At 26.1% G+C, this 72,089-nt stretch overlaps 2 protein-coding genes across 2 annotated transcripts; both read right to left on the reverse strand.

The window, feature by feature from the left end:
* Nucleotides 1-17,496: 17,496 nt before the first annotated feature.
* LOC129609832 (uncharacterized) lies at nt 17,497-18,533 on the reverse strand. The gene is made up of 3 exons (XM_055521956.1): nt 18,401-18,533; nt 18,159-18,300; nt 17,497-18,080 (listed from the first exon to the last, which is right to left on the reverse strand). Exons 1-3 carry the CDS (start codon nt 18,465-18,467, stop codon nt 17,522-17,524), a joined length of 768 nt encoding a protein of 255 aa, XP_055377931.1. The 5' UTR covers nt 18,468-18,533; the 3' UTR covers nt 17,497-17,521.
* An 8,829-nt stretch (nt 18,534-27,362) lies between these two features.
* Nucleotides 27,363-31,388, reverse strand: LOC129609695 (uncharacterized). The gene is made up of 3 exons (XM_055521799.1): nt 31,245-31,388; nt 30,999-31,161; nt 27,363-28,100 (listed from the first exon to the last, which is right to left on the reverse strand). Exons 1-3 carry the CDS (start codon nt 31,315-31,317, stop codon nt 27,506-27,508), a joined length of 831 nt encoding a protein of 276 aa, XP_055377774.1. The 5' UTR covers nt 31,318-31,388; the 3' UTR covers nt 27,363-27,505.
* Between the last annotated feature and the right edge of the window lie 40,701 nt (nt 31,389-72,089).

The raw sequence follows: 72,089 nt of genomic DNA on the forward strand, positions 1-72,089 counted from the left end.
TTTGCTACAACCTATTATCATATATTGCCAGAATCTGTGGATTCCCAGTGATCACAAAAAAACACTTAAAATCGCTCTATCTCTTCTAGTTTAGCCAGAAAACGAGTTTAAAGTTTTGCAAAAGATTTTTTTAAATATCTCCAAAAATATTTTTGCTACAGCCTATTATCATATATTGCCAGAATCTGTGGATTCCCAGTGATCACAAAAAACACTTAAAATCGCTCTGTCTCTTCTAGTTTAGCCAGAAAACGCGTTTAAAGTTTTGCAAAAGATTTTTTTAAATATCTCCAAAAATATTTTTGCTACAGCCTATTATCATATATTGCCAGAATCTGTGGATTCCCAGTGATCACAAAAAACACTAAAAATCGCTCTGTCTCTACTAGTTTAGCCAGAAAACGCGTTTAAAGTTTTGCAAAAGATTTTTTTAAATATCTCCAAAAATATTTTTGCTACAGCCTATTATCATATATTGCCAGAATCTGTGGATTCCCAGTGATCACAAGAAACACTTAAATTCGTTCTGTCTCTTCTAGTTTAGCCAGAAAACGCGTTTAAAGTTTTGCAAAAGATTTTTTTAAATATCTCCAAAAACATTTTTGCTACAGCCTATTATCATATATTTCCAGAATCTGTGGATTCCCAGTGATCACAAGAAACACTTAAAATCGCTCTGTCTCTTCTAGTTTAGCCAGAAAACGCGTTTAAAGTTTTGCAAAAGATTTTTTTAAATATCTCCAAAAATATTTTTGCTACAGCCTATTATCATATATTGGCAGAATCTGTGGATTCCCAGTGATCACAAAAAACACTTAAAATCGCTCTGTCTCTTCTAGTTTAGCCAGAAAACGCGTTTAAAGTTTTGCAAAAGATTTTTTTAAATATCTCCAAAATTATTTTTGCTACAACCTATTATCATATATTGCCAGAATCTGTGGATTCCCAGTGATCACAAAAAAACACTTAAAATCGCTCTATCTCTTCTAGTTTAGCCAGAAAACGCGTTTAAAGTTTTGCAAAAGATTTTTTTAAATATCTCCAAAAATATTTTTGCTACAGCCTATTATCATATATTTCCAGAATCTGTGGATTCCCAGTGATCACAAAAAACACTTAAAATCGCTCTATCTCTTCTAGTTTAGCCAGAAAACGAGTTTAAAGTTTTGCAAAAGATTTTTTTAAATATCTCCAAAAATATTTTTGCTACAGCCTATTATCATATATTGGCAGAATCTGTGGATTCCCAGTGATCACAAGAAACACTTAAAATCGCTCTGTCTCTTCTAGTTTAGCCAGAAAACGCGTTTAAAGTTTTGCAAAAGATTTTTTTAAATATCTCCAAAAATATTTTTGCTACAGCCTATTATCATATATTGCCAGAATCTGTGGATTCCCAGTGATCATAAAAAACACTTAAAATCGCTCTATCTCTTCTAGTTTAGCCAGAAAACGAGTTTAAAGTTTTGCAAACGATTTTTTTAAATATCTCCAAAAATTATTTTTGCTACAGCCTATTATCATATATTGCCAGAATCTGTGGATTCCCAGTGATCATAAAAAACACTTAAAATCGCTCTATCTCTTCTATTTTAGCCAGAAAACGAGTTTAAAGTTTTGCAAAAGATTTTTTTAAATATCTCCAAAATTATTTTTGCTACAACCTATTATCATATATTGCCAGAATCTGTGGATTCCCAGTGATCACAAAAAAACACTTAAAATCGCTCTATCTCTTCTAGTTTAGCCAGAAAACGAGTTTAAAGTTTTGCAAAAGATTTTTTTAAATATCTCCAAAAATATTTTTGCTACAGCCTATTATCATATATTGCCAGAATCTGTAGATTCCCAGTGATCACAAGAAACACTTAAATTCGCTCTATCTCTTCTAGTTTAGCCAGAAAACGCGTTTAAAGTTTTGCAAAAGATTTTTTTAAATATCTCCAAAAATATTTTTGCTACAGCCTATTATCATATATTGCCAGAATCTGTGGATTCCCAGTGATCACAAAAAACACTTAAAATCGCTCTATCTCTTCTAGTTTAGCCAGAAAACGAGTTTAAAGTTTTGCAAAAGATTTTTTTAAATATCTCCAAAAATATTTTTGCTACAGCCTATTATCATATATTGGCAGAATCTGTGGATTCCCAGTGATCACAAGAAACACTTAAAATCGCTCTGTCTCTTCTAGTTTAGCCAGAAAACGCGTTTAAAGTTTTGCAAAAGATTTTTTTAAATATCTCCAAAAATATTTTTGCTACAGCCTATTATCATATATTGCCAGAATCTGTGGATTCCCAGTGATCACAAAAAACACTTAAAATCGCTCTGTCTCTACTAGTTTAGCCAGAAAACGCGTTTAAAGTTTTGCAAAAGATTTTTTTAAATATCTCCAAAAATATTTTTGCTACAGCCTATTATCATATATTGCCAGAATCTGTAGATTCCCAGTGATCACAAGAAACACTTAAATTCGCTCTATCTCTTCTAGTTTAGCCAGAAAACGCGTTTAAAGTTTTGCAAAAGATTTTTTTAAATATCTCCAAAAATATTTTTGCTACAGCCTATTATCATATATTGCCAGAATCTGTGGATTCCCAGTGATCACAAAAAACACTTAAAATCGCTCTATCTCTTCTAGTTTAGCCAGAAAACGCGTTTAAAGTTTTGCAAAAGATTTTTTTAAATATCTCCAAAAATATTTTTGCTACAGCCTATTATCATATATTGGCAGAATCTGTGGATTCCCAGTGATCACAAGAAACACTTAAAATCGCTCTGTCTCTTCTAGTTTAGCCAGAAAACGCGTTTAAAGTTTTGCAAAAGATTTTTTTAAATATCTCCAAAAATATTTTTGCTACAGCCTATTATCATATATTGGCAGAATCTGTGGATTCCCAGTGATCACAAAAAACACTTAAAATCGCTCTGTCTCTTCTAGTTTAGCCAGAAAACGCGTTTAAAGTTTTGCAAAAGATTTTTTTAAATATCTCCAAAATTATTTTTGCTACAACCTATTATCATATATTGCCAGAATCTGTGGATTCATAGTGATCACAAAAAAACACTTAAAATCGCTCTATCTCTTCTAGTTTAGCCAGAAAACGCGTTTAAAGTTTTGCAAAAGATTTTTTTAAATATCTCCAAAAATATTTTTGCTACAGCCTATTATCATATATTTCCAGAATCTGTGGATTCCCAGTGATCACAAAAAACACTTAAAATCGCTCTATCTCTTCTAGTTTAGCCAGAAAACGAGTTTAAAGTTTTGCAAAAGATTTTTTTAAATATCTCCAAAAATATTTTTGCTACAGCCTATTATCATATATTGGCAGAATCTGTGGATTCCCAGTGATCACAAGAAACACTTAAAATCGCTCTGTCTCTTCTAGTTTAGCCAGAAAACGCGTTTAAAGTTTTGCAAAAGATTTTTTTAAATATCTCCAAAAATATTTTTGCTACAGCCTATTATCATATATTGGCAGAATCTGTGGATTCCCAGTGATCACAAGAAACACTTAAAATCGCTCTGTCTCTTCTAGTTTAGCCAGAAAACGCGTTTAAAGTTTTGCAAAAGATTTTTTTAAATATCTCCAAAAATATTTTTGCTACAGCCTATTATCATATATTGCCAGAATCTGTGGATTCCCAGTGATCACAAAAAACACTTAAAATCGCTCTATCTCTTCTAGTTTAGCCAGAAAACGCGTTTAAAGTTTTGCAAAAGATTTTTTTAAATATCTCCAAAAATATTTTTGCTACAGCCTATTATCATATATTGCCAGAATCTGTGGATTCCCAGTGATCACAAGAAACACTTAAATTCGTTCTGTCTCTTCTAGTTTAGCCAGAAAACGCGTTTAAAGTTTTGCAAAAGATTTTTTAAATATCTCCAAAAACATTTTTGCTACAGCCTATTATCATATATTTCCAGAATCTGTGGATTCCCAGTGATCACAAGAAACACTTAAAATCGCTCTGTCTCTTCTAGTTTAGCCAGAAAACGCGTTTAAAGTTTTGCAAAAGATTTTTTTAAATATCTCCAAAAATATTTTTGCTACAGCCTATTATCATATATTGGCAGAATCTGTGGATTCCCAGTGATCACAAAAAACACTTAAAATCGCTCTGTCTCTTCTAGTTTAGCCAGAAAACGCGTTTAAAGTTTTGCAAAAGATTTTTTTAAATATCTCCAAAAATATTTTTGCTACAGCCTATTATCATATATTTCCAGAATCTGTGGATTCCCAGTGATCACAAAAAACACTTAAAATCGCTCTATCTCTTCTAGTTTAGCCAGAAAACGAGTTTAAAGTTTTGCAAAAGATTTTTTTAAATATCTCCAAAAATATTTTTGCTACAGCCTATTATCACATATTGGCAGAATCTGTGGATTCCCAGTGATCACAAGAAACACTTAAAATCGCTCTGTCTCTTCTAGTTTAGCCAGAAAACGCGTTTAAAGTTTTGCAAAAGATTTTTTTAAATATCTCCAAAAATATTTTTGCTACAGCCTATTATCATATATTGCCAGAATCTGTGGATTCCCAGTGATCACAAAAAACACTTAAAATCGCTCTGTCTCTTCTAGTTTAGCCAGAAAACGCGTTTAAAGTTTTGCAAAAGATTTTTTTAAATATCTCCAAAATTATTTTTGCTACAACCTATTATCATATATTGCCAGAATCTGTGGATTCCCAGTGATCACAAAAAAACACTTAAAATCGCTCTATCTCTTCTAGTTTAGCCAGAAAACGAGTTTAAAGTTTTGCAAAAGATTTTTTTAAATATCTCCAAAAATATTTTTGCTACAGCCTATTATCATATATTGCCAGAATCTGTGGATTCCCAGTGATCACAAAAAACACTTAAAATCGCTCTGTCTCTTCTAGTTTAGCCAGAAAAGATTTTTTTAAATATCTCCAAAAATATTTTTGCTACAGCCTATTATCATATATTGTGTGGTCCAGAATCTGTGGATTCCCAGTGATCACAAAAAACACTTAAAATCGCTCTGTCTCTTCTAGTTTAGCCAGAAAACGCGTTTAAAGTTTTGCAAAAGATTTTTTTAAATATCTCCAAAGTTTAAAGTTTTGCAAAAGATTTTTTTAAATATCTCCAAAAATATTTTTGCTACAGCCTATTATCATATATTGCCAGAATCTGTGGATTCCCAGTGATCACAAAAAACACTTAAAATCGCTCTGTCTCTTCTAGTTTAGCCAGAAAACGCGTTTAAAGTTTTGCAAAAGATTTTTTTAAATATCTCCAAAAATATTTTTGCTACAGCCTATTATCATATATTGCCAGAATCTGTAGATTCCCAGTGATCACAAGAAACACTTAAATTCGCTCTATCTCTTCTAGTTTAGCCAGAAAACGCGTTTAAAGTTTTGCAAAAGATTTTTTTAAATATCTCCAAAAATATTTTTGCTACAGCCTATTATCATATATTTCCAGAATCTGTGGATTCCCAGTGATCACAAAAAACACTTAAAATCGCTCTATCTCTTCTAGTTTAGCCAGAAAACGCGTTTAAAGTTTTGCAAAAGATTTTTTTAAATATCTCCAAAAATATTTTTGCTACAGCCTATTATCATATATTGGCAGAATCTGTGGATTCCCAGTGATCACAAGAAACACTTAAAATCGCTCTGTCTCTTCTAGTTTAGCCAGAAAACGCGTTTAAAGTTTTGCAAAAGATTTTTTTAAATATCTCCAAAAATATTTTTGCTACAGCCTATTATCATATATTGGCAGAATCTGTGGATTCCCAGTGATCACAAAAAACACTTAAAATCGCTCTGTCTCTTCTAGTTTAGCCAGAAAACGCGTTTAAAGTTTTGCAAAAGATTTTTTTAAATATCTCCAAAATTATTTTTGCTACAACCTATTATCATATATTGCCAGAATCTGTGGATTCCCAGTGATCACAAAAAAACACTTAAAATCGCTCTATCTCTTCTAGTTTAGCCAGAAAACGCGTTTAAAGTTTTGCAAAAGATTTTTTTAAATATCTCCAAAAATATTTTTGCTACAGCCTATTATCATATATTTCCAGAATCTGTGGATTCCCAGTGATCACAAAAAACACTTAAAATCGCTCTATCTCTTCTAGTTTAGCCAGAAAACGAGTTTAAAGTTTTGCAAAAGATTTTTTTAAATATCTCCAAAAATATTTTTGCTACAGCCTATTATCATATATTGGCAGAATCTGTGGATTCCCAGTGATCACAAGAAACACTTAAAATCGCTCTGTCTCTTCTAGTTTAGCCAGAAAACGCGTTTAAAGTTTTGCAAAAGATTTTTTTAAATATCTCCAAAAATATTTTTGCTACAGCCTATTATCATATATTGCCAGAATCTGTGGATTCCCAGTGATCACAAAAAACACTTAAAATCGCTCTGTCTCTTCTAGTTTAGCCAGAAAACGCGTTTAAAGTTTTGCAAAAGATTTTTTTAAATATCTCCAAAAATATTTTTGCTACAGCCTATTATCATATATTGCCAGAATCTGTGGATTCCCAGTGATCACAAGAAACACTTAAATTCGTTCTGTCTCTTCTAGTTTAGCCAGAAAACGCGTTTAAAGTTTTGCAAAAGATTTTTTTAAATATCTCCAAAAACATTTTTGCTACAGCCTATTATCATATATTTCCAGAATCTGTGGATTCCCAGTGATCACAAGAAACACTTAAAATCGCTCTGTCTCTTCTAGTTTAGCCAGAAAACGCGTTTAAAGTTTTGCAAAAGATTTTTTTAAATATCTCCAAAAATATTTTTGCTACAGCCTATTATCATATATTGGCAGAATCTGTGGATTCCCAGTGATCACAAAAAACACTTAAAATCGCTCTGTCTCTTCTAGTTTAGCCAGAAAACGCGTTTAAAGTTTTGCAAAAGATTTTTTTAAATATCTCCAAAATTATTTTTGCTACAACCTATTATCATATATTGCCAGAATCTGTGGATTCCCAGTGATCACAAAAAAACACTTAAAATCGCTCTATCTCTTCTAGTTTAGCCAGAAAACGCGTTTAAAGTTTTGCAAAAGATTTTTTTAAATATCTCCAAAAATATTTTTGCTACAGCCTATTATCATATATTGGCAGAATCTGTGGATTCCCAGTGATCACAAGAAACACTTAAAATCGCTCTGTCTCTTCTAGTTTAGCCAGAAAACGCGTTTAAAGTTTTGCAAAAGATTTTTTTAAATATCTCCAAAAATATTTTTGCTACAGCCTATTATCATATATTGCCAGAATCTGTGGATTCCCAGTGATCACAAAAAACACTTAAAATCGCTCTGTCTCTTCTAGTTTAGCCAGAAAACGCGTTTAAAGTTTTGCAAAAGATTTTTTTAAATATCTCCAAAAATATTTTTGCTACAGCCTATTATCATATATTGCCAGAATCTGTGGATTCCCAGTGATCACAAGAAACACTTAAATTCGTTCTGTCTCTTCTAGTTTAGCCAGAAAACGCGTTTAAAGTTTTGCAAAAGATTTTTTTAAATATCTCCAAAAACATTTTTGCTACAGCCTATTATCATATATTTCCAGAATCTGTGGATTCCCAGTGATCACAAAAAACACTTAAAATCGCTCTGTCTCTTCTAGTTTAGCCAGAAAACGCGTTTAAAGTTTTGCAAAAGATTTTTTTAAATATCTCCAAAATTATTTTTGCTACAACCTATTATCATATATTGCCAGAATCTGTGGATTCCCAGTGATCACAAAAAAACACTTAAAATCGCTCTATCTCTTCTAGTTTAGCCAGAAAACGCGTTTAAAGTTTTGCAAAAGATTTTTTTAAATATCTCCAAAAATATTTTTGCTACAGCCTATTATCATATATTTCCAGAATCTGTGGATTCCCAGTGATCACAAAAAACACTTAAAATCGCTCTATCTCTTCTAGTTTAGCCAGAAAACGAGTTTAAAGTTTTGCAAAAGATTTTTTTAAATATCTCCAAAAATATTTTTGCTACAGCCTATTATCATATATTGGCAGAATCTGTGGATTCCCAGTGATCACAAGAAACGCCTAAAATCGCTCTGTCTCTTCTAGTTTAGCCAGAAAACGCGTTTAAAGTTTTGCAAAAGATTTTTTTAAATATCTCCAAAAATATTTTTGCTACAGCCTATTATCATATATTGCCAGAATCTGTGGATTCCCAGTGATCACAAAAAACACTTAAAATCGCTCTGTCTCTTCTAGTTTAGCCAGAAAACGCGTTTAAAGTTTTGCAAAAGATTTTTTTAAATATCTCCAAAAATATTTTTGCTACAGCCTATTATCATATATTGCCAGAATCTGTGGATTCCCAGTGATCACAAGAAACACTTAAATTCGTTCTGTCTCTTCTAGTTTAGCCAGAAAACGCGTTTAAAATTTTGCAAAAACTTTTTTTAATTATCTTCGAAAATATTAATGCAATCGTGTTGCTAAAATTTGTGAGATACTAAATATTTTATAAATTAAGAAATATCCGTTCAAAAAATTAAGAAGCAAATACTACCACAAACAAGAATCTAAATCAAACGATCATCTAAATTTTCAAAATGTTGCTATAAAATTCAACAGAAATTTCGACAATATAATAATTATTCTTAAGTAGAGCAAATATTTATTGCATTTATAGTTCAGTGATTCATTTGAGTTCAATTTTAATTTTGGTCTCTTTTCATTTGATAATTTCCTGAACCTAAACAAAAATCTCATCTTTATTACCATTATAATTTATATTACTATCAAAGCTTTTTGCCATATAAAGTAAACATTGCATAATATACATACATATCTGCATAAAATTGTTTATTATACATATTGTATACAATGCACATCTCAATAATTATAACTATATTTACATAAATGTACTTAGATATTTCATATTATTGTGGCATAAAAACTCTAATGACGTCATTGTTGCCCTAGATTCAAGAAATATAGAATAAACAAATACCATAATAGTATTTTTTTGTTTTCATCAATATCGTTGTTCTCGATATTCTCTATATTATATGTGTACCTTCGGTCCCATATCCAATCATCAAGATTTTTTCCCGATATAATAGTAATAAAATAAAAAATAGTTGGTACAAGTTTGTATCTCATATGTACACACTTATATTTGTTAGTAGCAATATAAAAAATCAAAAAATTAAAAATAAACAAAAAAAAAAACGAGAAAATACTTACAACCAGACTAACCTAGATATATCCTTTAATATCCTTTTTCATTTATTAAGTTTTATATGTATAAATGCATGTATGTATATGTATAGTTTACATGCAAAGTACGAGTATATATTGCCATAGTTTTTTTTTTAAACTCTTCGTTACATTATTACAGGTATTTAGATGAAATTTACCTAGGTATATGGCATAGGACTAATAATTGTTTGGGCAGGGTATATTGAATCGTCATGATATTGCATATTATTAAGTTTTCATTTTGTAAATATTCATTTTGTACAAACAGAAATACCAACACATTTGGCATGAAATATGTAAGTTGAATTTTGAAAATATTTTTTCTGTGCGGTATATTTTTTTTTCCGGATTTTGTAGTTACTTTACAAAATTTAAACTTTTATTTCATACTTTTCAGATTCAAACCATTCATGTGCTGAATTCAATATAATTAAAACTAGATAATATTCAGATATTTTGTACATTCATCTTATATTCTTGTTAAAATGATTCCCCCGTAGCATAAATTAGAAAAATGACAAATTTTCAATAAACGTATCAAATTTTTTCAAATACTCCAATAAACATATAAATGTTGTATACATATCTTAAGAGTAACTGGTACTGTAGTAACTGGACTACAAATAACATGTCGGAATAATATTCGTATGTCAAAAATTAAAAAAAAAATTACAATATACGATAATGCACTTTTAAAATCAGAAATTAAATAAAATTATAAATGAGGACTATATTGAATATAAGGCGACCGTATTCTTCACATTTAATTTTCTGCTGAAAATTTACAACATGAAGACGTCGTAAAGTTATGAAATTAAATCAAAATTCTATTACAAAATTACTTTGACAAACTTTCGGACTGATTTTTCAAATCTCCTCTTCCAATAAAGTGGTAGCTCATCAAAACCAGATGAGCTGCAACTTTGAAAGTATTCCGCATTGTAAAAAAAAAACAACATTTTACTTTATATAACGTTTCGTACTGTATACGAAAACAACTATTATACAATGTTCACGCACTTCAAATTTTCATTCTATTCCGAAACGCCAATCGCGAATTTAAAAAGTTTTAGATGCTTTTCATAAATATTTTATAATAAATATTGTCAGTATGTGCTATAGTTAATACTTAAATTGACTTCTCGAGTTGAGTCCAAAAGATATCAAACTTTCAACATTTCATGCTCTTCGACACTATATAAATTTTAGTAAACTTCTACAAAATCAAAACATTTAACAGATTAAGTGTCCACTAGCATATCCTATGAGTGTCCTTTTGTAATTAACTAGTACTATATTAGTCAAGCCTTAATATTTCAAATTGAATTAGTTTAAATTTTTCAAAAATTCTTATTTTAAGATTTCCTTCTTTGTTTTAAAAATTAGTCAATTACTTAAACCTCAGGCCGAGTTTTTATTAATCACATCTAAAGTTTAATATACACAAGTTTCCAAATCAAAATTTTTAAAGGGAAATGTGCCATCTTATAAAACATGACTTTCAATAACTACATTTTTATATTTTGTTTTCAATATTACTGCAAATAAATGTTTTTACCAAATTTTTATGGATCATGATCAAAAAAACCTCAGTTTGCCAATTTTTGGAATGACTTATTTGTGCATTCGGAATTTCATATAATAAATTTTCCCTTTTATTATACGAATTTTTCACTGTAAAAATATTTAAAATATAAAATGAAATTAATATCTTTACATCATCTCCTTTATTAGCACTTTTCCAAAAAATTTTTTGAAAAAAGTGCTTATTAGTTTCACTCTGTCCGTCCGTCCGTCCGTCCGTCCGTCTGTCCGTGTGTCTGTTTACAAAACTTCTACACCTTTGAAGATAGAAAGCTGAAATTTAATACGTACATAGATCTTCACTAGAAATTCATTTCCGTAGAACAACATTTTTTCCTATCTCCCCCCCTCTAGAAGTTATACCCCCCCAAAAACCTAAAAATGGCCTTTTTTAAATATTTGTTGCAATGAAACCATAAGCATTTTTGAAATTTTGCAAACGCAGAAAGGCAGTGGCTTGCTTCCCCTTGCGCGGTATACTATAGTTCAACTTAAGAAAAACAAAATGGCCGTTCAAATTTACCGTTATTTAAGGTCCTTTTTTTCCAAATTTTTGATGTCGTTTTTCTTCTAGACTCCAGACTGTAGAAGCTTGAAATTTTAGGAGCTTTTAGATATTAATAAATAGTTAATTTTGTTAGAAGAAAATTTTTTTCCATCTCCACCCCCTCTCAAGTTATCACCTCTTGAAATTCGTAAAATTTGAATTTTTGACACCTTATATTTCCGAAACCGCAAGCTTTTCCAAATTTTTATAAACGCAAAAAGCTAACGGTAAATTCTATGAAATTAAAAAATATAATTATTTTTCTTAACTCACACAATTAACCCTTAAAATCGAGCATTATGTTAACCCCTTTTTATATTAATTTTTGCTTTACTTCAAAGACTGCATATATGCGTCATCCTAAATATATGCAATCCTAGAAATAGTTTTGTATATGAATGAAAATAATTTTAATAGTGTGATACTCATAGACTGTATTTAATAGCAAAATTTTCACTTGTTGAAGGGAAAAGTGCTACAATACAAACCATTGGTTTGACCCAACTTTATTTTTATACAAACTTTTATCTTACATATTGTATATTAAAAAAAAAAACAGATCTCTTTAATATCTGCATCCATGTAGAATGAAAAAAGGTTATTTGAATATTATTAAAAAAAAATCACGTATCAAAAATATTTTAAGTAAGTTTACATTACAGATGAATAGAAAAATTAATTTAAGTTTTTTATAGGGGAAAAAAAAACAATTTTACCATAAAAAAAAAAAACAAATGAAAAATTTCCTCTAAACAATTAGGTCTTTAAGAACATTAACATATTTTGGATTAATTCTTGGAATGTCGTTAATGAATCAAATGTGCTACATTAAAATTTAAGATTTGCTACATTATAGCTTCCACAAATATTCATATAATAGACATTAATCTATATTAGCAAAGCCTATTAGTGTTCAGATATTGAACAACAACCTATAGTCGATTTTTCGAATATTCACTCACACTATACATTAATATGGTAAGAATTTTAAAGGCTATTTACAATACACTGTGTATAGAAGACGGTACACTGCACCCTCTATAGTATATAGCTTGAATTTTTCAAAAAAATTTTTACAAGATTTCTTTAATAAAATTTATTTTTTTTTTTTTGATGGAATTCCGTATATATACGAGTAATATAAAAATCCAAATAATCTGGAATTCCGAATATAATGAAAAACAGTAATTTGGGAATTCCGAAACATGAATTTGGATTTCCTAGGGTACTAGGGTAAATTCGGAAAATATATTAAAAATTCCATATTGTAATAGAATTAAAATTTTTTATCTTAAAAGGTGTAAATATTTTTTTTTAAAATAGGTGAACATACGAACAAAATTTTCGAGTTTTAAAAAAAAAATTTAAAAAATTAGAATAAATTGACCTACTAGAAATTAAATACTTTTATAAAAACTAAGATATGGCAACTTGCTTTAATGCAAATAAGTTTTGTTAGTTAAAAGCCAAATTGCAAAAAAAAAAAACAAAAATATAGAAACAACATTCCTATTTGATGAAAACTTTTGTGGAAAAACTTTTATTTTTAATCTCAATGATAAATTTTTAGATTTTCGTTTATATTAAAGGACTAAAAATTACAAACAAAAAAAAATTTCCTATTTTTGTACTAAATAATATTAAATATTATTTGTTCTGATTTTATTTTTATTTTTTTTAATATTTTTCTCATTACACATTGTGCAAGTACTCGAATATTTTACAAAATTCAAAATGTTAATAATTATCAAAGGTCAATAAAGGGAAAAAAAAGGATACGAGTATATAGGAAATTTTATTTTTTTTTTTTTGAAAATCTGCATTTTTAATATTTTTGTAATTCAAATATTTAATTTATAAAATAATATTATTGTGCACATTATGTATAAGAGAAAGTATGTATGTATTATATGGGGATAAAAAATTAAACTGGAGCATCATTTGAATGCAAAATTCTTATTTTACGACAGAATGATTTCCCCCCGTCCCAATTTTGTTTTTTTTTTTCTCAAACAAAATTTTCAATTAGAAAATATAAGTATGTATATGAGATTTTTATTATGCGGTATATATTATACATGTATAACAGTTTAATAATTATAATGTATGTATTTATATTTTTTAAATGTACGTTAATATAAAATGAAATATAATGCAGATATGATAGGTTTTTTGGGGTTTTCATATACACATATATGAATAATAAGTGATTTAAAATATTTTATTAATTAAAAAGTGAAAATTTATTGAAATCTTGCAATATTATGGATTATATGTATGTATGTGTGTTTATATAGATAAAATTTTTGCTCCAATTTTAATTTTCTTTATTCATTTTATATGTATATGTGATGCAAAATTTATTGAATATAATTAATATATTGTGTGTACATTATAATTTACAATAATATTTTAAATATTAATTTTAATAATTTTATTTGCATATAATGTAATAATTTAAGAAATTATTTATATATAAATAATAAATTTTTAAAAAATACTGTTAATATTAATGATTTTAAAGATTAATAATATGCAAATGATTCTCTTAATACAATTCATGGAATAAAAAAACATTCTACACAAATCACAGAAAAATACTATGATATGCGAATTCAAAAAAGAAATTTACTATTATGCCAATCACAAGTCACATTAGTGTTTATGGAAATGAAGAATTGGATGATTTAACAAAAAAAACATCAATCAATTAAAGAACCAACATAGATATGTTTTAAACTTCTATTCACACAGATTACAGACATGAAAGCAATTAAAAATTTCTGAAACGAGGAATGGTTAAATATTATATAAAATAACCAAATAAGAAATATTAAATCAAATACAACTGGAATGGAAAATTATAAATTATTTATTGAAGCAAAATTAACAGGGCTAAGAATATGACAATCAATAATTTTACACATAAATTTCTTTTTGATGAAAAATTGTTCCACCTCTGTTTGTCAATGTATAGGTAATAGATTTTCAGAAAATTTACGTGAAAATTAGTACAATATCGAGTGAATATCAAAATTTCAACTAATATAATTGATTTCTTTAATATTTCCATTGAAATTTGATTGATAATTGACTGATAATTTTGTAATAAATTTTAAAGAATTTTATAATTTTTATACTAACAAGACAAATATTGTTATATTAAAATAATAACATTTCTTATTATATTGAATAAACACATATTTAACTATATCGAAATTTAAAATCATAAAATTTTCACCTTAGCATTTTTAATAAAACGAGAATAAGTAGAGTTGACCGTGTCAATTTTGTGATATCCGCACGAATGAATGATAACATAGCACAAAAAAAAGATGTCGTGTGAAAGAGTTGCATGATAATATTAATTGCCACACTCTTTCACATGACCTTTTGTTTTTTTGCTATTTTATACATACGCGAATGCGGCAGTTACCACCCAAACTCATACCATCTCAAATATTTCTACTGCAAATAATGGCCATAATATACTAGATAACATATTTTATAATTTTTCCGAAAATAGTGACAATATTACCATATTTGTTTGAATAAAATTTCAGTACTATACTTTAAGTAGTTTCTAAAATATAACCGAATAACGACTGAAGTTGAGCCATTGCCATATTCAATTTAAATAGAATTCAGGATTATTTACTAATATTTAATATTAATAGGATTATTTACTAATATAAATAACTTATAGTTTTTAAGATATCATTGGTACGGACGGACAGACATGATTATATCGACTCAGAAATCGACACTATTTAAACATACATCTATGTCTATATCTCAGGCCATTATTTAGTATTACAAATGATAAGGCAAAAACGTTCGTACGGGTATAAAAATCATTTGAATTCCTACAAATTTCTTTTTCAATAAGAAAATTAGTAGGACTATGCAAATTATTGTAATTAAAAGTTATTTATGCAAAATTTTTTACTCACTATTCTATATAAAATATTTTTATCCTTATTTATTCAGTAAGGGTATTCAGTAAATGTAATTTCTCTTTGCTCAGAATATTAGAATTTTTCATTTTCTATTGAAATATTCTTAAGCATCTAAATTCATAAAATATTTTAGCATACAGCTAGGCTTTTATAAAATTTGTTTTTTCTTGATTTCATTAAAAAATCATTAAAAATATTTTATGTCAAAAATTTAAATTCATATAATTATATTAATTTTTATAAATGTAGGTGAATTTGCAATAATGTAATCAAAAATTATTTGCAAGGTACACAAGGATCAAGACGTTCTAGTGTATAGAAACTAAAGGAAATAAATGAATTTTATTTAATTATAAGAATTCAAATTTTTAATACATTTAAAATTGTGAGAGTGAAAATTCACATCTTATAGATATGAAATCAGATTTTTGTAATTTTGCATAATTTAAAAAAATTTGTTAAAAAATAAAATGCATTTATTTTATAAGATAAAACTGATGAAAAATTGAACCTGTTTTTTTTTCTATTAAATTAAAGCAAAATTTATGATAATAATTAATTTTAAGACAAAAATTACATTTCAGCTTCTTATTTTCAAATAATAATTTATATTTTATTTTATTAATAACATTGTAAGTTGCATATCTTACGATTCCGAATCTTTTACAAAACTAACATTTAAATTAAAAATTGCATAAACTCAGGCGAAATTATTAGTAATTTTATTGTATGCTTTGAAAATAAAAATACTGTTGGAGAAATAAATTGTAGAATTTTTTGAGCGCTTTTACAAATTTCAAGTTCTTCCTTTAAATATATTGAAAAATGGAAAGGGAAAGCAAAATAATTTGCATGAAATTTTGAAAAAATGATTAAGTAAGTTATTGAGTAAGCGATTAAGTAATAAACTAAGTATTACATGATCTATTCTAGGATATTGCCGATATACTTGAAAACGTGTAAATTATGCTCAAACTTTTTGAACTCGATGATAGATTTTTGGAAACTAACAAAATATACAGAAATAAAATATTTAGGAAGCTAACCGGGATATTAATAATAATAAATAAGAAATATAATTAATAAGATATTTGAAATCGTAACCATTTTTAAAATTCTTACCATTCACCTTATTCATTGTAAGACGAAAACGCCATTAGTTTTTAAAAAAATTTTCTTATTTTTCTTATTTTTTTACATTCATTCTCTCTCGACTTGTATTTCTTTGTTATTATGCTGAAATTAAAGGAGATTCAGTCTCCTTTTGAATTTGTGATGTGTTAATAAATTTCTGATTCAATTTAACAAAAAATGATGAGGTCAAAAGTCTTCTAAATCTATTACACTTCCATTATTAACTGAATTGAGTTACATGTAGTCGAAATACTAGTGCGAAACAAAGATCAGTTGATTTTATAACGCTTGAAAGCTCTTTATTTCTATTTGAAATTCTTTATTCTGCATATCGAGTTTTCGCTAGGAACAAACTCCTCCATAGTAGGAAAGTGTAAATGAACTATTTTTAGCAAACTGTCGGTCTGTTTGTCTGTCTGTCTGTGTGTACACTCGTGAATCTCAAGTTCGGGTGAACCGATTTTGATGAAATTTTTTATGTAAGTCTATTTCGGCTATGCCACGGATTGATCAACTTTTGCGATATATCAGGCTTTGGAACTGCACTTTTTAGTAGGCCTGTTTTACATTTTTCACCATTTAAAAGAAAATATTAAACTTATTTACTTGAAATTTCATATATATGTAAGCTTCATTCGACCGTACGCAAAACATGGAAATTTAATATTTAATTTCATTGAAATTTAATATTTCAATTCGAGGTGTTAAAACAATGAATCTATAATTTTTTTGGAAAGATCTGGAAATTCGGCAACTGATCTGAGGGCCGATTTTACATTTTTTATTATGTCTACCGAACGAATTGATAGAATTTCAATTTTCGAGTAATTCGGACGGCACAGAATTAAACTCTGAGCCAAATTCACATTTTTCTAGGTATGTTAACTACGAGTAAAAGCTTATTAGTGCCTTGTAAAGAAGTGTTTAAAAAGTATTTTCACAATCTTCTAGAATCCTTTTACTTTAGACAATTTACATTGCGGTCGGTTATGAGCTGACAACATCAGATTTTTTTTAGCTGCAGTATTGTAAATTAAAAAAATAAAATAGCAAAATTGTTTTAATTTTTTTATGAATTTTTTAATAGAAGAAAATACTAGTTTTATCACAAGAAGATTTATAAAAATTACGATTTGATGTAACAACATCCATGAAATCTATAAATTTCATTTCTTTAATGAATTTTTCAATTAAAGGTACTGCCACTTGTTTAATTATTTCACTAATTTCTGCTCTATGATCTTTAACTGTTGTAAGAATTAATTCTTCAATAACAGAATTAATAACATCATTTGGTAATCCTCCACCAATTAAACCAGTTATTTGTGATTTAACACTACCAACATCTAATGTACTATGAAAATCTTGTAAATTAATACCACCAATTATACCAAATTTAGCTGTAGCTTTTAAATTAACATTTTGTATTGAAAAATCAACATCACCAGCACCATTAATTGTTAATTCTCTATTACCGGCAAATGCTAATGCATCCAATACATAATTACCACGTTGTACATGGAAATTATTTAAATTTAATTCTAATGTTAAAGTTCTTTTAAGAAGACTGAATGAACATTGACGAATATCAAAATTATCGGCACCAATAGCAAATACATTTGATATATTACCAAGGATTCTACAAAAAAAAAATAATAATAATAAATTAATTTATTCAATTATATTTGAAATTAGTAAAATCAAACAAAACACTTACGAAACTAAATCATGCTCTAATTCAACACTTTGGAATTCATGTTCAAATGGTGCTAATGGTGGTATACCATGTTCTGGGAATCCACATGGCATTTGTTTTTTAACATTTTCAATTGCTGCACGAACATCATCTGCAATTCCAACTATAAAAACAAAATTTTAAAGTAAGAAATTTTAATATTCCTATTCGTTCATTAATTATTTTTAATATTCTGAAAAATTAAAATTAATTTTATAACTTACATTCTATAGGTTTATGAGCTAATGAAGTGCCAATAATAGCAAAAATAAAAATTGTGAAAAATTTCATTTTTCTTTTCTTTGTTTTTTGTGTAAAATAAACTCAGATTTAATGTCAAAATTTAGATTGCTAATAAGCTACTGAAATTCTGATTAAAATTATATTGACTTTTATATTAAAAAAAAGTAGATACAAAATATCATTATTAAAAAAAAAATTTAATAAATTTTGTATACCCTCATAAAAGTAATCGATTAGATTGATAAGATGGTTATGATAATAATAAAGATATGCGTAAAATTGTTTTAAGGCTATAAAAAGGAGCTAATCTATTAAACAATCTTACAATTGTTTGGTGATTTTTATGTGTCTCATATGTACGTTCATAAAAAATATTACATTTCAAACATTATTTAGGAGGGCGAAAATTTTTCGATTTTCTTAATCGATTGACATTATGATGCCTAATATCAAAAATTAAATTTTGATTTTTAGAATAAAATTGGTAAAAATCTTAGGCTACGGTTCGGTAAGTGAAATATCTTCAAATGTATGTATAACTTTAACTTTTACTCAAGAGATTTTAAGAATATCCAAAAGTAGTAAAACCGAGCAATATAATTGAAATATTAAGAATTGGTAAACTAGAATGTTAAATCAATTTAAGAAACATAATTGAAAATGAATTGAATGCTGATTTGATAAATTAAAAAAATTCTCAATCCTTTATTATTATCCATTTGTTTAATTTAGCTATGATAAAGCTGATGATTCGGATAAAGATTCCACAAATATGTAAAAAAGAAAATAAGCTCTGGGTACCTTATACCTACTTATAGAAACTGAGGATTAATATCTAAATTTAAAAATTGATTTTTACTGATAACAGAATTCTTGTGTAGAAAACTATTTTATAAGAAATGGTTCACTACATTAGAGATTCAATAATATCTGATACAGATACAATAATTATCTGTGCTTCTTAAAGCGTTAATCTTATTTTATTTCATATTTTACGATATTAATTATATAGTACTACAATTCCTAAAATTAAAATGGTGGCAGTTCCAATCAAAATTCTTTATACCTTAAGAAAGGATCGCCAAAAATATGATGTTGTTAATGTCAAAATTGATCGTAATTTTATAACATTCGATAATATTGCACATAGACTGTCAAAACTTTTTACGATATTTATTTGTATTTGTTTTGAGAAGCTTAAGCGGTACCTTTAAATTATATTCGAAAAAAAAAATGATTTATTAAAGATGATTTACGTACTTTTTTTTTTTTATTGCACATTATTGGCCAATAAATTGGTTATAATTAAATCATAAATGGAGAATCTTTTAATGACATTATAATTGTAAAAAATATATATATATTTTTTTTATATTTGGAATATATACGAGTTGTATTTTAAAGAATGAAACCAAAAAAAAAAATAAAATTAAAAATAATTCAAAAAATTTATGGTTTAGGAAATTCCCAGGGCACAAACAAAAACAATTTATTTTTTTAAAATAAATTCTTTACAAATTTACATTTTATGTGTAAATGTGTTTAATTGAAAAAATTATTGTCATACATACAAACATAAATAGCCTTAACTCAAAAATTATAATCCATTCAATTTTAATTCGGTATGTATGTATGTATCAATAATTTAAAAAAAATATTTTTAAAAAATTCAGGGGGTAATTATCATACGATATTACGTTTAAATTTTATATGTATTATGCATTGACGTACTAAAAAAATCATGTATGTATGTGTATATCGTATGTATATCAAAAAAATTGTATTTAACAAAAATTGTGTTTTTACCCCCTAATGATTAGATTAACTTGAAATAAACTATTAGGGGTTCCATAGTATAATAAATTGTTTTTTTTTGTAATAATTAATAACAGTTTATGTAACAATAACGTAAATAATTAAAAACATAATTTTTTCGAAATCAAGTTCATCTGATATTGGAATATTTTAATTGTATAAGCAGTTGGATATTTTTATTATAAGCACAAACCAATTCATACAAATTGATTAGGATTCAAGATAAAGTTATTAAACTTTTGACCATCACTATAACTACTATATGCAAATGATGGAAAGTAAAACAAAAATGGAAATATCTTGTGAAATTTTATAGCGCAAGAAAATTCAGTCTTTCCATATAATCGCTAAAATTCCTCGCCTTTTTACTCACAAGGTGAGAAGAAATTGCAGTCAAGTGGAAAAATCTATATACATTTGGACGCCGGCCACCATTCATTCAATTTGTTTTGAAGTTTGCCACCTTCTTGAACTTGCCAGTTCAGTTAATATTTTGAGAAAAATTAAAAAAAAAATTTACAAGTTGAAAAAATGATTTATCTGATTGGTAAAATTACATTCTACAGTTCAAAGAAAAACTAAAATTTCTATTTGAAAGTAAATAAAACAGGTAACTGGAAAGGCGAGACATACAGGATGTTTCACATAATGTGACAAATAATTTCGGAAATGATTATATGGTCGATTTCTAGCAAAAACTTGTATAGGTGGGTGAAGAGAGGCGAAGAGGGGATGGCGAAACAGTAGTTTTCAAGCTACAGCCTGTTGAAAAAAAAGGTACCAAATTTTTCTTTCATTACATAAAGGCTTATGACTTCGAAACAGTGCAAAATAGAGCAATCATGCGTTTCCGGTCTTACGGTCAATTTGATTTGTTAGATACAAAAATATATGTAATGTATATAAAATAATGTGATTACAATTTTTGTGCACTTTTAATATAAAAAAATATTTAAATAGATATTTGTATTATTTTCAAGATGAGTGTATGAAGACCACACTTAAAGTTTTTTGATATTGAAAATCATAAGATAAAGTCTTATTTATAAACAAAACACACCACAATTCTAGTGTGCAATGCAACTTATATATTGCACTTTACACAAATTTCATAATATTCTCAACAATAACTTATCTGTAAATGAAATAAGCAATGAAATTATCTTTTGTAAATAAAAAATACCAAGTGAATTGTTTACAAAGTCGAAGTAAAAACTTAATCGGAACATAATAATTTCGAATACACACACATGTTTTGTAATCAAATGAATAAAATACAAAACTATACAAACTTTCATTTTTTAATGTGACTCGAACAAATACTTTCGAGTTAAGCCAAAATTCATGTAATTAAAATGTGAATACTATCTTTCTTATCACTATTAAAACCTTTTTTATTCATTAAATTCAAGTGTGCTTCTATATACACTTCAAAACAATATTCTACAATTAATACTTAACTATGCCTTCTACAATCTTAAAAACATGACCACTTAACTGTAACAACTAGTCAAGCATATAATATGAAAAATATATGGAAAGTAAATTTAGTCATTAATAAAATATTTTGTAGATGAATGAGACCGACAACAAGTGGATCAACCACGATTAAAATCAAATTTTAAAATCAGAAATTAATAATTTCAACTTCTTATTAAACCTAAAACTCTAAGACGGATGGGTATGGTCTTAAAATTATTCTTTATGAAAAATGAGTGTAAATTTAGGAAATAAATTAAAAAACAAAAATTTTCCTTTCGCAACAAAATTTTGTGTAATTCGTCATTTACACATCAAATATCAAAATATTTCAAATTTTCTGAATTAAGTTGCTAACTTAAAAATTTGAATGTAATGTCGAAAATTAGAATTATTGTTAGAGTACATTCAAAATTATATTTTATAACCATAAAAACTTAATATTTAGGGATTAAATGGTTAAGTTAAATATAGCAAACTGTAAAAAAAATTTTTTTTGTTCAAAATATTTATTTATAATGTTCGGATTAATATTAAGCTTATTATATTACTATTAATTCTTATGAGTAAAGTACGCCATTCTTAAAACAGTAATTAATGATAAAGTTTATTAATGGCGTTTTTTTTTTTAATTCATAGCATTTCACCCTAAATTGAGAAATTATAAGTTGTTCCCATAAAATATTAGTTAATTGAGTTTAAAAAAAATTTATAAAAAAGCTTATTTTGGTCTTTGCCAAAATGTTGTAGAGATAAACAAAAGTTGTAGAGATATTGGAGATTTTTTCAAGAATAGTCCTTATTACTTATACTAGCCTATGTATTATAGGTACGGGAGATACCAGTCTGAGTGGGCCAATTATGCATATATTTAAAACTTGAAATTTCAAGTCTGTTTGCGTTCTCATAGCTCTTTAGGTTCTTTGATGAGCGAATCTATAGAAGGACTTACGGCTATAACCGGATCGACTTAGAATTTAATTTTGAACAAGTAATAATTTCCAAGACATGAATAACATTCGAATATAAAGTGAATTTTACAAATGTTTAGCCAGACTCATTTCAATGCCTTTATTCGCGGTCAATCACATAGTGTTTGAATAGTGTATGAATTAAACGTTGCTATCCAAATGGTGCACAGACAAGTTTGGCAGTGAAAATTCATTTAATTGAATTTTTTTTTTCGAATTTGAAAATCTTCACATTCAAAACTTTGAGTGCTCACAAAAATTATTAAAGATTTTAGAAATTGCCAATTCAATTTGAGTACTGATAAACTTTTGATTAAAATTTTTAAAAGTGTACTTAAAGGCCTAATAAAAAGCAAAATAATAGCGCAAATTTTAATTGTAAGTACATGCAAAATGTTTTTTAAAAAATATTGAATTTCTTGAATAGCTTTCTCAATTAAGAATCCATTTAAGTCAATATCATTCACAGACCTAAAACCCTATGCAGTAAGCAAATTGCTCACTGTGAATTCTTTTACTCTTCAAGAATGCTCGCAAATTTAAAAAGAACTGACATTTTCCGTTTTTTTTTTCGTTCTTCGATCTAGATTTTGTTTGCGAACTTCTTGCAAGGATTTTAGCATAATTACAAATCAAACGAGAAAAAAAATAGAGTTGACCTTGTCAACTCTGTGATACCCGTACGAATTTGTTATCCTATGTGCGAATAACTAATGTGCCATAACTAACTATGGGGCAGACTATGACTTTAAGTTGCCGTATTACCATATTAATTTATGCAAAATTTCAATACTATGTGTTATTCAAAATACTGGTTGTGCCAAACTACTATTGATGTTGTATGGCAGCTCCCAGAAAGAGCCAAGAAATTTTAGCGAATTTTACCAAGCACATCGGCCCTACTAATATACTCACTTGTGTGAAATCTCAATATCACAGCTTTTATAGTTTCTGAGATATAGTCAAATAACTTTTGAAGTTGTATGGCAGGTACCAGAAGGAGCCAAGTAATTTCAACGACTTTTATGGGGCATATTGGCCCTACTAATATATTCGTTTGTGTGAAATTTCAATACCATAGCTTTAATAGTTTCTGAAATATAGTCAAATAACTTTTGAAGTTGTATGGCAGGTACCAGAAGGAGCCAAGTAATTTCAACGACTTTTACTAGAAACATTGGCCCTACTAATATATCCACTTGTGTGAAATCTCAATATCACAGCTTTTATAGTTTCTGAGATATAGCCAAATAACTTTTGAAGTTGTATGGCAGGTACCAGAAGGAGCCAAGTAATTTCAACGACTTTTATGGGGCATATTGGCCCTACTAATATATTCGTTTGTGTGAAATTTCAATACCATAACTTTTATAGTTTCTGAGATATAGCCAAATAAATTTTGAAGTTGTATGGCAGCTACCCGAACCGATACCCCGATCATGTCCAATTTAAATAGGGTTCTGGCACTTACTACAGTAAATTATTTGTGAAAATTTGATGAACTTAGCTCAATTAGTTTTTGAGTTATCGTTCGGAAGGACGGACGGACGGACGGACGGACAGACAAAGCTAAATCAACTCAGAATTTGACGCTGATCAAAAACATACACTTGAGTCTATATCTAATACCGTTATTTCTTGGCGTTACAAACGGTAAGGCAAATTTAGTATACCCTTCGAACATACGTTCGTACGGGTATAAAAACTCAGCTGTATCTTTGATTGCTATTTTTTTTTCTATAATTCTAGCACAAACTTGATCAATTTAGCATTCCAATGTATCTTATATGTTACGAATGTAAATGCGTGTATCCTTTGCATTTGTCATTACAAATTTCCTGCAATCATCCCAGTTTAGTTCACTTTCTATTAGAAAGCAAATATTTTTATAATCTAAACTATCCTTTAGATAAGAATCCTTTCTATATATGCCAAACTCTTTTATTTTCTTGTATAACAGCTGATAAAAATTATCAATCAAAAAAACTGTAATTTGGTGCAAATAACAATAATAATTTTTATTTTAACAATATTATTTTTATAATTATTTTTTTGTAAATTTTTTATTATCATAATGTATAGTAAAATTTTTTTTATTTCCATCTTTTGTTAAATGTAATTAAGAATGTGAAGCATACAATTTCTCAAATTGGTAGCGAGTGGCAAAAGACCAGGTGTTTTTACATTTTTTCTTCTTTCTTTCACCCCATTAAAAACTCGTGAATTTGAGAATTGTATAGGATCCTTGATATTGAATTTGATATATGCATGTAAGTATATACAAATGTGATATTATGCATAAGTTCAAAACAAAACACTCACTTATATATACGTATTATATAGGTAATATAAAATGAATATCAGGGATAAATTTGATACCTACAGAGACCAAATTTAATTTATTTACAGTGACGAGTTCAACTGCTTGATTATGAATTTTAAGTAGAATGGCAAAGAACCAAGTTATAGAATGACAAGAGTACTGTGAGTTGGTTCTTGAGATAACATTGTAAATTTCGAAAAGACTTTGTAGAACAAATAGATAAGTGGATTGTAGATTATTGATCCTTTAGTAGATACTCTAGTAGATCTCTTAATAGAAGCGACTAATGATTCTGATACTCACAGGGAGATATTCCATTATAAAACATTAGTTTCAAAAAATTACTTGTATTCATGATAGCTGTGAATGTAACTGGAGTTTTCAGATAAAAATGTAAGACTGCTCACACGATATTCGAAGGTGGATACAATATTCCTATCTTTAAGCTCGCGGTATATGCCGGCATAGAAACGGTGTTTAAAATCTAAAAACTTTGAATGTGTTTCATTTTTCTAAAAAGAGAACTTTAATCACACCAATTTAATTCAAGTTATACGGCACTGACTCTTTTCTTTTATAAAGTACCTTTATTTTGCCATTATTTTTAAATATTTATTGATATATGAACATGTGAGAAAATTCAATCGCAGGGAAGACAACTAAAATTTTATTTCTTGGAATCTTTCCGAATGAATGGGGATATACGAACAATGTATACATTTTATATTTTTTTTTGTTGAATGATGTCATTGACTTGTAAAAGTGGCCAGCCAATACATAAATAAAATATTAGGGTTGATAGGATAAGTTTATAGTTTTTGTTTTTATTTGTTGACTCGTTAGGCAATGAATGCATCAAAAACAAAAAACAAACTTCCTATTCATTTTGTATTAAACAAAAAAAAAAACAAGAAAAGATCATCCTTTGTTGGTGGTTATTCACTAGAAAAGAATAGCAACAATCAATTGGGTTTTTCTTATATAGGTAAATTTTAAAAGCATTTTTACCTTAAATGAAGAGATAAGGGGATTGTTTAAACATTGTATACATTGTTGGTTTTCAGAGCCTTGTGTTTGCATGTGTATATATTTTGCTATTCTTATTAAAATTAACTGGCATTGTTTAAAATCATGTTCAGTCAGCTGTGCAAAATTCTGATTAATTTTAAGGTTTGGTAGTCTTGAATTCCAAGTAATTTAAAAATAAGATTCTAAAAATTATGATGATCGGTTTCAATTTTCAATGGTAAATTTTTTAACGATATGCAACACTTATTTTTGGAAGATTTATATTTTAAAATAATAATTATTAAATTGCTAAATAATTGGAAATTCAACTATAATATCAACTTCAACGACTTCTATGCCTAATTTTCTAGAATTTCTAGATTTCTTTAAGAAAAGACTTTGAAATTTTTGAATAACCTTGGCATAATAATGTTAACAAATATTTGCAAACAAATTGATAACTCTGTGATTTTTTAATTGCATATAACTAGGCGAAATAAGTAATTCAACATCTTCAATATCCTAAATATATGCAAACATTATAACTAGAAAAATCTAAAAATTAATTGTGACAGCTGCTATGTAATGAAAAAAAAAATTTAATTACAATACAATCAAATTCTTTTCTTAAACAATTAACCGAGAATGAAATGAGAGAGAAAAAGGAAAAGTTTTCTGACAAAAGCTTTTTATAAGTAACTGCCAAATTTGGATAAACTACATATATCACGAATAACACGAAAAAATTGCTATAAACCATAGTGACTTAACATGGTCTCACCAGAATATGAACGAAAGGTAACCAATCATATATACGACCTGACAAACTGAATTCCATAGCTATTTAGGCCATTGGAATCGCCGTAAAACACATCTCGTTTCACTTATAGTCATTTTTATAAATGAAAAATTTTTGATAGTGCAGTAAGAGTCTTGATATTTTTAAAAGGAACAAAGTTACTTGATTTCAGCAGCTTGGGAATAGATAAAAAATTCACGATTTTTAAAGGATTATTGTCAAATCATAAGTGGGAGTAAGTCTTAAAGTTACAATAATTAAGTGCATTACATTCCATTAAGTAAAATAGTCATAATTTTAAATATTTTTGTGAATTTTAATATTTTCTGAGTAAATCACAATTAAATAATTGAAGGATTACAAATTCAGGAAAATTAGAAATTAAGTTTTTGGTTAAACAGAATAAATCACAGCTTCCAATTTCGACTTCATGCATTATAGAAAAAATCAACAAAATATTTTTAATTATGATTTTTATATAGAATTTCATCATCACCATACAAGTTTGATTAAAGTATTAAACAAACAATAAGCGTACGAATCAAACCAACGCTGGAACAATGGCCATTATATTTTAAATCTACAAACTCTTAAAAACAAACTCTTTAACAAAAAAGTACAATCTTTAGATTTTTATTTTATTTTTTTTTTCAATAAAATCATTTTTAAATTTTCATGTTGGTTTTGTTTTTTACAATGCTTTTACCAATTTTTCAAGTTCTTCTAAACCATATGTTTCATATTGTTTGATTGCTGGTGGATTACATTCTTCCAATTCTGGGAAATTATTAATTAAATCTAATAAATCTTTAATTGTTAAACCTTTTAATTTTGCATTAACAATTTCAGTTACAACACCACGTACAATATCAACAACATCATCATGTCTATGTTTTAATAATAATGGTACAGCTTTTTCAATAGCTGCATTTGCTAATTTACCAGTTAATTTACCCCATAATAAACCAGTAATATCAGATTTAAATTGTCCCAAAACAATTGTTGCTTTAAAATCTCTTAAATATAGATCTTTTGTTGTACTATTTGAACCAATTTGTGCTTCACCAACAATACGTAAATCTTTTAATGTAATATCAGCATCACCATTACCTTTAATTCTCAATATTTTTAATAATATAGCATTTGCAACATATTGTGATTTAGCTTGAATTTCTTTAAATGTAAAATCAAATTTCAATTTTAATGTTAAAACACTTAATGAAACGCTATTTACTTCGAAATTATTTAAACCATCTACATTCAAATCAAACATGTTGACAATAATTCTGAGAATTAAACAAGAAAAAAAAAATAATACAATTTATTAATTATCATGTGCAACTGAAAAATAAAATTTAATTATTTGAAAAAAAAAAAGACTCCAGATGAGAAATTTATTAATTAAGGAGTAAAATTTAAAAAATTCAGTAAATTTTATGCACTCACGCATTCAAGGTGATTTGCTTAATACAACACTTATCATACTTATTTCACAGTTGACAATGTTTCAAACATTTCTTAAAACAATAATATATGTATAAATTTCCTTTGAAAAAAAAATTTTTTTTTTTTGGAATCATCTTAAGGATAATTTTTTTAAGATGATTTTTTATTGCTTACACCTTAATCGATCACTTCATTAGTAAAAAAAACAAAGAGAGAACAAAGAAATTTGTTACTTTTTTATTTATTTATTTTCATACATTAAGGTATTGTATGTCATACTTGTTAAAATTAATTATTGCCGATTGAATACCTTCACCAAATCTAAGAATTTTCAAAGAAATTCATTTTGCAGTTTCCTTATTTTATTTTTTTTTTTTAAATACAAAATAATTTCTCGTACTGGCGTAAGAAAATTCTTTTAAAAAGCATATCGTATAAGCAAGAAATTATGAATAGTCAAAAAGCAAACGTTTGTCATGGTTATTTCTAAGTCATTATGACTTATGATATTAATATCTAAATTCTGAGCTCTAATCTAATTCTAGACACATAAATTAATACAGTGTTTGTTAGAGGTCGGCTTATGAAATCAATTGATAAAGTTGTTTTCACACATTTTGTCAGATTAGCTAATTTTTTTTTTATTTCTTTTTTTTTGCCAATAATTGCCAAACTTCCTCTTTTTAATTTTCCTAAAAAAATCAACATAGCAGTAAAAAATAAAACTTCATTTTGGTAAGAAAATTTAGCAATTCTATACAACGAGATTTTACGAAAATTTGTCGAAATTTTACGAAATGATTTCGGTAATATACATAGCCATTACACAATTTTCCTGTTCCGATTTCCGAAACACAAACAAACATTTTGATTCTGTCAATAAAATATGCACATTATAAACGAATATAGTATGTTATAAATTCAACATTTTTCTTTTGTTTTTTTTTTCCATAATCAAATAAAACTTTATACTCCATACACTTTTTATAAGATTATATAAGTATATTTTCTTTGAAATTTTCACCTCAAAGCGTAGCCTCAATAAAATCAAACACTGCACAGATAAAAAAAAATTTAAAATGCTTATAAAAATGAAATTCAGCAAATGTTAAAAAAAGAAAAGAAAATTTTGTTGTTTTTCCAAGAATTTAAAAGTTAAAATTGCTTTTAGAAAAATATAAAATTTCTTAAAAGTACAGCATTTTGTATAACACTAATCGTATTTTGTTTTCTATTCACATATTTGCATATAATATAGGATCATCCAAGTTTTGTCAATTTATAATTTTTTTTTTTTTGAGCAATAGCTGTAAAACATCCCGAATATCCCGATTATAAATTATGGTGATTATCAGGATTTTGTTTTTTTTTCTATTTCATAAAAATCCCAGAACCCTTTAGCAAAATATTAAGGAAAATATAAAAGAATATGTAAAATTTAGTTCAAATCTTTCACCATATCGAATAATTTAAATTAGAGGGTACGTTGTATGGCACATACGATGTCAGTTTCAATGCATATATCAAGTTTTTATCCAATTATTAAAACATCTATTGAAAAACCCTGTAGCAATACTGTTTGTAAATAAACCAAATTTTTTTAATAATATATTACGTTTCATAATTCAACGCATGGTGAAAAAAAACTCAAATTACCACACCTTGTAACATAGAATTTCAGATTAAAAATCAACTCTGTAAATTATATTAGGAGTTTCTACACTAAATAATTTTCATACATAAAAGATGAATTCCAAACAAAAGGAATAAATCAAATTTTTTAAATTTTTTAAAAAGTGAAATTTGCCACAATACAAATTGAACAATTGAGTTAATTCGTGATTAGTTTTATTTTAAAAACGAGACATAATAGAATTGACCATGTCAACTCTGTTATACCCATACGAATTTGTTATCATATGTGCGAATAAATATGCCATAGCTGGCAATGAAACAGACTATAACTTTAAGTTGCCGTATTACCATACTAATTTAAGCAAAATTTCAGCACTGTGTTTTCCAAACTACTATTGAAGTTGTATGGCAGCTACCAGAAAGAGCCAAGCAATTTCAATAATTTTTATCAAACACATCGGTTCTACTTATATATTTACTTGTGCGAAATTTCAATATTACAGCTTTAATAGTTTCCAAGATAGAGTCAAATAACTTTCGAAGTTGTGTGGCAGCTACCCGAACCACTATCCCAATCATGTGAAATTTAAATAGGGTTCTGGCACTTACTACAATAAATAATTTGTGAAAATTTGGTGAACTTAGCTCAATTAATTTTTGAGTTATCGTGGGGACAAACAGAGGGACAGACAAAGCTAAATCGACTCAAAATTCGACGCTGATCAAAAACGTACACTTGAGTCCATATCTCAGTCCATTATTTCTTTGCGTTACAAAGGGTAAGGCAAATTTAGTATACCCTCGGGTATAATGAACAGAGAAATTTTTCCAATTATTACTTTAGAAGAATAAAGGAAATTATACAATATACGCATTATAAACAATATTATAACCTTTTATGCTATACTATATACTCTTTCTCACTATTGTTGTAGTATACCTTTAATTAATGGTCTAATTTTGTATTTTCATCCCATTTTCTTATTACTGTTATAAAATAAAGTTGGACTTCTTCAATTATCACACAAAAATTTTGTATAAAAATCATCACTGCAATTTCAATTATACTTTAATTATATTAAATTTTGTACTTGATTACTTACTCGGCTAATTTTTGTTGATATTGAAATTCAGCAAAATCTTTTTCCATTGGAGCTAAAACTGGTACACCTAATTCTGGTATTCCACATGGCATATGATCTTTAAGCAATTCAATCATTTTTTTAATTTGATCATTAATACTAAACAATTGAGGTTTGTTATCATCTACAAAATTTAATAATAATTAATCAGATACAATCCAAGAATTTTTTCACAAAAAAAAAAAATTTAACATAAATTAAACATACCATATTTGGTTAGAGTATTGGCAAATGCCAAACTCAATAGTGTAACAAAAATCACGCACAGTTTTGTATTCATATTTTTAGTTGACCCTTAGACCAATGTTCCACAAATTGTAAAACTTTTTTTAAAATTTTAACACTTTCTTATATAGAAAATTTTTGAAATATGATAAGTGTTATCGGATAATGTTATCACACATAACATTCTATACTATGTAGATACGAAACGGAATATACCTTGTGCGTGTTTAAATATAAAATATGTTTGCGTTCCAGCTGTTTGATAATACTATCAGTGCGGATTATAGACTTTTGTTAAAAATGGATTTTTCTACTCTTGTATACTGAAGTTTTATTAAACTTTTGGTTTTTTTTTTTATTTTAGAATTTTAATTACTTTGATATTATTGTATATTATACAGACTTAAGAACTTTTGATTGATTTAAAAATATTTATGATATTTGAAAAATACAAGTGTTCAATTTTCGTTTACATGCAGGTGAACTTCATACTAGGAAAATATCTAATTGATAATAGGAAAAAAAATATACTTTAGAATTAATCAAAGTGTTAATCAAATTTTTATATTTCGTAAATTACTATATTAATTTGATAATAATCAGGTGTTTTAATATAGTCTATTGGGAAATAATTACCATAGAAAAAATTACCTGAGTCAGTCTTACATGTAGCGCATATCTTCTTATTGCCGTTCCATTAAACTGGAACATATTGTGCTAAAACAGCAATTTACATAAGGAAAGAAAAAAGAATTCACTAACAAAAACAATTTTGAGAAATAACTAAAGCAAATAATAAACCGAGCTCTTTCACCCATTTAATAGGAAACATTCAGTTATCTCCATTCCAAACGTAATTATTCTGAGGAAAATTTCTTTAAAGACTACCTTAGGGAACCCAATTTTTATCAAAATGTGAATTCCAGAATTTCATAAAATGAAATCCGGAATTCCTGTATAATTAAAAAGTTGGCATTATTAAGGATTGGTCTGGTTTTTATTCAAAATGTTCCAGCGGTAGAAAATAAAAACTATATTTGCTGGAATACTTGTTGGAGGAATAAACAACAGATTATTGCAGAAAATCTATAAAGTAAAAATTATTAAGGTTCTTTTAAAAAATAGCAATATTTATTTTAAGAATTTTATGCTTCCACAGTGTTCACTTCCCAAATATTTTTCTAGTATAAGACGAAATAAATTTTAAAATTTTCAATATCAAAAAAATAAATATTTAAAATTTAAAAATTACAAAAATACAAATAAAATTCTAAAATTTTGCTCAACACAAAAAATTTAATGAAAATGGAATTTTTGGTTATAGGAGCACTTAAACACCATATATATACTTTGTGGTTATATAATTTGTGTACATATTCCGCATGGAACACCACAGTCATACATACATACAATAAATAATTTTAAAAATTTCACTTCTCATTATACTTGGAATGAAGTATTTTTAAGGTTTTTTTTTTTTTGAAATCATTTAAAATTTTTTTCTATTTTGTAATTATTTTTAAAAAAATACACAAACTCTTAAATCCTCTTGAAATTGCAATCACCTTTAATGCATAATATAAAATTTATATTTTTTTTTTTAATCAAACACATTTAATATCCTTATATTTTTTTCAGAAAATTTAAATATTTTTGCATTTAAATATTTTGTGACATTTTTTTTTTAACAGTTAAATTATTGCATAATGTTACCACAAAATCCGTTCAATCATTGGCACAACCCCTGTATTTCATACACACACACACAATATATAATATATTTCAATCATGAATGCATGTATTTCAAATGCATATGCAATTTCGAGCTATAATATTGGTATATCAGTTTAAAATGCACAAGAAATTCATATGTGTGTTTGTATGTACATATATGTGCATATACGTAAATTCTCTTAAGGATTTAATTGCAATAAATTTGATGAAATTAAAGTACAACAAAATAAGAGTATTTTTTTTTCAAAAAAAAAAAAAAAATCCCAAAAGCAATTAAAAATTTTTCGTATTTATTCTGGACATTTAAAAAAAAAAATGGTCATTATTTTTGTAACTCACAACTCAATCTTTTTCAACTGAAACTAAAATTTAAAATGAAAAAAAAATAATGAACAAGCAAAAAAGAAAAAGAAAAAGTGAAAATCAAAATTCTGCAATTAATCCCAATAGAACTGGTCATTTTATATAGTATTGCTCAATTCGGCAACACAAACAATAAACGAAATAATCAAAACAAAAAATATGAGCGTAAACTATAAAAAAACAAAAAAAAATGGAAATTTCAAAAATACAATAAAAAAAAGAACCAACAACAATGTCAAATGATTGACACAATCATTTTGATCATTAGATTACAATAGTAAATTTGGGGTTACCAACTTCATTAATAATACGAAATAAAATAAAAGATTTCCGATATTGTTGAGGGCGTTCAATTCTAAAATGAATAGAAGATGATATCTTTGTCTTATCATAATTGCATTATTGATATATAAGAGAAATTCCCGATGTACAGGAGAAATCCGACATGTTATTACGAACTTTAGTCCTGATAGATTGATTGCTTTAATATTTTTCTTATATATAAATGAGTCACACTTCCAAACTACTAATTTCGATTAAAGTAATCAGAGGCGAAAGGATGCGAAATAATACTCAATTAGTCTAATACACAAATATCTAATTAGAGTACTTACAATTCATTTTGAAATAATTTCCTACTAACTTTAATTATAAAATTACTTAAAAGTATTTGGGAATAATTTAATAAGGATATTTTTCAGAAGCCAAAATAAAATAAAATAAATTTTAAAGTGTTTTTACTACTAATGCTTAAATCTACTTATTTATAACTGTTAATTTGGCTTACCGTTTGTAACGCTAAGAAAAAATAGTCTGAAATATAGATATAAATACATGTTTTTGATTAGCGTCGAATTTTGAATCGTTTAACCATGTCTATCTTTCCTTGCTGACGATAACCCAAAAACTAATTGAGCTAAGCACACCAAATTTTGACAAATGATTTATAATTGTAAATGTGAGAATCCTATTCAAATTAGATGTGATCAAGGCCGTGGTTCGAATAAGTGCCAGACAACTTAAAAAGTCATACATACGGTACTGAAATTTTTCAAAAAACAAATGTGGTAACATGGCCAGTATTTCCGATGAAAGCTGCTGAAGATATCATAAGCGTTAATAACAAACCATACAAATTTAAAAGTTATCTAGCTAAAATCTCAAAAATTATATAGAATCTACAATATTGAAATTTTGCACAAGCAAATATTTTATTAGGGCTCTTACATTTGATAAAATTAGTTGAAATTTCTTGAATTCTAGTACTAGCGACCATAAAACATCGATCATTTAGCCGTATAATACAGAAAATATACCGAATAGTGCTGACATGACACTAAATCCTTGACATAACAGTAAATTCTCTTTGGCATGAGGTAACAATGATTTTCATAATAGCAAAAAAAAAACAATAGGTCGTGTCAAAGATGGTGGCAATTACGAATGCAACTCTCAAAATTATTCATTAATACTGGTATCGTTTTAATTAAATATTTGTGATACACGAGAATTTTACGAGTAGTAACAAAATTTGAAATAAAAATATGAAACAACGAAATCATCAAAAATTAATTATAAAAATTAACTAAATCAAGCTTTATCCAGCATTTCTAATTTTTTTTCTCTAACTATTGAAAAATTTCAAAATACTATATTTATATTTTTATTATGTTTCTGCATCGTACACATTGCGTTCTATATCTAATATACTATTATATCTCAAATAAATCTAAAACAAAAGACAAATCACACAACATAATATGTAGGTTTCTACATAATGAACTTTCACAATGGTCTCAGTTAATTTCAGCTATAGCAAAATATCAAGAACTGATGAATTACCAAACTTAAATATTAAAAAGTTGAAGTCATTTTTTTTTTTAAATGATATTTTATATAGTGATGAAAAAATTTCCATAAGTTTTTCATTTGCATAGTAATTGTATTAGAGTGGTCAAAATCAAATAATTTTTTAAAACTAAAAGTTTAATACAGTTAAGTTAAAATTTCCCCTTCATTGCTTTTACATCTAGTTTTATCTTTTCCAAACCAATCTTCTTTTATTGATGTCTGAAAAATATTTTGATTTCAGCCTTGTTTTTTCTTGCAGTTTAGAATCAAGCCAAAGCTTAAAATACGTTAACCACGTTAGGCCAGGGTTTAGGAAGGGTTTGATATGTAAACATTTGTGAATTTTAATGCCCACGAAAAAAGAACCACCATTTATTTCTGATAAAACAGAATCAGTGAATATGCTGACGTGTGAACGTGCGTATAACTGAACATTTAAAATTCTACAAATTTTATAAACCTTGATTTACGGGTTCTGATTTTATTAGTTTTGAATAGAAAAATTAATTAGTTAAGAAAATCCAATTATTATCAAGAAAACCATTACAATAAATCCCAAAAATATTTAAAGCTTACAGCATTAAGTACATAAAAAGTTCTAAAATAATAAAATTTTCAATTCCATACAACACTTACACTAGTAACGAAAAATTTATTTAAATTTTTAATTACGTTCCACTCTCATTATATTAGATTGGGTTGGTCAAAACAAACCCATATATGCACAAGAGTATACACAATATAAACCATATTATATTTATCAAACCAGAAATCAACGATCGAAAAGATAAAATATTTCCATTTTTAAATTTTCCATTTCTTTCTTGTTCTATTTTTTTTTTTTTCAAAAAAAATTATGAATGGATATTAAAATATTGTGACCTAAAGTATCTACAATCTACACTTATATAAGCTACTGTACATATTTGCTTTCAGATAAATCTAACATATAATTCAACTAATTTGACATTCAAATCAGAATTTTTAGAAATTTTTTAAATATGAATAATTGTATTTATTGCATACTGATAGCTGATTGATTGAGGAAAACCTACTGGATTTAAATAGATATAGAAATACTCAATTAATTATTAATAAAAAGAGCGTAGATTATTTTTGCGTGATTCTAATGAAGCGAAAAATAGTTTTGTAAAAAAAAAATCTTTTCTTTTTTGTGAATTTATATATGCAGCCTATTGAAATCTAATTTACGTTTATAATAATCTTTGAATTGCTCTGTATATCAGTCCATAATGGATCGGTAGAAAAGTGATGAAATTTATATATTCTTTCAATATGTTAGATATTTTTATGCGAAAATATGAGAAAAGTCAAATTTTCCGGAACGCGTTATTCAGAATGAAAAATCCAAAAATTATTTCAAAAACGAGAATATGTAGAGTTGTCAGCTCTGTGTCAACTCTGTGATAACCGTACGATTGAATGATTTTAAGTGTTGTATGTTAATTGCTATACACTCCTCCATACGCATTCCTTTTGATACAACCAAATGACTTTCGAGGTTTTATGGCAGCTACTATCACGAATCAAAAAAAATTTCAACGATTTTGATCACAGATACCAGCGCAAGCGATAAAATATTTGCGCAAGCAAAATTTCTATATTATAGTTTGAATTATTTGTGAGATAAAGCTAAATAACTTTTGTTGTTATAGAGCAGCTACATCAAACTACGGACTCAATCATATCCAATTTAAATAAAGCCTCGGTATTTACTATGTATTATAAATCATTTGTGAAAATTTGGTAAACTAATTAGTTCAATTAGCTTTTGAGTCATCGCTGGGACATCGTTAAGTCGATTCCGATGTTAGTCAACAACACATGTACACTTATTTCCACATTTCAGATCATTATTTCTTAGTGTTACAAACGGTAAACCAAATTTATAGTACTTTTAGAAGATACGTTCGTATGGGTACAAAGATTCTTACTCGTTCTTAAAGTAACATAATTTTTGAAACAAAAATTAATAATTATACAAGTAACGGTAACATTTATTTCATTTGTTCCAAATAAGAAAAAACCTGGGATATCTTAGTTTCTTTAAATTTGGGGATAACATCTGCGAAACACATAAGAGTCAACGTAATATTTGTTTCTTGTAGTTATTGGCGAGCATGGGACTCAAAGTGCTATATACGTTAAAAGCACTCTTTTAATTTTTTTTTTCAAAATTTTCTAAATATTAGTCCAAAATCAAGAAACTCAATTTTTTATTAACTACCCTTTGTTTTGAGTTTTAAGCTTTGAACGCATAAGATGTGAATTCTCCAAAATATACAATCAAAGTAATATGAATTTATAAAATAAATTCTAATCGACACCTTATGTCCACAAAAATTAAGTGAAAATTTCAAATTTCAAATGCCTTTGAGTTGTCATTTTCATTATAAAATAATTATAATAGATATTGCATAAGATTCATTCTGTTAGGGAACGGATTATGTGACACGGCACGTAACACTATAAATGCTTTTATTCTTTCTTTCTATACCACAAATAACGAAAAAAAATTTCTAACCATATTTTCGTTTTCATTGTGATTTTGTAATTTTTTTTTTTTGCTTTTTGGCTTGAGCGGATGTTCATAATAATTTTGATTTCTGCCTTCTTTTTTATAAAATGCAAAATAACAAACATGCAAATTAATTTTCCGCAGAATTTTACAAATAATTGTAATTCAATGAAAGTTCTCTCATATTATGGCATTATTCTTTTTTTCTATAAAATTTGAATTTACTTAAACAATTTTTTTCTGCATTCTCTTTTGTTTTTTAAATTTTAATTCAAAAATGAAAGGTAATATTTTATTTTTATTTTTGTTTTTTTCTCTTATTTAATTATTTTTAATTTTTGAATTTTAATTCGTAAAACTTACACATTCTAAGCATTTGAATAAATTTTTGATTGAAATGATTTGACGGAATACGTCTGATATTAGTTGATTTCCTTATGATTTAATATCAGAAGCAGCTCATCTGTATGTAAGAATTTTTAATATTGTAAAAGTTTTATTTTATAATCCTATAAATTTCACTGGAAAAACAATGAGAAACAAAAAACGAAAATTTTCTCTGTTTGACTCTAATTTGTTTTCACTAAACGAGTTGCAAAATTACAATACCCGAAACCGAGTCTGTCACAAAATAATTTATTATTGCTAGAATTCCTTTTCGCAAAATACGAAAGTCTACGTATATACACAGGTTTTACAGTGCGGATTTTCCGACTGATAACAATTCTTTAATAACAGTTATTTTGACTTGTTGAAAACAACTTAAATTAGACCTAATTTTCAGAAACATATTAATATATGTACATATAATTAGAAATTGTATTATTTTCAAAGGTTTAGTCGATTTTTTGAGAACAAATAAAAAAATTTAATTTAAACGAGAAAAAAATAGAGTTGATCTTGTCAACTCTGTGATACCCGTACGAATTTGTTATCCTATGTCCGAATAAAGATGCCATAACCGACTATGGGACAGACTATGATTATAAGTTGACGTATTACCATATTAATGAATGCAAAATTTCAGTACTATATGTTTTTCAAAATACTATGTGTGCCAAACTACTATTGAAGTTGTATGGCAGCTACCAGAAGGAGTCAAGAAATTATAACGAATTTTATCAAGCACATCGGCCCTACTGATATATTTGCTTTGGTGAAATTTCAATGCCATAGCTTTTATAGTTTCTGAGATAAGAACAAATAACTTTTGAAGTTGTATGGCAGGTACCAAAAGGAGCCAAGTCATTTCAATGTCTTTTGTTCGACATATTGGCCCTACTAATATATTCGTTTGTGTGAAATTTCAAAACCACAGCTTTTATAGTTTCTGAGTTATAGCCAAACAAATTTTGAAGTTGTATGACAGCTACCCGAACCGGTACCCCGATCATGTCCAATTTAAATAGGATTCTGGCACTTACTACAATAAATCATTTGTGAAAATTTGGTGAGCTTAGCTCAATTAGTTTTTGAGTTATCGTTGGGACGGACGGACGGACGGACAGACGGACAGACAAAGCTAAATCAACTCAGAATTTGACGCTGATCAAAAACATACATTTGAGTCTATATCTAAGACCGTTATTTCTTAGCTTTACAAACGGTAAGGCAAATTTAGTATACCCTTCGAACATACATTCGTACGGGTATAAAAATGAGAATTCTAACTTACAAAGTCACTAAAAATTTGGCACAAACCAGAAAAATGCGCAAACAGGCTGTTCATTAGCAATTATTGATTATAACTTCAAACCAATAACTGAAATAGGTTAGTCGACTGAATTGATATTTCCAACTTAACCAAACTTGAAAGTGCAGAAAAGCAACATGAAGAACAATTTGCCAATAAATTTTTTTGCATTCCCTTGTAGAAACTGAGTGGGTAAAGCGTTTGCCTAGAGAGCATTAAGTTGCTGGTTTGAATCTATTTTAAATAGAAAATTTTTTTTAATATTTCTGCATTCAATCGCTCATTCAGTTTGGCTATCCATCTGTTCTGAAGAAATTTTTGCTTGATTATTTCATTTGAAAATATTTTTTTCATCTTTCACTTTGCTTCAATCTTATGGTAAGTTAATTTACGCAGTTTTGCTTTTCTGCCATTACACTTCGTATACACATTCAAAATTTTAAAATGTGAAAACAAAATAAATTTTTCACTTTATTTCACATTTTATCATTGTAATTATTATTTATAAATTATTTTATGTTCGTATAGGTATATAAAATATTAAAATTTATATTAGAAATGATTTTCAACTTTAATTTTAAAATTTTGTATTCCCTAAAGTCATAAAATTTCACTTCCTTTATTTTTCCAAATTATTCTTTCAAAATATCGAAAATGCAAATATGTAATTGAAATCATAAAACTGAAATATATAGTCGTACGTACAAAATTTTGCACACATATATACTTACATTATGTATGTGTATGCGTTACATGAATATACATACATAACATAAATGTATGTATGAATATTCAATTATGTGTAGAATTCGAGTATAATTTACAAAATTTCCATTATCCTTTTGATTAAATGTTTCAGGAAAGAATGTACCTACATATTATTATAATAAATTCCTGATTTTATAAATTAATATTTTAAATTGCCGGTAATTATAAAGATTTTCTAATATTATTGGTATTCGAAAATATCGGATATAATACATAGATAAAATTTTTATTTATAAATTTAAAAGGATTTTTGACACATTATGAAAATTTTCTGAATCAAAATCAATATTTTATTAGTAATATAGAAATCAGAGTTTTTTTAAATAATAATTTTGTAAACTTTATGAATTAGGCAATAAGTCTAAATTTGACAAATTAATTATAAATATTATATAATTTAGGACTTTAATTGAAGCATAAAATTATGAGTGATTTCAGGATGCAAAAAAAAGTAAAGTTAATTAAGAAAATTTCGTATTCTTTTTTTTTCTATCAATAAGTTGCTTGAAATTTTATCTTAGGATTATAAGATTTTATCACTTTCTAGGACTAACTTCCTTCTCAAATATCATTATAGTGAATCTCTATATAGTATGGCCGAGATTCGTTGGTACCCGCAAAAGCAGCGTGATAGAATGCGTTTAGTCGACAAAAAACTGTTAGCTGCTCATATTACTTTTTGCGTTATCGTTCTCGAGTTATGAGAATATGAAGTTGGAATTTTTGAAAACTGTCCAATCCATACATTTTTATTGATAACTCAAGAAATATGATAGGTGAAGCAATCTTTATTTTTTAAAATAGTTTAAATTAAATCTGACAATTGATTCACAATAACAATAAAATTTTATCATTGAAATGTCAATTTTATTACAACTTTACCAAAAAAAAAAAAATTTGAAAAAATTTATAAAACTTCTACACCCTTTGGGATAGAAAGTTGCAATTTTATACACAAATTGTGGGAGTTAGCCACTATTAAATAATTAAAAGTTTGAATTTTCGACGCCTTATATTTCCGAAACTACAAGCTTTTCTATATTTTTATAAAAACTAAAAAGGTAACGGTAAATGCGATGTCTTTAAAAAGTACAATTATTAGTCCCACCTTCTTAATTATCAAATTCGACTTAACCCACCCTCTTAATCGTCAAATTCGACTATTTTGTTAACGATTCTTTAAATTTTTTTCTTTGACTTATCCTAAATGTATGCAATAAATAGATATATTTTAGTAATATACTCTTATTAAATGTAGTATTTTGACATGTTCAAACAAAAGATTCTTCTTTACAAACCATTAGATTTATCCAACCTTATTAGCTAGTAGAAGCAATTTGCATTTCAAAAATGGAATGTGATAAACTAAGAATGACGTTAAAGTATGAAATTGAATAAAAAATATTCAACAATTCAAGAGTTATTCAAAGAAAAATTAACCTAAAACCTATAGTTCTTATTACACATAATTCATGAAAAAAAATCATCCCCACATCTCCTCGTTTGCTTCCTCTTTCTTTTCTTTTAGACTTAACCAAAAGTCATATTTTTCAAAAAACAAAATAAAATGAAAGTACCTACTTACTAAATTAAAGTACTACAAACATGCACTCGTATAATATTAACTAGCACATGAGATATGAACATAAAAGGATTGAAATTGAATCGCAAAAGGATAAATTTCATAACATAAGTAAAAGAAAATTTATTGTTGCCAAGCTACAGAAGACAAAAATTTCAAAGGATTTAAAAGTAAAGTACAAAAATGGAAGGAAAAAAATTCATTTCTATAATATAGCATTCATTCTAAAAAAAAAAGACAAGAAACAAAAAAAATCTAAAACAAAAAAAAACTAAGACCCAAAAGAATTTAGTAACACTTGCACTATCACGATATTTCTGTGTAGAACAGCATTAAAATACTTTTACAAGCACATTCAACAAATAATGCATTCGTTCACATTACGTGTTTAAGGGCATAAAAATGAAAACTAAGCTTACTGTAATAATTTTTTTTTGGTCTTATATCAAATTGTAGTAGATTACTTCATAAAAAATGAATAAAATTTACAAAAATTTTTTAAGTTTAATTTTAAAGTTTAAGACTTTTGCTATAAAATAACGATTGATCAAAAAAATTTCTCAGTAGTTACTTGTACGGGTTCATTTTTATTTGTTGGCCCAATAACCTTACTGATAATTCAATTTTAAAAGTCCTCGGAATTATTTCCATTTCTAAAATCCAGGGATCTAAACCTGTTTATAAAGGACTCCGGTTGGTTCACGTAAGGGTGGGAATATGGAGATACAACGATATCGCAACGGGCCAACTTGGCCTAAATGTATTCTCGAATAGCCGCGTTAACCTAAACCTAAGCCTATTTTGATTAATACAACCTTTAGTCATAACTTCATGTGATTTTTTTTAGTTGGTTAACAAAAAATTCGATGCTAAAATTCAAAATTTTGTATAAAAATCTTGTTAAACAAATAGTTGAGTCGATCTCAACAGCCTGAATTATATTCTACACCTTGACAATAATGAATATTTAGTTTTGAAATATTCAGAATTTATCGCAATTGTGTGGCAGCTACTCGAACCTGTCAAATCATTCCAAAAAACCCAAAGCAGACTAGCCATTAAAATAAAATTTTCAGATTATAACGAAATAATGGTCCGAAATATCATGAAACTTTAACAGATGTCGTTTGAAGGTTGGTACTTTCTAAAAACCATACGGATTCGGTATTTGTATCGTCATCTATATGTCATCTTACGGACTTATTGAGCAATGCGTTATTACATAGAACGTAATTGGGCACATATTTAAGAAATTTCATCTAAATATTTTCCATATAGTATTAAAAATATTTTAAAAAAATCTCGTTGAGTTGTATGGCAGCTACCCGAACACGTTTGTCGAATTAGTTCAATTACAATAGGTTCCTTCCTTAACAGAAAAGAAACAATTTGTGAAAGTTTTGTGTCGATTTTTGTATCAAAGTTAATATACCCCTTAATTTCCCGATAGTAAGGATATAGAAATCTTATAGTTCCTATAATATTTGAGTATATTTGCTATGGACAATGAAAGTAACAACCCGATTTTTTATTAAACTTTAAAAATACGCCACATTTATTTCGGTCTTTGTTTTTTTATTGTTAAAGAAAAATTTCTTGAAGAAAACCGTTAATTTTTAAAATTAGCCCTCAAAAGCTCGGAATAACTTTTTTCCGTTCAAAATTTTGCAAAATTTTAACTGAAAATTCAACTGAAGTTTTGGGATTTTCGAAAACTAGATTAATAAATTTAGTGATGTTGTAGAACAATATTATTTCCATTATTCGATCGAAAATTATAAATTATTCCATCCAAAAATAGAAGAAAAATGCATAGATTTTTGAATTAATAGAAGAGCTGAATTGTTTTGCCGATAAAGGTTGACGGAACCACTTCCACTTGTATTTTATATAATATGCTAGAAAATATTAAGATTCTTATATATACTTATATATCCAAGTTACATGGTCCGATGACATATCCGGTTAACATATCTTTGACATGAACTACAATTATTTATTAAAATAATTTTTAATCCTTCTTGGCAAAACTACATATAAGACCTATATATAAGCTCCATATAAGACCTATATATAATTATGTAGGTGTATTAATTAAAACTAGTTTAACTAATTAATAATGAACTATTATTGAAGCTAAGGTCATTTACAATTAATAATGTATTCCTTGTTGCCTACCATATGCATTCATACAATTACAAAACTTTAACATAAAGGAAAATTGTCCTATATTTAAAGTTTCTTGATGATTACAAAAAAGATGACGAAATATAAAAAATAAACAAGCAACCATGTATGGATGAACAAATAAAAAAAAAATTTTTTTTTACTAAAATAAAAATTACATTTCTTTTTCTTTTTTGCTTTTTCTTACCTGTGGCAATAAGATACAAGGATAATTGTAGAAATTATATATATTGCATGTATGTATGTATGTGCATATATAAAATGTCAATTTTTTTGTAATAAGCAAGTAGCAAAAAAAAAATCCTGTTTTCTTTTTTACTTAAAAATTTTTTCACCTTTTAGCGATCATAATATTATCCGGTTATATACTTTGTATTTTGTATGCACGTATGTATAAAATATTGTACATAAAAGAAATGTGCATGAATGCATTTCACTTTTCTAGAACGTCATTTCTGTCTTAGAGACAATCACGAATATGAAATCCTTATTCCTTTTTCTTATACCATACCTGGCCTTTTATTTTTTTGCAAGAGTTTATAAAAAGAATTTTTTTTTTTAAATTTCCTAAGAAATATTGAAAATAAAAATTAAAGGAGGGCAAATTTAGCCTTGTATTTTGAAAAAAACAAAAAGGCACAGCAGCCTTTGCTACCAAAAAAAAAAAATATTCAGATTTTATTTAAAATAATTTGGGTGCTTAAGAATTTCTTAACAATGATTTTTAGAATCTATTTAAATATTTTTTTTTAATTAACCATTCATTCATTCAAAGATTTTTTTTAGAATATGTTGATGTCCTCATTTCTTTTACCAAAAAGAAAGATTTCTTTTTTTTTTTTTAATTTTCCTAAATGGCCAATTTCAATTCATGTCCTTCAATACTGGAAAAGAAAGAAATTTCGTTTCTCTATGATTAATCTAAAATTAATCACCCATTTACCCAAAAATAATTATTTCTTATATTCGGACATTTTGCCAAAATTACAATATGAATTTGAAAGAGAGTGTAAACTTACATCTAATATGTTGTAACTCAATTTAAAATAAAACGAAATTCCAGAGAAAGTTAAAAAAGTTTCTTGCAAGAGACGTAACTCTTATCAAAATTTCATAATTCATACTTTACTGAAAAATTAATGAAAGAAATTCAGTTTTACAAAATTTAATTTTGCATTATAGGAGGAGAGAACACTGCGGTTCAGCCCGTTCCACATACAAAATCAAAGTCGAACTCGAATATGACGTTTAAATTCCATCCTTACTTACATAATGATGTTACATATGATACATAATTCTGGATACCAAATTACTAACTGATATTTATTATAAAAATTTCAAAAACTTAATTATAGACACGAATCATTTGTATTAATTGTTTTATGTTTAAAACAATATATTTCAGATGAATTATTTAGGCCAGGCATCAATTAGGTTACTTATTTGAGCAAGATCGTCAAAATATACCAAATTAACAGCATTCAGAAAATTAGAAGCGCGTAACATCCAAGTCATTGGCTAATACCTGCCGTAACACTAGTATATTGGGATGAGACCAGATTGAAAAGCTCAAAAAACCTATCAAAATCATATTTGAATTATTCGTAAAACAAACTTCTTCAAAGTACAACGGCGAAACAATGTTTCCTAAAATAAATTGATGAATAAAAACTATATCAGCAGAGCAGACCACTTACAATAGCCAACATTTCTAAGTCGAACAAAAATAACCTATATATCTTCATAAAGTAGCAATCGAAGAGAATGAAAACTAATCAAATCCACATAACGTAAAATCTAAACGGTTGGTGCCCAAGCTTATATTGGAGTAAAAGTGTTAGTTTTGCACACCGTAAATCATTTAGCCTCCATTAAATTAATTGATCTTGTTTATAGCAATTTGTATTCTAACACGTTTACTCCAATATATGCTTGGTTACCGTACATAAGATAAGTAAAGCCACATAACATTTCATAGAATCTTATTCTAAGAAAATGTTTCCGATACCCTGTATACTTTTATATAAAAATCATATATAATATTGTAATGTTTTCATGTTCATACATGCACATTACACAATAAAACTGTGAGTATTTCTCAAGTATACTATGTATTTCAACTAGAAACTAAAAGAAAAGAAGAAACAAAAATAAACGAATTGGAAAATAAAAGGATATTATTTTTATTACTTTTTATATGTGTGTATGTTTGTATATATTGAAATATAACAAAATCCTTTTGTGTATATTTCTTATTACAAGACATCATTTCTTTTATTCATATACAACTTTCCCTAAATAATAAAAAATAAAATATATACATACATATATATGTATGTACATCGAATAAGAAATTTTATTAAGACAAAAAAAAAAAAACTAAACTATTAGAGATGCACATAAGATGCGCTATTATGCACTAATAAACAAAGTACTATTGTATATGCAGTTATGCCATATAGCAAGTAAACTACTACTGTAGTAGGTACTTCAAATATCTTTTCATTTCTACTCAGATCGCAAAATAACATTCTCGTGCTATGATATGGTACTCGTACATTTATTATGGCCTTTATAAGTAAGTATGTATGTATTTAATATCGTATGTTTACTGTTGCAGATTTTTAAAATATTATAAATGTATAGTGTAAATTTTTTTATATTTTGCTTGCCCTTTTTCCTTATATCACAAATTCATAATATGTAAGTATGTGCATGGACGTACGGTACATATAACACAATATAAATAAATTGAATGGACAAATCTACCGCATGCACATTTTATTTGAAAATACAAAAAAACATGGAAAACAAGTCATAAAATTTAAAAAATAATAATATAAACGAGTACATGAGTATGAAAATAACAAAAGGATACACAAGTATAATAAAAAAACAAAAAAAAAAAGGATTTCTCTTCCTTTTGTATTAGATTTTTTTTCCATTCGTATATTTGTTCTCTTTGTATTTTATTATTTTATTATGAGAATGAAATTTTTTTCTCAAAAAATTGAACTGTCATTTAATTTTCTTTACTATTTTATTATAAATTGTAACAAAGTATTATTATTAGGCAATAATAATCTTGCCATAACTAGAATTTACATGAATGGAATATAGTATATTAGAGGAAAAAAGAAATATATAGACACCTCTACTTCGACATACGAACACTTACTCAGTTTAATTATTTGCAATAATATCAAGTTGCAACACTATATGTGTAATGGATGACTTCTAAATTCTTCAGTCACATAATAAGAATAGTGAGCACCCTTATTTTTAAATCTCACTCGTAGCACTGAAATTCAGAGAAATTACAAATTTCATATTATGAATTCCGAAATAGTAGAATTGTATTCCGAAATTCGTAATAGAGTAATTGTAAATCAAACTCGATAGGCAAATAAAATGTCAAAATTCTACTAATGCAATTTTCAAATGCAGAAGGCTGGTATTCAATAGTGGTCGATAAGTTTTGTTTATTTGTTTTTTTTTTATTATTTTTTTCATGTGAAAGAGGAAAATACTGGAAAGTATTCAGTAGAATTCATTTTATTAGCACTTTTCCAAAAAATTTTGAAAAAAGCACTTATTAGTTTCGCTATGTCCGTCTGTCCGTCCGTCTGTGGACGGACATGCCATTTTTTAACATTATTGCAGTAAAACCACAAGCATTTTTCAAATTTTGCAAACACAGAAAAGCAGTGGGTTTCATCTTCTATCGAGGTATACTACACTTGAACTTTAAAAAAACAAAATGGCCGTTAAAATTTACCGTTATCTAAATTCCGTTTTTTCTAAATTTTTGGTAGAGTTTTTCTCCTAAACCACAGGTTGTAAAACTTTATTTTTAATAAAGACATCAAAATGTTCTTGAAAGAGAACGAGTTAATTTTAATTAAATTTTTTTTCTTTTATTGTTATTAAAATTTTCTGAAAGTTAAGAAGCAAGAATTTGCATGAATTTTCCAAAAGTTAAGAAGTTAAAAAATTTATTTTGAATGTTTGCGATGTAATATTGGCATATATTATTGCTGTAATTTTCTGCAAATTTTCTTCTATATAAGACTCATTAAGTCTATTGTGAAGACTCTGTTTTATTATGGCTGATTGCATACAATATAAACTTGTGGAATGCAAATAAGTAATCAAATAGTTGCAAAATAAAATGCATTTGATAAAAATTGCATTTAACTATTCTCACATTAAAGTTTATTATTTTTATTTTATTAAGTATAATTCTAGAACGTTTTTTATTGCTTTTACAAAATAGTTAAGTATCTAACGAGTTCCATCTTTCTTCACAACCTTCATTCCACTTTTCAAGGTACAAATTTGCATATAATAACTACATTTTTCACAAGTTTCGAACTCGCCCTCAAAGAAAGCTTATTCCAATATTATTTACACAAAAAATCGAAAAAATAGCTGGAAAGAGCTTTAAACTTAACCTACATGTCTTGCCATTTAGAGATAAAAACTTATCACAAAAACTATTTAAATTTATAAATAAGCTAGGCCGGACACAGATTCCGAACCGAATTTCAAGAGAAGCTTGCTTCAATAAATATATTTTAAATAAACCATAGATATCTTTTTCAAAAGTCCTGATTTGAGGAAGATGGCCTATTTCAATAGTCCATTCGACTGTTGAATATTTTCTAATGGTTTTTAATGGAACGTTTTTTTTTAATAGAATCTCTTTTTACTGAAAGTACTCTAAAAATTTTTAAGAGAATTTCGTAAAAGGGAGTACAGGTGTAATATATATCTCTCATTTATATACAAACATATGAAATATTTATATAGTATACAAAATGCACATATACATTTAAAGTATATGATTATTGTTATTATTAATATTATTGAAAGTGTTGCAAACAAAATAATAATAATAACAATAGAAATAGGAAATTTAAAGTCCTTGAGGTGTTTTTCTTCGAAAAATTTTATATAATAGAAATTTAATTAAGTTTCTTTAAAAAACATATATGTATGACTATAAATATATTATAATTTAATTATATAGATGGGATTATTATATTGTATTATGAAATATAATAATAATAATAACAAAAAAAATAATTTATTCTATTCTTGAATTTAGATACACAGTATACATTATACAAAATACCCATGTATATTAAATATAATTTAGGTATAAATAAGAAGAATAAATGGATAGTAGCAATATATAGAAGAATATTGGTATTATTATAAACTAATCATGGAAATGACAACATTATGAAATTTTTGAAAAATATTGAGAATAATGGATAAATATGATATGTATGTATACATATGTGTTCTATTTTTTACATACATAAAATGAAAATGGAATGAAATAAATTTCATAATTTGGAATTATAAAAGAGAATGGCAAACAAATATGAAATTATAGAAGCAAACCTTAATACCAATTTAAATTTGAAAGAAATGCAATAATGGAATTGTGTGAATAATGTTATTAAATGAAATAATTGATATTAGAGTTGAATAAAATATATGCGTTATACTGCACCATACCCCATTTAATTTATTGAAAATATTTGCTTGAATTTTTCTCACCTACATCATGACGTACCAAACATATAATTTTTCATTAATCAAATACACTATCAAAATGCATTATCAAAAACAAATTTTTCATCTCTCTTTTGCGGTAATAGTCTGACCCAAATCGGAGCTGTCGTTTAGGCTCTGAACTGGGCTCCACTAATAGTAAAAAACTATATTATTTTTAGCTTTTGGTATGTATATTGTGTTTGAATATGATTTAATATAGGAAAATAAATATTTCCTGGGGTATACAGTGAAAATTTTGTAATCCAATTCATTTAAGCAGTAAAATCCGAAAGAAATTTGACCTGAAAAAATTTGACAAGTTTGTATAATATCTAGCATCATATAAATCCAACCCTAAGCAAAAAAAACCTATTGAACATGTATCAAAAATCAAAGTTTTCTCTTATGTATAAAGTTTCCTGTATTTTGGTACATTTTCTATACTAAGAAACCTATTTCTGAAAAAAAAACGAAAAATTTCGACACGCTTTGCTATGTGATTTTTGATTTGCAGTGGAATGCCTACTTTGAAAGAAATTTCAACTTCAATTTTTGCATCTTTACATCCATATTCATTTAATAATTCACCTTTACATTTATAATACCATATCAACTAATAAAGGCTAAATATGTTGTATTTTAGACAGATGTATGAAGCTTCAATTATAGATTGGTCATTATTGAATATTAAATTACAAAAACAATTCCGTACTGAATTTAGTATAACTAAGTATGAACATCAGAATATTAATAAGCATAGAGAATCGACTATTTTGTGCAATTGTAAAACGACAACCCTTAAACGAACAAAGATTTTTCATCTTAAATAATTAATAATATCTGATACAATGTAGTAACTCTTAAGATTTTTAATTCTATTTTCTTTGAAAATTTTATTAATTTAATCAATTAGTTCCAACAATTTCTCTTAAAATATTCAATACTAACATTTCTCCTGTATACGGCGCCATCTGCAAGAAATTTTATGAAATGCCTCTGCAATAGTAAATTGTACTGCTTCATATTTTCAGAATAGATTATGTTCCAGTTGGTCTAATATTATTCATCACACCAAGCGTATATCCTTTTGTCACCTGAAATGGAATATTATAAATTGGTTTTAATAATATTAAAAATAATATATTAAATATACATTTAAATGTATACATAAGAATTGCCTACAATTATAATGTGCAATAATTTTACCCAATTTTATGGTTCACCCTCAAGTTTAAATGAAACGCGTCAATTCTTGTATAGGTAAAAGTAAGTATATATAGGTGTCTATCCAAAATATATTCGAATCGGCTTTTCCCATATTCCAATTTTTACTTAAATAATTTTACAAGAAAATCTTTGACTACACAAAGTTTTCCAAAAAAATAAACAAACAAACAAATTTTCAGTTTACAAACAAAAATATAAACATTTTTTTTTCTTAATTGTAACAATAATATTTTTTTCTCTTAAAAAAATATAATGGCTCTTGTTTATCATTTCAAGGTTAACGAACGCGAAAAATTACAATAATGCTGGAGGAAAAAAAAAATAGCTATGCTCTAAAATTTTTGATTTTTATTTATTTATATAATTTTGTCCTTTTTTTTTTAGAAACAGAAAAGAATCCCAAATATTTTGAAATTATTTCCTGAAATGACGAATGAAATAAAATTTCAAAATTCACAGACTACATACAAAATATATACTACACCACGATCTTCTAGAAGAAAAAAAATTTAAAGGCAGATGTACAGTTCTTGTGCCAGTTTGTTTGTTTTACTTGTTTCTTTTTTTCTTCGTTTTTTTTATTATTTTGTCTTGAATTTTTTTCCTCAGAATTTCTTTATGCATTTGAATAATTCTTTTCCTCACTGTATGTTTATGTATATGCACACGAAAAACAAATTTCAGAGAATTTTATGTTTTTATTTTTAATTTCTTAACACCTCTCTGACTACCTCTACTGCACTCTTATACCTCTGCGGGTTACCATTTAATAGAATAAATTTTTTTCCACGAATATGATATAAATCCAACGTTAATTAATAACAAATTGATTAATATGATCGAAAAAATTTTGCGAAAAATGAGTTTAATGTTTAATCATTTTGTATGTATATAACAGAGGGTGTCATTAATAGGCAGATATGAAAATTTTTAATTAAATACAATAGTGGCCGATATACAAGGGCTTTCAAAAGAACTCTACTTAATTATATGTATAACTTCGAAAAGAAGATGCAATTTCGAAGAAAAGTTTTTAGAAATGAAAATAAATTTCAAAATGAGATACGGAACGGAATAGAAAATGTTCCGTTTACTATGCCTTCTGCTTGTGTATGATTTTCTTGTCCTGCTTGTATTGCTTTTCTTGAAAATTAATTAGCATTTACATAGAAATTTAAATTCCATAGACATTAAGCATATTTCATTTTTCGCATTTTGTCTATTACTACTATCCCATGTGTTTAGTTCTTATATACAATTTTATATAAGAATTAATACACTTTGGATTTCTAAACACAAATTGGGTATTTACTTGGAATCTGTGAGGATTACAATAAACCATAGTTGGTTGCGTGGGTCGGAGAAGAGGAATTTCTATACCAATATCTCTCTTCAACAATTTACAATCTGTGTATATACAATTGTTCTTCTTTGATGTCATAAATTTAAAAGTAATTACAATAAAGATTTGTCGCTGGATCATGACAATATCGCAGATTTTTTCAAAATTTTTTATGCTATACGTATTGTATTGATAAAAAAAAAGTTATTAAATTCTTGAAGACCAATTATTTCTAATATTACCAGCCTAATTGATTTTAAAACTTTTCTCAAATAATTTCCCAGATCTAATACAAAATTACATGCATATGAGAGATTCACTGCAAATTATTCATTAGGCATATTTTTTGTTATATTGCGGTTATTATTTTGGGTCTTAGATCCTAACACCATAAATTGAATTTTTTTCCTCTTAATTTTGATCACTACATGAGTTATGCGCCTCTAGCTAGAAATACCAATTAATTTTCTTTTTTTTTTCGTTTGTTTGTTACCATTTCATCTGCTTCAAAAATTTTGAATTTTCTTGAAAACTTGTCATACATAATAATCTAAACAATGTTTGCTTCTAAATAGTGCTAAATAAGAAATTTTAAAGGTAATTTTTTTTTTATTTTTCTCAGTAAAACTACAGTTAATTATCACTCTGTTGTTATTGTAAACAGTTTCTAACATTACAATAATTAAGTTGTATTAGATCAGACCGGTTTCGTATACCTATACATACATTCATAATACATACATCATATTCAGAAAAAAAAAAATTGGAAATACATAAAAAAATTCGAAAAAAAAAATAAATGAATAATTTATTAAGAAATTCAAGGATATTTCAAAATGTATGAGAAAAACAAATATAATTAAGATTAATGAAGTTAAAATTTAAAAATTGGGTAAAGGATCAATGAAATTTGATACAAGGAAGTTGGTGGCATCAAAACAACAATAAAAAAAAGTTTGATATGACATATAATATTTTTAGTAGAGCAGATATGAACCTAAATAAATATTGAGACACCGACCGTGATTCTAAAACTCTACTCTTAATAAATGAATGATTTTAGTACACCAAACTTTATTAAAAAGCAATTTTCACCAAACATTAGACCGTAATCATATAGATTAAACTATTTTATATGGAAACAATTTCAGTGAAAGTCAAGGTCGAAAATTTTTAGGAATTATTAAAATATAAGAAAGCAATGACTTGCATGTTATTAGGCATAAGAGTTTTCGTGAAATTTTTAATTTTCTTTAGAAACTAAACATCTGCAAGGACAAACGAATATTCGACATAACAACAGATATTTACATAGAACGGCTAAATTTTTGTTTAACACAAGTGTTTTTATTGATTTTGAGGGTTTACCGTACCGTAGTCCGAATAATATAAAAGATAGAAACTCCTAATTTTACATATTCTATATACAATTGAACAGTGCCATATCACTTAAAAAACGGTACCTGTGACGTGACAATATTATGATTGACTAATATTATAGAATTTAACATATGTGGCACCGAATAAGAACGGTATCAAACTTTTTTGAGATAATAAGCATTTTTTGAACAATTTTCAATTTTCTAACACAAAATTTCGTGTTTAAGCATTTTAGGAGTCCGAAACGGTTAACATCAATCTGAATTTCTTTAAGCCCACAAAACTAAATTTAAATGTTCGAGAATATCTTAACATAATGTAAGTAGAGCATTTTTCATACATAACTAGATTACTAGATAAAAAGAAACGATTGCTATATCAAAATAATCTAATTGCTTCTGGTGTGGCGTGTGGTTTGGATATCGTAGTAGATATCAACGCTGCGATAGGCAAAATACATTCAATATTTTGTTCTAATTTTGTCATATCAGAATTTCATTATATTCGAGATCATAAATCAATAAACTTAGGTCACTCAGGAACAATTTCTGCCTTTAATCGGAAGTTTAGAAGTGGAATGTGGTTAGCCGTCAGTCATGATGCCGAAACGGAATTAAAATTACACATGGAATTACAATTTTTTTCGTTTTTTATTGAAAAATTCCAAATCGAACAATAACATAATAAAACCTCAACCTCAATTCTATTTGACATTCAATATAATTAAATAAAAATTTCTTTTTAATTATAAGGATTGAAAATTCTTTTATTTAGTTAAAAAAAAGGAAAGGATATGAAATAGATAGCTGAACACAATATTTATTTTTCAATAATTGAAAAAAAATCGAATACAAAAGTGTATGTGCAAGGAAATAAAGGATCTAAATATCTATACCATGTGCAAAAAAAATAAAATTTATAACTAAAAGGACATCTGTTCATATTGAAATTAAGTCACTGTACACACTTTCCCCCTTATACAAATCTACACACTCAATTTTGAACTCTTAATTTTACTTAATCTTATCCTATATTCGAATTGGCAACTGTTAAATGAACGATTTTAAATTTCATTTGTTTTTCTACATTCTAAATTTGAAATTTCTGTAAATTTAGAATTTGTAGAAAAAAAGACAATATAACAAAGTTCTTCTTCTTCTTCTGAAGAAGAAGGAAACCATTAAAAAACGAAAAAATTCTTTTTAATGAATGAAAAGAATTCAATGACAATATTCCAAGATAATTTCATTAAATCCCATTTTTTGCATTTTGTCAAAAAAAAAGTAAGAAATTCCAATTTCTATTACGGATTTTAAAAATGTTACAAAAAATTAAGGTGTACTTATTTTACCCGAACAAAATAATACACACAACTTAAAAGTGCAATAATCGCCTTAAGAGGAACCATTAAAATTTTATTTCGGTCACTTTGTACTTTTACTATTTATTATACATTATGTATATGTGTATGCACATATACTGTGAATAGAAATATATTTTTACATACAGCCATGCATTATTTTGCCTATATTGAGTAAAGTATAAGTGAACTATATCTATATGGTTTAATTTTCTAGCAAATATTTGCCTTCATTCTGACACGCGGAACCAATCTCTGTTTTGTATCTTTTGTTTCGTTTCATAATTTTTTTCATTCTTTGAACTCAAAACTTATGTGAACCAAAATAATACTTATTTTCATTTCAAATTTTTACAATTGGATTTCAAGATTATTTTCAGTTTTCCATTTAAAAAAATTTAATTTTGTTATATTCAAAATTTTAAAAATGTCTGTTCGTTCTATTCTGGGTAACCCAAAATACTTACTTTATATAATAATTAACTTATATTAAAATTTATAATATGAAGAGGTATGTGGACAAAGGGGCTAACTAAAATTTTCACGAAAATCGAGCTTTTCGGATTGAACATCATTAAATTTCATATATTTTCAACTGTGATTACTATATTTATAGCTAGAAACTTAATAGAAGACGAGATTGACAGTGCACATAGAAGATAAGTTTAATCCAATTTTATTCGGATAAATTCGTCAAAATCAACTTCGATTTTAATTATAGCACAGCTATTCGTAATTTATTATATGCAAATTCGTTTTAGTCACGGATCTATACGATATTGGGCCTGATATCGCTATTTCACTCGGCAAGTGAAAAGAAAGTGAGTAAAACCATATGATAGGCTGATTATTTTAATATTCTAGTCGTGTATCTCACTTTTTCATCTCAATTTTAATTCGGATAAATGGCATCTTAATTCCGTTCGCAAACACGGCGATATATTTGGGAATGAAGTTAGACGCACGGCTCAGATGGAAGCAGCACATAAAGAAAAAGAGAGCTCCACTCGAGAAGGAATGCAGGAAGTTTAATCAAATATTTAAGTCAATCTGGGCTTACGGTATTCAATTGTAACTCATATTCAATCTATTCAAAAATTTCAAAATAAAGTATTACGAGACATGGTAAACACCCCCTGATATGTCCGTAATGCCGATATACACAGGGATCTCATGATCCTAAGTGTCACAGACGAAATTAAAAAGTAAGTAAAAACTAGTTTTCTTGTTAATGAACTAATATAATATGGAAATTTGGTGTCAATGTCAAACTAATTTTTTTTTATAAGTAATCTAAATATACTGACATCATAAAACACTCTGAGCGCACCATTTACATATCTATTCACTTAAAGTTTTAGAATACCTCAAAAATTCTTCGTATATGATATACGTATCAGAATACATATATATATGGCAATTTGTATAACGGTTTAAATTTTAATAGTTTCGATATCTTAGACAAAAAATTTTCTTTGTACTTTGTATAAAATACACTATGAAGGTAAAATTTCACTTGAAAAAAAAAAGAAACAGTGAACAATAGAAAAAGGTCCAAGAGAAATTAAGAGGAGATTTTAGTTTTTTTTTTTGTTTTTTGGTTATTGACAAAAAGTCTTTGTTATTTTAGGTCTGGGATGTTTCCATTGTTAAATGATGAAATTTTGATTTTATTGTTTTCCTTTATTTTCAACTATATTTTTGGCTTATTTTTTTCATCTTACAATAAAAGAGAATGTATTTCAAAAGAAAAATAATTTAAATAACCATAAAATTATGCACATAATAATGCATTTGAATAACAAATAATATTTGTGTAAATAAACTTGTGTATGAACTGTAAACACACATTCATATACAATATTTACAATAGTTGTTGTAAAAGAAAACAACGTCTAAGTATTTTTAATATTTGCGTTAATTTAATATTACAATTTTTGTCAGATTTACTTTAAAAATTTACAAGTTTAACAGATTTTATAGATTTAAAAAAGATATTTTTTTTTTCTTTTGTTTTCTTGATTTTATTTTCCTCTTAGTCTTCATTAAAAAATTGTTTGAACTAATTAATTTTTGTACTTAGTATGATTATTAAATTTTATTTCTTATTTCATTTGGGCTTATTGTAAGAAGAGAATTACTCAATAATAGTGATAATTTATCGTAAAAATTTTATACAGAAAACACAACCAATTAATATTGTATGAATTGGTTTGTGTTCACAATAATAATATGGAAATTTTTGCAATAACGTAAACATTTTAATCATTTAGTTATCAGGACTAATAGTTAACAAGTATGGTTTTGAAAATTTATTCACATATTACGAGTATGTACCAATCATCCTCATTTATATAGAAATAGATCATTCGAAACTCTTCAGAGTAGTAGAGAAGCAAACAGAAAATTCTGTTATACATATTAAAGTATAAACTAAACTATGGATAACCATATATTATTTTCTATATAAGAATGAGTGGTCATAAACTAGAAAAAAATTGGTGAAAATTCATTACTTGATAAAAAAAAATATAGAATGGAATCACTTGATTCCGTTCAGGTAAAAGTTGTAGAACTAGATTATTATACGTTTACACTCTTATATGACAGTCTAAGCGTATAGTTTAAATATAGAAATGAAACTCTAAAATTTTTTTCCCGAACACCACAACAAAATAATATGCTTATCTATCGTTCTACATAATATGTCCATCCAAACTGTTATACAATATAATAAAATATATAAAACTTTAATTGATTTTAGTTTATCCTACTTTTCTCTCGTTAAATATACGTTGTTTCGATTATAATAAAAATTTTTTAGTTATTAAAAGCTACTTTTGAATGGAATATTGGACTTACTCTAAATATTGATAATAAAATTTAGTATAAATTAAAAAATGCCAAGATAATTAGTAAATTTATTAATCTTTATCAAATATACTTAACGAAATTTACTGCACAAACAATTTTATTATGTGTAATTTATTAAAAGCTCCATGAAACATTTGAAAAAATCAAAAATAGTTTCATTTATTGGCGTAAATATTGCAAAAAGCGTAATAATAAAATCTTAGCAAATTACCTACGTGTATATTAAAAATTTTTTATTTTATTAAAAGCAAGGATATCAAAAGCTAAATTGGATATGAAGCTGTTAAAAATCTTAGTTTTATTCTTTACCGTTTCTAAGAGCCAAGTTTACATTTTTCTAGGCATGTTAGCCAAAAGCTTTCTATAGAATCCATAAAATTTATGGGAATTATTTGAAAGATATTTTCATAATCTTGTGCAACATTTTCTCCGAACTATAGACAATACACCTTGCAGTCGGTTATGTGCAGAACACATCAGATTTTCTATAATTCACAATGAGGCATTCACAATGAGATGTTAAGCAATAATAGTATAATAAACGTGCATTATTCCACATACTTGAATATTTACGCAATAAATCCTTTTAGAATGATTTTGCTGTTCTTGAGCTTTACATTACATAACTGACAAAAAGAATTATTTAGCTTAAATTTCAAATTTTAAACTTTTAAGTTTTTCCATCATATACGAATCTAGTACAATATTTTAATTGTATAATCTATTTGAACAAAATTTCCCAAATATAGAATTGTACTGATACTATATTAAAAGCTTATAACTGAAAATAAAGCTTTTAAAATTGGAATTCCCAAAATGAAATAAAATTGTGAAAACTTTTAGGATATTTTGTAGTATATTGCAGATTTAGCAAAAAAAATTTTTTTTTTGCAAATTCTAATGAAATAAAAGCTTATTTTTCAACTTGAAAGATATTGTTATAATAATGAATTTTTTTCCTTACGTGGAACATGTTCTCTCCCTTTATTCTGCATTCTGAATAATATTTTGTGAACTGAAAAGAAGTATGTATATTTTTTAATGCACTACTATTGCTTTAACTTGAATAGTGTAGTATGTTAACCATAATTTTTGAGATTTCTTTTCAGATATACAGAACTACATTTGTATTACAGTTTATATAAAACAGTTTATATACAGTTTATATACAGTTTATGTTAAACAACAGATATCAATAAATTTATAAGAATCTATTCAATACATAATAAGAAATTTCGGAGCATAAAACAAATAATTGTAAAATATTTTGATTGTTATACATTCGTAATAAAGACTAAGGAATCAGTGTATTACTTGATTCATAATGCTTGAACTATATACGCGACAAAATTTAGTTCAGTCATTCGTTTGTACGTGAGTACATATTGTATTCCGAATTAAATATTTCTAAGTACAATATTGTTATATTTTACGTTGTATAACATTATATTTTGCTGTGAATTTGTCCATTGAATTACCACACCAGACATATGAAGATAAAAATTTAGACATAGCAATTCAATTTTATTAATAATAAAGCTATATAAATCTCTCAAATTGTAAAATTTTTAAACATGTTTACAATTCATACATATAGAGTATATCTGAGCTCTTCATACTATTACACTTCAATTTTAAATTGTTTGGTATGTACTATGTAAGTACATTTGATTTTCCCACGAGTATATGAGTTAAAAGTTTATTAAAAGAAAAATAAAGTATATGACGTATTTATTTTGTACGTATATGATAGAAAGAAACTAAGAGAAGAATAAAAGAAAAAATCATCTCAGAGAATAGAGTAAACAAGAAAATTGGAAAAACAGAAAATTACAAAAAAAAAACATAAAAAGAAAAGCATAACAGAGTGAAACAATTTGGAATCGAAACATTATTTATAATAAAAATTCTTAGGAATCCCATTGTGTACAATAATCTGACTTTGACACAATTTCATCTATATACCTACGAACAATATAGTATTGCTCATACAAAATTATTATGTATATGTTAATGTATAAACGTAATAACTCTTAGTACAGAGTGTAGCAAAAAACAAAGAATTTCGTAAATAATTCAAAATGAAAAAAAAAAATTTTTTTTTTTATTTAATTAAAAATTCTCAACCTCTTAGGTAAGCCATTTTATTCATTTTATACTGATAGAAACATAGTTTTTTTTACAATTTCTAAAGAAAACTATTCGAAAAACAGTTGAACGTAGATAAGATTGTATGGGATCGAAATTTTTGCTTCACTTTAATGATTTTTCACTTATGCACATTGATTTTTAAGTGGAATCAATGTATATATAGTTTATAGTGCTGTGCAGAAGACAATATTTTTAATTACACAACTACAGCTATATTTTTTGAGGGTTGCTAGTTAAGTGTTTTAACTTAAATCAGCGCCACTTAAAAAAAAATTAGTTCTTTTTTGTTATTACAGAAAATTTTCTTATTAATTACTTTAATAAAAATAATACATTCAATTGTTACCGAAATAAAAAATGTGAAAAATTAGAAAAAGTCGTTCTCCAAAATAAGAAGTAGATGTTAACTGCTTTGCTCATATATAGTAAAAAGTTTTAAATTAAAGAATAAAATTCAAAAAATGAGAAGTGTGACAAAAAGCTCAATCATTTAAAGATATGATAAAATTCTTAGAAAATTCAAACAACTAGACTTCACTGTTTCTGGGTATAACTTTTCATAACAACACATGAATTTTAACATATTACTCACCATAGAAAACGATTTCTTTAAGCAAAAATCACTAAAATTATTTTGTAAAATTTTTTTTTAACTATTTATTTTTTAACTGTTAATATTATCTATATTATATTTTTGTGGTTTTTGGTTTCCAATTGAATGAATATGTTTATGTCAAATAAATAAGTCAAATATTTGTACATAAATCCTAAAGCATGTAAAAATATACTTAATTATTTTTTTAAAACAGATTTCTGTAATTATCTGTACGTAGTTAAATTTTAAAATTTTCAATCTTTACAATATTCCAATTTATTTTTTGTACACTCTGTAAATTTTTTCATGTGTAAAATTATTTATATTATCCAATGATTTATAAATATTATGTACAGTGAGTAATAAATTTTCTTTTTTTTTTTTATTGCTGCCTCTTACTTATATATTTGCTTTCATTATATTATAATGTTATACAAAAATTATTAAACTTATACAAATAAAAGTATGAGTCGATTAAAAATAACAAAATAGGAAAACTGTTCGTATTTGTGTAATACGAGTGTACGAGTACAATAATTAAGCGCTCATCAATCGAGTTGACACAAAATATTTCTTTCATAATGTTTATGTTTATAAGACTTCAAATTAATTTAAATATTATATAATTAATTTTTATGTAAAATTTTTCATTCAAATTATACTCTCAATTTGTCACCTAAAAATTGGTATATTAATTTTTATTTAAAATTTTGATATTTTTTTTTTATAATGAGTTTATTTAACAACACAACAAAATTTTGTAGGCTCAATTTGAAAAAAAAATTTAAATAATTAACCCAATTTTATAATAATTACCCCATATGAAAATAATCTACAAGACAGTATAAAAATTTCTTTCACTTAATAGATTTAAATTTCCTTTAATTCGATAAAGATACTCCATTTTTGTGCTAATATTATGTTCCAATGTTTACGAATAATTTTGACTAATTTACGAATAATTTTTAAAAATTTACGAATAATTTTGAATTTTGTGCAATGCATAATTTTGCATTTTATTTATTAAAAATTTGGAATCCTATTTCAATGTTTTGTAATAAATTAATTTTTGCTAAATTAGCAGGCATTTTACTGCATTTAATGGAACTACAATGCAAGTATCCAAATTACTCTATAATAGAGAAAGCTTTTTTTTCAAATTTTTTGTGAAAAATACCTGCATTTTTTTGGATTTTTTTTTTCAAAATTTTAAATTAAATTTAATTTTTACAATTATTTAGCAAATTTTTCTTAACCTATGTATTTACTTCTTCAATTAATAATGAGTCAACACAATTAGTTCGGCATACTACGGAAATTATTATAATTAATAGGTTTTCATTACATGCAATAGAAAAAGACCAACTTGAATAAGCAAAAATTTATGATCCCCTATAAATATGCAACGCGATATATCAATGTCTTCATTAAAAAATATTTTTAATTTTTTTTAATTAAAATTTTAAATACAAAGCTATATAAATAATCGCTAAATACTTTTCAAATTAACACCATCATTAAATAAATTTTTATATAAAAGTCAATTAATTGGTAAGATTATTTAATTGTGATAAATTCAAAATGATTTCTTTGGTGAAAATTGCATTTAACGACAGAGCCTTTATATCCGATAGCCCGTTGGTAAATTAATATACAAGAACTACTAATACCTAGCTAATTCTTGAAAAATGAAACAAATGAAGTAGACTTTAAAATTACAATGAAAATTCAATAAGATATTTTTGTTTTACATGCACAATTACAAGCTGTTGAGTCTTACAACGAAAATAAATATTAAATTAAGGGAAAATTAATTCAAAATTAAATTTAATATGAATGCAATAGGATTCCAAATTCAAATATTAAATTTTTTTCCTATTAAATTTTGATATTTTCAATAAAACTTCATAGCCGCGCATACACAATCTTAATTTTTATTTTATTAAGAATTTTATATTAGAGTTAAGGTTACAGAACAGGTTTTCAAAAGTTTTCAAAAAGGAGGCAAATTCAACAGAAACATTATATTTTTGTAACAGGTTCATTCGAATATCCTTAGAATTAGAATATTGAAACCATACAAAGACATTTATTTATATTATACATATATATATATATATATATATATTATGGCAGCGTACATATTTATAATTTTTTTCTCAATAAAGTAATAAAGTGGGTGTTAAAAGTTTTTGGAAAAATGGTTTTTTTTTTTTGTATAATTTCAAAGTAAAGAAAAGCAAATAACTTAAAATTCTCAAAAAATATTTTTGTCATTCTAAATGAAACTTGTATAGAATATTTGCATATCAATATTGTATATTGTGTACGAATGTATTTGTGCATTTTTTGAATTTGAGTAAGAGTCACATCTACAAATAGCATCTAATAAATTCGAATAACTTAATAATTAACCAGATTTTATTAATAATAAACTTGAGTCAATTAAATAGTTTTGACATAACTAAGTTTTAAATTAAAACTTAATTTTAACTAGTGTACGAATGTTTTAAAACTTTCGACCCGATATTCGAATTGTTTAATAATTTACTGGTACATATGTGTTCCAGCCGGGAATAAAGGGTTAAAGAAAATAGCTTGAAGAAAATAAAAGTAATTTTAAATTAGCAGAATTTTTAATTTTATATTTGAATAACGTTGCTTTTCGAGAAAAACCCATCTGTTCACAAATTAAATTTCAAAATTTTTAATTAAACCCGTTTATGTTAAAAGAACCATGACATATTTGCTGTTTTTCATTTGACTTTTCAAAAATTTAAAAATTTATAAGAAAATTTTTAGTATATTTGGAGCCGAAAACCTGTAAAAATTTCCTTACAAAAACCTTTTTATATATATATACTAGTAATTTCAGTTAGGGTAAATTTTTCTTAAACGCAAGTGCAAAAGTAAAAGAACTGATAAAAATTCCTTAAAATCTACTTTAATTTTCAACGAAACGAAACAATGCCAATCCGAAAAATGTAAAACTCTTAAATTTCATAGTTTTGCAAAAAAAAAAAAACAAAATTTAAAAATTATCTCAGGACTAATGATCTTTTACACTAATTGATAGACTCATTCAATTTCTAATAAAATAATAATAGCTTCAGTTTCGTTCAAATCTTTCACCTTACATCGTTTAGAGAGCCAAAGAAATAAATTGAAACTGATCCTTAATTTTTATTATTTCTCTTATTAAAACTTCGTTCTATACTGATTCTCTCGACCTTTTCACTTCAAACCTTGAAAGTCTCACTGAACATTAATTTTTTTCATTAATTTTTAACGGAATAACATAGTATTTTCTCAATTAATGTTCTTCCCTTTTAAGAGTGGCAACACAAAAAATAAAAAATTAACTTAAATTTAGAATTCATAAAAATTACATGTCGAATACATTTTCAAATAATTGTAATAAATTATATTTTAAATACATACATATAAATACAAAAATAAATAAGTAAATATATATTTAAATTTCCAATTAATTTCATATTGAAAAGTTTTTACTAAAATAAAAAATTCCGAAAACTTAATAAAAAAAAATTATTTCAAGGTTTTGTAATTTATTTTATTTTTTTTGTTTTACATCCTTATAATTCTATAGGATTCTTAGATTTTTCTCATATTTAAATTATGTAAGTTCAGTTTATAGAAATATGTACTTAGAAATTTTCAAAAATATATTTTATAATTATTAAACAATTTAAATATTAGCTTAGAATATTTGTGTTTATTATATAAGTAATATGTGTATGTAAATAATTATGATATCAGAATAATTAATTCTTTTTATAATTAAATTAGCCGCTTCAGCATGTTATCAGCAAATATGGATTATTTAATTTTGAAATTTAGTGACATAAAATATATTGATGTACAAAGCGAAAATACCCGCAGCTACGGTTGTATAAAATTAACAGAAGTTTTAAGTAACTGCCCAAGAAAATTGCAAATAATTTCCGTAATTCTTTCCTATAACTTTCAACAAAATTTTTTTTTTAATTAAAATTTTTCAGAATCAAAGGCAATCCATTTGATCACCAGACCATTTCTGCGTCTCTTTACAAAATATTTATACCGATTTAAAATAGAAAACTGAATTTTCATGCAAAAAATTGATATTTGAAGGCGAAATCTATTTTTTTAAAAGAATTTAAAATTTTTTTTCCCCATCCAATCTATTGCATTTTATTCAAAATTTTGAAAGAAGCAAGGCCTTAACAATAAATGCCTTATCATCAAAAAATATTTACATAATAATTATTTATTTATTATAACTGACTTAATTACCCATTGAAATTAATTAAATAAGTAGAAAGCATTAACATTTCCATAATTTAATTTTTCTCACCCTAAAACTATGCAATGGTTATTTTTTGCATAATATGAATAATTTAAGTGGGAAATTGTTGGTTTTTAGCACTTTTCCAAAAATTTTTTTGAAAAAAGTGCTTATTAGTTTCACTCTGTCCGTCCGTCCGTCCGTCCGTCCGTCCGTCCGTGGACACTTTTTTTGTTTACAAAACTTCTACACCTTTTAAGATAGAAAGCTGAAATTTCATACGTACATAGATCTTCACTAGAAACTTATTTCCGTAGAACAAAATTTTTACCTATCTCCCCCCCTCTAGAAGTTATACCCCCCCAAAACACTAAAAATGGCCTTTTTTAAATATTTGTTGCAATGAAACCATAAGCATTTTTGAAATTTTGCAAATGCAGAAAGGCAGTGGCTTGCTTCCCCTAGCGCGGTATACTATAGTTAAACTTTAGAAAAACAAAATGGCCGTTCAAATTTACCGTTATCTAAAGTCCTTTTTTTCCAAATTTTTGATGTCATTTTTCTTCTAGACCCCAGCCTGTAGAAACTTGAAATTTTAGGAGCTTTTAGGCATTAACAAATAGTTTATTTTGTTAGAAGAAAATTTTTTTCCATCTCCACCCCCTCTCAAGTTATCACCTCTTGAAATTCGTAAAATTTGAATTTTTGACACCTTATATTTCCGAAACCGCAAGCTTTTCCAAATTTTTATAAACGCAAAAAGATAACAGTAAATTCCATGAAATTAAAAAACATAATTATTTTTCTTAACTCGCACAATTAACCCTTAAAATCGAGCATTATGTTAACTCCTTTTTATATTAATTTTTGCTTTATTTCAAATACTGCATATATGCGTCATCCTAAATATATGCAATTCTAGAAATAGTTTTGTATATGAATGAAAATAATTTTAATAGTTTGATAGGTATACATAGACTGTATTTAAAAGCAGAATTTTCACTTGTTGAAGGGAAAAGTGCTACAATACAAACCATTGGTTTGACCCAACTTTATTATTTTCGTTGGCGCTGTACAAAAGTTAATTAATTATTTTGTAAATTTTAGCTTTGTTTTTAAATACTTAATAAATCACGGCCGATTAATCTTACCGCTTTATCAAACTTAATTGAAAATTTTCAATATCCTTCTTTTTAATTGTCTAGGTCGCCTTGCAAGTACTCCTAAAAAATTACTTTTCTTCTTATACCATTACTTTTGCCAACATTAATTTGCCATTTTTTTCGTTTATAAATGGTCAAAAATTAAAAAAAATTTTAACGAATAAACAATTTATTTAATAAAAATAAAGAAAATTCTTGTGAAATTTTTCTTTAAATAAACTTTAAAGGACTTCCAAGTAAGAACAGACCAACAACAATTAAAATGTTGCTAATAAGGATTTACAAATTCCATTTAAAATACATTATACTTGTATCACTATATTAGAAAGCTATCAATATATATATTAATTTCAAGGGCATTCAAAAATTTCTAATTAAATTAATAATTTTTATATTATAGTAGCTATATAAAGAATTTCAGTTTATTATTTTATAATAATTTGGAAAATTAAAAATATTCTTATGTAATTTTATTGTACAATGATATTTTTTGCCAAAATATAAAAATTTCATATTCAATACATACCTTTCTATATATATATATTTTTCTCTTGTACCTACACATATTTTTATTGTGAATTTTAAAAAATGAATTTAATAAATAAATAGAAATATTATATTTTAATCATAGAATTCTGAGAAATATAATTTTTCCCATTACATACTCATATATACTAATATAATATTGGTATACATAAGTATTATACCTATATATTTTCACAATAATTATACAAATGATACAATTATTTTGTATGTATGTACATAAATTATAGCATACGTTTGTGTATTACATTCATTTTAATAAATTTAAATTTTCAAATAAAATATACGGGAAAAGAAAAAAATCAAAATCAAAACAAATGAATTGAATATATTACAATTAAACACGCGCCGTATTAATTTATGCTCTATATATATATAGGAAGATACAGAGCGAAGGGACGTCTTAGAAATTCTTAAGAAAACCCTGTATTTTGTACGTATATAATATAAAATTACAAAAATAACAAAAAAATAAGTATAAGAGTAATATTATTATCTTCAATAAAATATAATTATTGTGACTGAAATGAAATATTAATAATGTAAAGGAAATTCCACGAAAATAATTAGTAATCGAGTTCTTATATAATTATATTACTGTTATATACAAAATGATATAAATTATGATAAATAAAAATTGTTTGATATTAAACGTCAGTGCGAATTCTAGCGAAATCAACGAAAAATCAAACAACCGTAATATGCATAACACTTATATAGGTATACGACTCTTTTAAATTATTTTGTATAGTCATTTTGATTTTAGACAGGCACATATTTTATAAGTCATGATTTAGTGAAAAAAAATTTTGAAAAGTTTTCGCTTACCATATTATAAAGCACCTATACGATTTCTGAGTCCGATCCGCTTGCCTTACGTTGTACATAGAAAAAAGCTTGGCCATATAAATAACCTTTACACAAATTTGAAATTGGAAGTAATGTGTGAATTTTACAAAAAAGTTGAATTAATAATTTTTATAATTTCCCAAAATATTCTCGAATCAATGGTTTTTTTTTTTAGAATTATAAATCGAATCTAAAGGTTGGACTATAAAAAAATATATAATTAATAGGCCTATTGTGGAAGGCGAATTCACCAAGAAATTTGGCTAATGGTACAGTTTCCTGTTATATATGGGAATTTCAGCAGATCTATAAGGAATTTTGTGTAATTAGCTTACTCCAAAATACTCTTAATATTGTTCAATGGTGCCATTTTTTAAAAAAAGTAGCCAAATAAATTCACATATTCGTCATGCATAATGCCAAATACTATTGAATTCAGTCCATCACTTCGAGCTCTTGCAGTGTCAAATTTACAAGTTTTCATATTTCACTTTTCTAATGTAAAGTCATTAGACAACATAAAATTAAAAAACATTAAGAATTTGTTAGAATTTTTTTTTAAAATTTACCACAATGTTCTCATACATATGTAAGCACACATACATTGCTTTTAAAGTACAATAAATGCAAAAATAATTTTCTATTTAATCATAAATTCTTTCGTTACTTAAAAAACAAAATGAAAGCAACTAAGAAATTTCCAAAGAGAATGTCTTATGCAACTCAGTTATTTTAATTTATTTTGTCGAAATCCATTAAATGCAAATAAGCAAAAAAAGCCTTGCTGCATAATGCGAAAATTAAATCTAACCATTTTTTTACCAATTTATATATTTCGTCGAATTCGCACTTTAAATGAAATTTCATAAGAAAATCCAATGAATGTCTTTGCAATAATCAACCAAATAAATTCAAAATCATGTACGATAATAAAACAATTATAAAAAATATAACTTCTATAACTTTAACAGGTACGCGTGCCCTTTTCTATAAATAAATGAATTTCGGTAGAAATCTTTTACAATTGAAATTCATTTTCGAAACTGTTGAATTCAATTGAAAATTTTATACTTTTTTACTTTTCATTTTCCACCTAACTATTCTGAATTACAATGATATTATATACTCACTTTTATCATATTTAATTTACGACTAGGGTTACCAGCAATGAAAATTTCCATAATGCAAACAATTAAAATTGTTATTGAGTTATAATTTCTGAATATGAATAATAGAAAAATTTTCAAAAAAAAATTATTATTTTGTTGGTCGATTTGATCATATCGTTTAAATCATTTGATACAAAATTAGTCATTTTTAGAAAAATAATAGTACGAAAAAGAACAAAATTCGATAAAACCAATTTTCCAGCTGCCACAAATCTGTAAAACTCACACTATACGATGTATGAATATAAAATAAAAAATTGGCTTAAAAAATAATTGTATTTGAAAATAGTTGTTCTAGTGTTGCAAAGCCTTGTAAGAGCAAACCAAAATATTATAAATGTACCCGTCACTCTAAGGACACATTTTTAAAATAATTTTCAAGTTAATATTGAAACACTTACTTTCATGAAATAATTTACTCAGATTGGAAACCCTGTGTGCTCAGCTTTTTACAAATTTCAATTGGCCGAAAAGCACAATTTGCACCAGAAGAAAATTTTCTTATCATCTTTCCTGAATTAAAAAGCAAATATGGAAAAAAAAAAAAAAAAAATTTTTATCTTTCTCTATTAGATTTTAATAAAAAAAAAATCTAAAATCGGAATATCTTATACATTACTCACACTTGGGTCTCTCAGAGCCCCAAACGACCTCCGGGTTTTTTTTTTGTTTATATTTTCTTGGAAAGATATACTTACCGTTCGACCTGTTATCGTAGACTAATGATAAAAAAGAAAATTTACATATAATTTTTTACACTAACTTTCTGTTGTGGTGTACGTGACTCCAGTGTCAGTATTCTAGGTATTAAAGAATTTTTCTAATGTTGTTATAAATTGTTTTAATAATATTTATGTCAAGGTGGCAACTTTGCAAATACACCAATAAGAAAATAACGAAGTAAAAATGCATTCATTGTAATAAAATTCAATAATATATTTTGTCATAATTTTACAGCACGATTGTAATTGTCATCGCAAGTGCGATCGTATGACAGAGAACATGAAAAATTAATAAGAAACTCGTAACGCTCCTTGGCTACACACTTAGGTGCATATAATTAATAATTCAGATCATGCGTTTTATAAAATATAAGTAACATTGGGTATTTTCATAAAATTTAAATATTTCAAAATTTTGTCAAATCAAAATTCATTAGGAATGTTTAGAAAAATATTTTAAATTGTCTACTAATTTATTTAATAGTGTGAAAATGTATGAATTAAAATACCGTCTCAAAGTTCAACTTATGATTGCGTTTGTACGTATGTATGTGTACCATGTGGTGAATGAAATTTACTTAGTTAAGTATTTAGTTAGTTGGTTGACGTGGCAGGTGTGCTACAGGCCTAATACCTAAATATATTAGATAAAGAAGCATGATTTAATGAAAAAACGTTTTAAAAAGTTTTCTGCTAAAATTAACTGTTACCTTAAGCAAGTTTTCTGGAATTTTTGATATTGTTTCTCTCCTAAACCGTAAGTTGTAGGAGTCTGAACATAATTTGTAGGAGTAAGTTCTGAAAGAACTTACTTTTTCCACCTTCAGCCCTTGTTAAGTTAACGCCTCTTGAAATTTGGAAATTTTGATTTTTTTAGCAAATTATATTTTCCAAATCGCAGGCTTTTCAAATTCCTATGAATTCAGAAAGTAAACATGAATTCGTATGCCATTTAAAAAAATATAATTATTTTTCTTAATTCACGCAATTAGCCATTAAAATAGAACGTTATGTTAACCTCTCTTTAAATTTATTTTTAATTTATTTCAAAGACTGCATAAATAGTTCATCCTAAATGTATGCAATTCTTAAAATATATTCGTAATAATGTAGTATAACGCTAGATTGTTTTTAAAAGCAATATTTCTACTTATTGAAGGGAAAAGTGCTACATTACAAACTATTGATTTGGCCCAACTTTATTATTCATAATTTACATACTTAAGTTTTGGCACATTTGTTACAAAAACGGATTTTAGACTAAATCATCATTGATACCTTGATCATCAATATTAACTTAGTTCAAATTAACAATTTCTCTATAAAAATCAAAAGTTATTTTCAACTTGGCACATTTCATAACCGTTATACATACATATTATATACACCTTACAGGGTAATGAAAGAACAAGAATATGTCTTAAATATTTACATACGTAATCCATTTAAATTTTCAGTAAATTTGAAACGAATCTTTTTCATAAATACTCATATTTTAATATTTAATTCTTATAGTGCAAACTAAACGTGCATTAGAATAATTTTATTTACATTTTACTTATAATAATGGAATAATATAAATGCATTTTCTCACGAATACTATATTGTAAATTAAATTTTTGTAATAATTTAGCTCCGGGTTTTGTTTACGATAATATAAATTCCATAAATTAATAGTGGTAATGAATTCATATTTATTTTCTTTTAAGAATATGCTTCTGTATTATTTGCATATGTATTCTGTATATAATATGTGTACTGCCAGAAGGATCTTATAGACAAAATTTATGGAATTTGTTGAAGTGAATAAATATAGATTATAACGTATAACAGTTTTTTTGTTTTTGATATACCTTCAAAATCTAATTGATATTAAAAAATAATAAAATTAGTACAAGGATGATTTTCTACTAATTCTTTTAAGGAAAAGAAAATGAATTAATTTGTAGCTCTTTTGGGTATTTGTGGATGATAAAAAAACCTTTTATAAATTTAAATATGAAAAGCTGTTCAAATATTATGTGCAATGATTCATGTACCTTCTTAAGAAAATTATTTAAGAATGATCAATTGCAAAACCATAAAATTTTTTTTGTTTTACCATAGAACGATTTTATTCATTCATTCCTTGAAATTCTGGTCTATAAAAAGTTTTATTTTCATATTAAATATAGAAAATGCAAATGAATTCATTAATTCAGTTTTCTGCACCATGATAAAATTTAAGCTCGGACAACACCATTCCATTAAAAAGAATTAGATCAAAGTAAACCAATTTCACGTTTTGAACATGTTAATTGGTCACCGAGATGAGTATGATGCTATTTTACGATTTTAGAATATTTTCTTTTCGCATATACTTGAAATCTTGTATTGATATCGATCAAACTGTATGTTAAATATATGTAGCTCATCAAGGGAATATTAGATAAATATAATTGGTATGAATATTTTAACGAAAAAAAGCGTCCGTGCAAGCTACTGAAAATTTGGTCTTCTAAATCTTGTTTCGCACATTACAAAAAATTCAATTTATGAAAAATTTATAATTTTAAAATGTTTTTGTTTAATTAAAAAATAAACGTTTAAAACGTTTAAAAAATAGTCATTTTCGAAACTGTAACACTGCTTTTTCGAAAACTGTATTCGAATTAGATTTTTTTTGAGTCATTTAATTTAAATGATTTCAATTAGGTTAACCAGATTTTGCATACATTACTTATTCGAACACTGTTTAATTTAGGTTCGATATAGAAATATATCGGTACCACACAACTCCAAAAATAATTTCGTCATATCGTAGAAAACGTAAACTTTTTATAAGCCATTTTGATAATAAAGGCAATAATTCGACAAACAAAATAATTTGATAATTTTAT

The sequence above is a fragment of the Condylostylus longicornis genome, unplaced genomic scaffold, assembly GCF_029603195.1.
Source record: "Condylostylus longicornis isolate FDR11 unplaced genomic scaffold, ASM2960319v2 ptg000040l, whole genome shotgun sequence".
NCBI classification, from domain to species: domain Eukaryota; kingdom Metazoa; phylum Arthropoda; class Insecta; order Diptera; family Dolichopodidae; genus Condylostylus; species Condylostylus longicornis.

Coding starts and splice junctions, on each gene's coding strand:
- LOC129609832 (XM_055521956.1), bottom strand. CDS start 18,467: ATGAAATTTTTCACAATTTTTATTTTTGCTATTATTGGCACTTCATTA. Junction 18,301..18,400: donor AGCTCATAAACCTATAGAAT/GTAAGTTATAAA, acceptor TTGTTTTTATAG/TTGGAATTGCAGATGATGTT. Junction 18,081..18,158: donor TTAGAGCATGATTTAGTTTC/GTAAGTGTTTTG, acceptor TTTTTTTTGTAG/AATCCTTGGTAATATATCAA.
- LOC129609695 (XM_055521799.1), bottom strand. CDS start 31,317: ATGAATACAAAACTGTGCGTGATTTTTGTTACACTATTGAGTTTGGCA. Junction 31,162..31,244: donor CAATACTCTAACCAAATATG/GTATGTTTAATT, acceptor TAAATTTTGTAG/ATGATAACAAACCTCAATTG. Junction 28,101..30,998: donor TATCAACAAAAATTAGCCGA/GTAAGTAATCAA, acceptor TTTAATTCTCAG/AATTATTGTCAACATGTTTG.